Here is a 72089-nt window from a genome sequence, read left to right as displayed (position 1 = left end):
ATAATAAGGTAAAATCTCCCGGTCAAGAATAGCTTTGCAAAGCATTTAGCTAAACACATATGTATTTGCCTGTTTTTGACTGGAGGATTAGTGATTTGTTTCTTTGTGAAACTCTACACTGAGCTCTTAATTAAGCTTACCAGGCACAAGTGCACTTCAGGTGATCCAGACGACCTTTAAAGGGCCTGCAGCAGATGGTGGGAAGTCTGTGTTCCGCTCAGTATTCTGCTGTTTTGTCTGTTAAATAAGTATCTAATTACTCCCAGTCTTATCTTATTTCAACACCGTGTCACTAAATTACTTACATGGCTGTAAGTAAGGTAATCCGTTGCCAATCCGATAAGCTTTCAGCTTGACTTTTTGGGAAGTAAACTTGCACCTAATGAGAATTTTCTTTCGAGCAGACAAGAATGTCTTCCAGTACTTTTCCAGAGGCTCTTAACAAGATCATTCACTGTCTTCCCCACATAGCTTTGCTTTCAGCTATTCTAAATAAATTGCTTGTAACAAATTCAGAATTTTTTTTTAAAGTTTGTTTCTTGAGGGCAAAATGGCTTTTATTTGCGATATTTTACACTGTGATGGACAAGGGCATGCAAGCGCTTCTGAAATAATAGCATCTCTTTGAATTTGTGGACACCAAACCATTACTCCGTTATTTTTTGAACTGCTGCCCACGTCAGATGGAAGAGCTACTATGTAGAGCAGCACTTAGGCAGGTGGTTGAGTCAGCCTAAGTTAATTTCTTCTTCACTATTGTCTTGAAGAGATCTAAGGTGTGAAAATAGGCAGGTTGTTATTTGAGTCAGTATCTAGATTTTTCCTCACCTATGGCTCTTTTTTTCAGTCTCGCTAATTCTGAGATGGTATGTGAAAAGCTTGGTGACACTGGGGAGGCTCTCCCTCCTCCTCTCAGCCTTCTTGTAATTGTCCCCTCCACACGTTAGCACAGTTGGCACCTTGTGCAGGAGGGATGATTACTGTTAAAGGAAAAAAATAATGCATTGCTCATGCATTGGAAAGAGGGGAGATATCCTGTGATCGAAAAAAATCCATAACTTCTGGTCTTCAAATAGGACTAGATAGCAAAGGCTCACTGTCTTCAAAATGTTTGCTGGCTGTTACTGTCTTGCATTCCTGTGCAAGCTGCGTGTACTGCAGAAATGGATGAAGTTCTGCAGCCACGAATTATGGAGTTCACGTGGTGCTCAGGATGGAATGAGGCTCCACAGGCATAAAATTGCCCTTGCCTCTCTACCTCAATAGCTACTCTACAATAACAGTATGGAGAGGAAAAAATGTTTGGGAGAAGTGTATCAATCTTGCTATTCAGTTGATATTTTATGTAGTGCATGTTTCATATTTTCCAGAAGCAAGCTGGACTGGGTGTTGGATATAGACTAGTTTGCAGGTCTTTAAGACAGTAAATATTGATTTTTATTTTTAGCTCTGTTGTCTTCCTCCTTTGTTTTTGAATGAACTTGTTTCATCAGAAACAGTTATTCAGTTAATATTGTGTGACAAGCACTTGGTTTGATCAAAACTTAAGATATGTTCTGACAGACATGGTTGGTGTCTGTTTTGGACTTGTAGAGAAAAAAGCACAGCTTCCTGTCTTGTTATTTCAATCTCTGAATGCTTACATGTTGGTCCCCTGCAATGCTGTGTCACAACTCTATGACACCCTGTTGTGTTAAGGAAGGTGGTCCCCTTTGGTCTCCCCATATCCGCTAGAGAAGCATTATGCTCTGCTTCTGAGCTGAGGACCGCTGTAGCTGCTGCATCTCTGGGTGATCTCCCTGCTTTTGCACAGCAGAGCATTTTCCTCTGTGATTTCCACCCTGAATGATGGGAGATGATATGTTTGGTTCAAAAGTAAGGGTCAGGTTCAGACTAGTGGTGTTTAAGAGGAGTCAGGCGAGATAATATGATGCTGCCTTCTATCCTTAAAAATCTATAGATCTAGCCAGTGAAGGGAAATGTCTTATTCCTGTAATTTTAGTCATTGTCCTTAATCAAATTCTCAGAGCCAAACACAAGAAAAGACCAGCTTGCAAGCAGCCTAACAACCTCTTTGACTTCAGTCTCTGTGTTCCCATAAATAGTTTACAAACTAATTGTCTTTAAAAGAGATAAACCTGTTACTAAGGGCAAGATGTTTAATGTGTTTCTGGTAAATATGCAGTTTAATCTAATAGCGCTGTTCTTAGCTGTTAATCTCCATGGATGACCTGTTTGGCATGAGCATCTGAAAGCAGAGCTGTCCTATTAACCTGCCAGGGTATCTGTTAGCATCATTTTGAGAGCGATTTGGAAGAGCTTGAAGATATCACTGTAAACATCATAGCATGATGCCAGGGAAGTATTATCGTGAGCATACTTGCTGCTTTTATTGCATGATCAGTTGTGAAAAAGGTCATTTTGTTTATATTTTTGCATTAGAAATCATACCAAGTTAAAGAACAACATTTTGCCTCCCTGTGGTATGCTGTTGGTAATTTCTGTTAAACTGCATAAAAGCTCCAACTGCAGAATTTGAGCTTTATCTCAATGTGTGGGCGACAAGCCACCTGAAGGATTTTATTTTTTTCCCCTAAAATAAAATCCTTTCCTGACTTTCAGTGGAGTCTCTTATTTTAAAAATATCTCAGCAGTAGTGGTGTTAGTGCAAACATTGGTGGCTGCAGAGACGGGCCCTGAAGTCCCTGCCGTTGCCCTGCAAACATGAGTGTAGCTAAGGATGCAGCGAAATGAAAGCAGCCATGTCACCTGAAAGTGGTGGAAGGAAGGTTTGGGGAGAGCCTGAGGACTGCCCGGCTGTGTTATCTGTATCACTCTGTGCTTAAAGGCTGTTCCATTTCTTGTCTTACATAGAGCAGTCATATTCTCACTGCTTTTATCAGTCATTAGATGGGAATAAGCATACTGGATCAAACTTCTTGTCACTATGTGAACTATTTTTTTTTCTCTGCAAGGATGCTTCCATGTAAATATTTGAGGAAGGTGTAACAAACCATGCAGCATGCAGAGGCTGTGTCCTTCAGGCATTGCATTTTTGGGAGTTACCAACCCTGTGCCCAGTGCTGTGGCTGGTGGCCGTGGTGACAAGGGCCCCATGGGTGCAGCGGGGTGCCTGTGTGTGCCCCAGCCCTTTGCCTGCTCCTCTGGTCTTCCATCCTCCTCAGCTCACCAAGCAAAATGCACAACCGATTCTCTGTGCACCACTCATCATTTTGTATGTTTTCAACACAGCTCTCTTCAATCTCCTATCTGAGGTAATGAATCTCGTCTCTGAAGTAATCAATCAGTAACCATTTTGAGTCTTTCTACTATGGCTGTCCATTTCCTTAATCACTCTTGTTCATACAGTTGCCCTTGGAAAGTGCTTTTGCTATGAGGTTCAAGATCTATAGTATATGATTTTTTTCCCCCTCCTGTCTCCTACCGTACTGAAGCTGACCTGTTTTAATACCTGTGAAAAAACCCATATCCATGTAAACCTATTATTCAAAGAGATTTTGTGTTGTTGTATATGTAGATAGTTTTCATAGCTTGAACTAAAGCAAATGCATAATTTAATTTTCTACTTACAATTGCCACTACAGGGTGTTAAATTGTTGCTGCTATAATGAAACTGCACCAAATGTAGTAATGAATTCAACAGCCATAGTAGAGCATAACAAGTCAATTTAGGGTTTGGTCTCAGGAAACACTGAGTGTTTTTGTAAAAGCATTCACAATTCACAGCTGCAAACTATCCTGTCTTTGCATATGACTCCAGGAATTAGCTAAATGTTTATGCATGAGTTTAAGGACTTATTAGCAACTGCAAGAACTTGCTCTTTTATTTCTAAGCTAAAACTTCAGAGCAATGTAGTATAACTAAGGTTTTTTTGTTCTGAAATATTTCCAAACTGTGCAAGCAGCATGATTTAAAAATATCACTTCCTCAGGTGATAATCTCAGGGAATGTATACTGAAATAATCACAATGCACGTTTATCAATGAACCTTTCTTATATTTAGTTTTCATTTTTTTTTCTAGTTCCCTCAGGCTTTAAAAAAATGTTAAAATACCCTTAATTCAGTTGTTCATGACTTCTCATTTTAGTGTTTAGTTGTTTTCAGAGAAGGGATGTATACATGTATCAAAATTATGAGGGGTTCTGTATGATCCTAAAGACAGACATCACAGACAAAGCAGTGGGGAAAACCTAGTTGTTCTCAGTAGAAGCAACGTTTTAGACTTCCAGGTGGCTGGTTTGCTTGGTTGGTTTTTTTAAGGTCATGTTATGTATTCACAATTCCTGTGTTAGAGAATTCCTGTGTGGTGGTTTTTTGGTTTTGGTGTGGTTTTTTTTTTTTTTTTTTTTTTATATCTGAGCTTTTATTCAGTGATCGCATAATAACTGCATATTTCTTAAGTGAACTGAAATATACTCATAGGCACACCCAAACCATAGCCTTAATCAAAAAATATCAGTATCCATTTCACAGGCTAGGAAATGAGATGCACATTAAATGGTATGCTTCCAGAATGACACAAGGAATTTATAATTTGAGAAAAATTTCAGAATTCATGTTTTCCAGTACAAGACAAACATTTTCTCTTCATCTCTCTGATAACCTCAACAAAAGTTAAGTGACCAGTATGGGAACTGTTTACAGAAGAATCTTTGTGCTTTGAGAAGATCCTCAGCATGGCAATTTATGCAGTGCATACACGTACAGCTATATTTTTTTTTGCACTATGTTCCTCACCCCTGTTGCGAGGAAAGGAGTAGCTGTAACATGTTCAAGAGAGAATTTCCAGGTGCAAATCCCATTTGGCTGTCACTCCTGTTTCTGCCATTCACAACAATGACAGTTATTATGCTATCAATTATTTTAAGAGGAGAAAGTGTTATATATCCTTTTCCTAGTAATGATTTAATACAAAAGCTAAAATCTCATTTCATAGAGTGAGGGAACTGAACAGTAAAAAAAAAAAACTTTTATAGCTTTCACAAATTGTACTGTTCTTGAGAGGACAGCTAATGCTAAGTGATTTTTTTCTGACAACGACTGTTGGCTGCTCTAGCCAACAATGTGGAGACTTACCTGCACACCATCAAAGTCAACACTGTAGAATTTTCTTATGCATTAAACACCTAATCCGTAGTTGGTCATAAAAACCATACAAGGTTTAGGCACCTGTGAAAAATAATGTGTTCTGTATACAACAACAAAGGTAAGGTCTAAATTCCCTTCCGAGATGTAAAACTAGTTAGTTACTCTAGCTTATATTGGAAGAGTTTGGCTTGATCAGTCACCTGAAAAAACAGAGATGTACTTCTAGGGACTACGATACCTTAGAGCAGCAGCAGTCTCCAGCGGGGTCTTGGCAAAGTTACCAATAGACTGGGGCAGCCCCAGTGCGTCCAGGGTCCCTTATGATCCATGATCCTTAGGGTGACTGCAGCCCTCAAAAGGTCCACTGGGGAGGAGAGACTGAGAAATCCTGGAGACTTTCATGTTTTCTTGTTTTTTTCAGTGCAAGTGGTCACACTTCTCTCATCTTCTGCCACCTTGGGAAGGTCCTGGGGCTGCCTGTGTGCTTCTGCAGCTTTGTTGGGAATGTCCAAGAGTAAAACTGTCCTCTTCAGGTTTCCCCATAAAATGAGAGTAGTAGGTGGATGATCAGTGTCAGCATTTAAAAGATGCTTCTTCTCTGGTATTAAGCTTTACATTCACTCTTTTAAATTGATTTCTGTCCTTATCTTGGCTCCATGGATAAAGCCATGTTAGTTTAAAAAGTTTCCTGTCAAGGGTCTTGCTTAACAGGCTGCTTTTCAGAGAAGAGGAAGCAGTTCACTGTTTGTCCATGGCTCTTCTTGCAAAGGAGGAGATTAATGTGCTTTTCATGTTCAGTCATGATAGAGCAAATAGTTGTTTGCTCTTTCTTGATAGCTCAGGGTTCTTCCCTATTTGATCTTGAAATGCTTGTTTCCAGAAGGCAGGGAAAATGATGTATTACAAAACTACATAAATATTCATTGATAGTTGTACAGCAATATTGAATTTGTGATGGGATTGTAATTATTTTTTTTTAAATTTTTAAATTTAATTTTCACCTATTTTCAAAATATGCAAAAAGAGATGCCTCCCTTAACTTGCAGTCCTCAATAAAAAAAAAAAAAAACCAAAGACAAAAAACCAAATCTATAGGTTAAACAGTAACATCCAACTTCATTCGTAAAATGATGGAAAGTCTGGAAAGGAGGCAAAAAGCATCCTGCTAAACACAAAATGAAATTGCTGTATGAAAAATGGGATGTTCACTTGTTTAATAAACCCATAGCTAAACTTTATCATATAATTTAAAAAAAAAAGTTAAATTCTAGTTTGCTAGCTGTGGGATTGATATCTAACTTGACATTATCAGGAGGAAGTGGGAAAAGGCTCATCATTCCCTCTGTCATTGCCACATGAATGGAAAGAGATGAAACTTCAAGAGTTGATAGACTATAACGAGAGAGAGAGAGGACACCTGAGCTCTGAGCAATGGGCTCTTTCTCACAGGCTTACCAGATTCATACTGGGGCTTGGTGCAGGGAGCACAGAAAAGCACTGGAGATGGCTGCATTTTAATGGATATTAAAGTACTGCAGAAAAAGCCATTCTACTTATAAATTTGTTTAATGGGATTTGCAAGTGACATATAAATGATCACCCTTGCCCAAAGGCTGTTCACATTGATGTGCTTGTGAGCAAAGGTGATCTTCTGTTAGGTTATATTTTTACACAGCAGTTATACAAATCTTAATCATAAACACGGTATTTTGCCAAGCAGCTCTAATCTGCTCTTAGACACCACTCAGCTTCTGTAAGTCACTGCATATCTTTATAACAGTCATGAAATAAACCAGCTGAGATGTAAATGTGGCGTGACAAATGTGCACCCGAGCAGCAGGTGAGGAAGGAGCAGAATACACTTGAAAGCAGGAAGAACAGTACATCAGAAAGTACTTTGTTCATACAGTCTGACAATTACTTTATTTGAACTGTTTCTAGAGTGGTTGTAAGTTCTCAGTGTTTTTCACCTTTCCCTTTAATAACACCCAGAATATGGGATTCGGACATACTTTTCTAGTGAATTAAATAGAATGGGCATAGGAAAGAATGTAGCATATGATGCCCCAATTTCTCTGATATATCTCTAAAATACATATGTTCATGCACAATATGTATGCACGCAATTCTGAGGTTAAAATGTTCCACTTTCTAAATGATTAATATCTTTCTATTCATGTGTCAGATTTTCCTGAGCAGTGTGTGACAAGGAAACTGTGACTGTGATAATAGTTTGGGGAAAAATAAGTTGATAATCACTTTCAAAAGGACAGTAGGGATGCAGACTTAAATAACTACTGGAAAACTCCAGTATTCTCCCAAGCGTGTCAACATTATATGACACAATTAACAAATTTAAGTACATTTTTGCTTAATATGCTACTTGGGATCTGGAGGCCATATTTATTTTTGAAAGAATTCTAAGCCCTTCAGGGAATTTCTTTGGGATCTGCAGTTCATCTCTGCAAAGCCCTAAAGAATTGTTTTCTCTGAAAAAAGCAGCTCAGTCAAGATGTTAGAAGGGGTCTATCACAGTCAGTTTAATTATTATACCAAAGATATTTCAAGGAGCTGTAGCCTCCATGCAATGGTGCAGCTGTGAAAAGCAGCTCATAGTAAGCCATTGAGCTGTAAAATGTGAGCCGAGGGTACCAACATCACCTCATCAGGAGCAGAGCCAGCATTTGCTCTTGGGCAATAACAGTGAACACTGCCCATGGCCACGGGCAGCAGCTTCTTCCCTTCACACTCCCAAGCGAGATGGGGCTGCTCGCAGTGACTCTGCAGGCAGTTTTTTGGAGTATCTCTTTCATGCTCTGCAAGTTCTTTTTTTTTGCAGCCATGGAAACCTTCCAAATTCCTCTGTCAGTAACTCTGACTTTTTCCATCTCACTGGTCCCGGTGGCTCTTTAACTCAAGCCTCTACCCTGCTGCAAGTACTACCTTCCACTGTATACTGCAGACTCTATTAGAAAATTAATGTTGTTATGATGGACCTTATAGGAGAATGTTCTCCTTCATTATTTATCTCCTGTTCTTGCCTGAACACTTTTTGATGTGCCGGTCATGACATTGCAACTTGGGCAGCATCCATTGTACATGGCAGGAGCTATTTTCTGTATCACACCCTCTGAAAGGCTCCAGAATGTGGAAAATTACAGCTTTGGAGGCAGAGAGAAACAAAGGAGGCATTGAATGCAAAAAAGGACTTTCTCGCTCCATCTCACCAAAAGACCCATGCCTTGTGACAGTGGTATTGGGGCAGCAGATGGCAAAGTGCGAACAGCATGGGAAGCCATCAGGAATCCCTGGAAAGTGTATTTTGGGAAGCTGCGTGGCAAATCACGGGACACTACTGACAGTACAGAGTGCAAGGCAATCATCTGCGTAGCCATAAAATAACCTTCACCTTTTCTGGCAGGGTCTGACACTGCAGTAAACACGCTCAGACTGGGAAAGGCACATGGTAAATGATACAGATGAAGTCATAAAAGTCTGGCAGCCATGTAGTTCATGTCCTTCATAAAAACTGTGAAGAAGCAAATAGGAAGCCAGGGACTGGCCCAAGTACCAGCACAAATCAATCTACCTTTTACCATCTCGGGGGTGGGGGGGAAGCAGATCTGAAAGACCTGCTGAGCAAATCTCCTCTCAAACAAAGATAACGTGCTGCCACATGTTACTGGAACTGGCAAAGCAAGATGGGGTCCAAGAAAATTGAGAGCTGGCGACTGGTAGAGGGGAAGATAAAAAATTTTTCTTTCTTTTTTTTTTTTCCTTTTTTTTTTTTTTTAAACTTGAGATATCAGCAAGCCTGTGATAATTCATTGATCTGCTCTCTGTGAACCTTCAGCGATCTGCAAGCCAATTTGGGACTGTTACGCACACACTGAAGCAGCTTGCTGTGGTTTGTACTGCTGCGTGGATCTGTTGAATTTTATTTAAAACTTCCAGAGGAAACACTAGTAGACATTTAATACTGAATAAGAGGAAATATTTCCTTGAATTTGGAGCTTTTAAGGAAAACCCTTAAACTGAGTTAGAATTTATTTCTCTTTTCATGAGACAAATACTTGTTTCATCTGTTAGATCTTCACTGGAGGTTCTGTGATTGAGACCCTGTGGATGGAAGGGAGGGAGATGAATGCTTCCCTGAAAATAAGCAGATGTGCTCTCAGCCTGTGGTATGGGAAGGTGCTGTGGGCTGAGAGTTCACATACGGGGAGTCTGGAGCATCTTGGGGACCAGAGGTGGCTGGCGAGCAGGAGCCAGCGCAGAGCCTGGCCTCTGGGCTGTGAGCAGTTCCACGCAGCCTGGACTGAAACGAAGCCAAGCTGAAGGAAAGGCTCTGCCTTGCGAGCACACAACTGGCAGGGGAAGGTTGTTTATAAACACTTGTTATTTTGTTCTGTATTACCTGGCCACTTGAAGTGGCTTATTTCAAGTAATTTAATAAAACCTGGCTTTTCTGATGGGGTGGGGGGAGGAAATATCTCATTTCAGTGCTCCCTACAAACGACAAGGGTCAGCAGGTCCTCCACAGCGCTCTTGAAACGTCAAGCCCATTTCACCACATATACAAGAAGATGCTTTGCTGGGGTGAACTCTGGCACTTGTGCTGCATGTCCCACACCAACATCCGTTCATTGGGCAGCGGCCTTTCCTTTCTTACTTTGCAATGGTATCTCAGGCTCCCCAGGCAGATAACTGCAGCTCTCTACGGTTTTTGAGCAAACTTCATAATGACTACTTAGAAACGTGTATTAGATGGTTTTGGAGCTGAGTGATCACTCAGGAAGGAAAGATAAGAGGAAAGCACCCTTCTTCCCATGGTAACAAGTTATTAGAGGAAACCACACCTTGGTCAGCTGTGGTTTTGTTTCATCAGTTTCGTTTTGGCTTTGATTTTTCTCTGAAGCTCTAAGGGAAAAGTAGTTAAGCCTGCCACAGGTCAGGGGGTGGTGGGAAAATTTGACTTTGCTGTTTTCTGTGACTTTCTGAGCCATGATCTACTTGTTTGGATTAGCAACCCAAGAAACACTTCTGTAATCCCTGGGTTGCTGATGATACAAACCTTTAGTGCTTCTCTTAGACAGGAATAGGGTGAATCTCATCTGCCAAAGTAGCAGTTCTTGCACAGGGAAAAAACTTTTCTCTGGATGAGCTGAGCCTGCTTGTTAAGTGATGCTGTGGGGGAAGAGCTGCTGAGCAATTTGTTGTGAGGAACGTCAAAACCTCACAATTAACTTCCAGAGGATTGCAGTTTTTGGCTCTTGGCCACAAACGTTTAATAGTAGGTCAAGCTTGATAGAGCTGCTTTTCTGCCTAGAGCTGAATGGGTAAGTCAAATCCACTACTCTTTGACAACTTAATTTTGCCTTCAGGCTTGGGGACAAATCACAAAGGAACACCAGTAATTGTGCAACAGATGTCACGAGGAGGAAACAGGAAAAAAAAAAACATGAACCCAAACAAACTAGTTTGTAAGTCATGGCCTCCAACTTCAGGAAGCATAAAACTTGCAAATGTGGCCCTGGAGCAGAATCACTCGTATTTCGGAATTTTCTTTTCCTAAAAGAAAATCCAACTAGTTGTTGAGCTAGACAGTTATTCCACAGATGTTTGGCTGCAGCTGTAACACCGTTCTGGAAGTGTGGGAACACATCTCATGTACTGTGTACACAATTCAAATGACATGTTTAACTTGTCAAGAAAAAGGGTTTTGAGCAAAATCAGTAAAATGGGTGGTTCTGGGACATTTTTGGTAACAAGGCCAAGCTTTCATTAAAAAAAAAAAGACAAAACACCCCAAAACAAAAATACTTTTGCATCTCTAGATTTGGAGGAGATGAGAGAGAAAGATGTAACTGAGTTTGCAGAATTGCTTATTCTCAGGCTGAAGTGCACAGACATTATTGTGCTTTTAAGACAAGGAAAAGCTGCCAGTGGGGAGACACAAGCTGCTTCTGTGAGTTAAAAGAGCATTTGCTGTGGTAACTGGCAGGGAACTGCAAAAAGAAGAGAACAAGTAGAAGCTGAGATGGAAATACAAACTGTTAGAAATAGAAGACTGAAAGATTGAGTTGCATCAGAGCTTACCAAATGTCTCAAATTGTAAAGGAAAAAAAGAAAGTAAAGATGCAATCCCTTCCTTCCTTCTCCCCTCCATCAACTCCTCACTTTTTGTGGACATCCTATTCTTCATTCGTACAGAACTTTTTGTTCTCTTGAATAATAATCCTTTCAGGGTGAATTACTGTGCCTGAGAAGAGCTCTGCCTCTAGTCCTTTAGCTGTTAAGTAAGCTGAAAATTGGGTAACCTGGTTTCTTGTCCATACTTGAGCATGGTGTGGAAAACACCACTCTACTTGGACAGATTCTAGCAGGCCACTGCCACGGAAGGAAGGAGAAGCAAAGGGAGAAATGGAGTTTGTGAATGAGTAATTGCCATGATGCTAGAAGTGATAGATGTAGTCAAAGATGGATGTGAAATTATTTTCCTCTCATCTTCATCCAGGAAAATTCATTTTTGCCTACATATAGCAAAGCGGCTTTGAAGCAGCTTTTCATATGCTATATAAATATGTATGAAAAAATGTTTATGACAAGATTAATCCCTTTTTGCATCTTAGTCTTGCAGGAGGCCTCAAAATGGATTTCAAATGCCAATCAAAATATTTATACCTCTACTTGAACTTTTTATAACCTCCCCTCACCAAAGAGGGAGAGAAGATAGCATTTAGAACAAAATACTGGCTCCAGTTGCATTGCTAAATAGGAGCCCTTTCTGCCTCTGACAGCAGTGTGTATGCTATGGCTATGAGTTAGCCAAGTTCTCCATGGGTTTTTAATTTCTTTCACTTTCTCTGGCCTTTGCAGCAAGTAATACTGACCTACATCTCTCAGCCAATCCTTTTTCCTAAATTAGGGCAATGTTATAACTTCTTTCCCTGGCTGTGCTTACATTCTTGTTTTCCAGGTTTGTTTGAACTAATTCCCAGAGAGCCTTTGAGTGTGCTTACTGTATAGAATACATTACTTTGCCATCTGGTTTGGGAAAGACACTTTTCCCATTACATTCTTATCCTGTAATTATTTAAACTTTACGGTGAACTCTCCAGACCGCAGGTATTTATAGCCTTGTAAGCATACTTCCTTTTGTTTCAGCAAGAATACACAAGGAACAACTTTTCTTCAACTTTTCCATGTTTTTTTTATTAGCACTGTGATACAGATGTTAACCTGTTAACCTGATAGTTCAAGTTTCATATTAAGCTTAACCTTGGTATACAAACATCACTTGTTACCTGTTGAGGGTCCAAGTGAGAAATTTGATTTGGGATTCAGCTCTTGTCATAGGAAAAAAATCTGTTGGGGTTCAGCCCTTGCATAAAATTTGTGTTAGTACAAGCCAGCTCATTCCCACTGGCAGCTTCACAGGGAGGATAATTCCTATGGTATCTAAACTTATGCATGAGTAGCCTAGCCAATTTGTTGTTTTCAGACAACTAAATATTAAATGAAAACATATTGCTCCTGGGCAGTATTACAAATTCTAGTTCACTGGTTCTCAGCAGCAGATTGATTCACTGTTAATGTGTCACCTATTGTTGCGACTATTTCCAACAATTATTTACAGCACATCAAAAAGACACTGTCAAAAAGAAAACCGCCGCCTCCCCACTGGAATTAGTTCACCTTGCAAAGTTAGAGAATCAAAACATATTCAAGGTTTGCATGGCTGATGGCTTTTTTTTTTTTGTATGTTACTGGAGTGCAGAGGAAGCTCAATATTGACTTAACTTTCTACCCACGTAAGAGCTGCAAATGAAGGTTGGGTACCTTCAAGCATGTTATTCAGAACTAACTATTCACTGTACTAGTACTGGAACTAACTATACACTGTATTAGTCGGTTAGTATACAATAAAGGCATGCTAAGGTGATAGGTATTAATACAAATAAAATAGAACTTACTTCTTAAGAGTGCATGCCAGTTAATTGTTTCTTCTGATTTTTTTCACTGTTGGAATTGATTAAACCAGGATGTGCTTTGTCTGTAATGCTCCAGTAAGGTCACAAATGTCCTGTGTGCTTCATGAATTGACTGGTTATTGTAGACCAGCTACTAAGTTCCTACTGATCAGCACAGATTTACCAAAAGTAACAGAGCAATATTGATTTAGGCCAACAGCGTTAAAGGTCTGTTCCCTGACTGAACTGCGATGCCGAGGTATGGATCGAGATTGTGAATTCTGGATCTGATTCACTGGGCTTTCAGTTTTTCAGTGAAGAGCCGAAAAAAAACTCTTTGGCCTCTTTCCTGCCTTGATGTCATCTGAAGACTTCTCACACTTTTTTTAGCATTGTATCCATCTGTTACACTCGACTACCTTTAGATGGTAATCACTTTCAGAAATCATGGTTGAATCCATTTTGTTTTAAAGGAAGAACCTCACATGCTCTTAGGAGAACCTCACAAATCGGCTTTCAAATGTTTTGTTTGTATCAATGCAAGTTACTTACAGTTATTTCAAGAGTAAGAATCTAAGTATTAAGGCCTTTGTGTCTGGTACTAAACACAGGTTTAGATTATTGCAGATCATTACCAATTTGCATTTTTCTGAAAAAGAGGAAGATCTCTGCACATGCACACAGCTGTGTCATAGGACCTAAAAGTAAAGGCGCACAGGCTAAATTGCTTGTGTTTGCCAGTACTTCAGTAACAAGGGGACTGCAGGAAGGGAGTACTGAGATTCCCCTGGGAATCTCAGCATCGGCATCGCTGTGATTACTTGTGTTTTAGCAGACCCTGGGTGAGATCCCAAAGGCATTCCTTCCTTTGACAGTCGAGCTTTAGTCTGGGCTCTTGTAAAGTTGAATGTGTTGCACCAAATTTCTAATTGGGAATAAAAGCTCAAAGCAATTAACTGGTCTGGTTAACTTTTTTTTAAGTACTTCCTTTCTGTTCTGTGTTTTACCCTTGAATTTTTTTAACTTTCACTGATCATTACAGAGCAAGAGAAAATGGCAGCTGCGAATCATGGTGGTGGTAAAAAGCTTTTAGCTTTTTATTAGCCACTCTCAGCAAATTTATGAACAAGTAATTTTTCAATTTTTCTTGTGTGCATTTCTGGAGAAAAAGGCTTGGAAGTGGATTCTAGACTTTAAAAAAAAAACAAATGAAGGGAAAAAACTTACTGGTACATGTAGAGCTAAAGATAACCAATGGGAACCAGCAGCGTTGTGGGAAGGTGGCAGCTGGAGTGCTTGCAGTCCAGCAAGGAAAGAAAGAGCTTTGGTGCAGTACTCCGTATTAATCTCTGCTGCAGCCTGTGTATTTCTAGACTGAATCAGACTTCAGGTTGTGCAATTATCTACCTGTACAGGTGCAGAACCTTTTCTAAGAAAATGCATGACTCCCAGTCTAAAAAAAAAAAAAAAGTAATAATGAATTAACCCATTCAGATTATGCATGTGCACAGTTTCTGTCAGAGACTAAGTTTGTGTGCTCTGTCACTGAAAAATGTTTCAAATCGCATCCCAAGCGATCAATGGCGCTAATGATAGTTCCAGAAAATCATTATTTTCTGGAGTTTCAGACTTTGCTTTTCTGTAGTTTACATGAGGGATACAGGTTTGCGCTAAAAGCAGAGAAGCAAGGATGAAGGCGTATTTTCTCTTTAGTGTTCTTCCTCTTCTTTTCTAGTAACCATGTTTTCATAGGACCATTTCTGATTTGGATTTGGGGTTTGTTATTTGGTTTGGATTTTTTTATTTTTTTATTTTTTAATTTTTTTTAGGTATTCATGTGAGTTGTAAATTTGGCAGTGAAAGTAATTCAATTATGAAATATCTAAAGCCTGACTGTGGATAATAAGGCATGCCAGAACCAGATCAGCTTCTCCAGGAATTTCTGAAAATACAAACAGTGCTGCAAAAATAACTTAATCAAAATCCTTCAGTAGGTAGCAAATACTCCGGTGTACAGTTTGTTCATTGAGAAATTATTTGTTTTCAACTGTTTTGGAACCACAGTATTTCCTGTGAGGTGTAAGGTGTTTACAGCACACCTCCTGGCACAAATTCAGTAACGGTTTTATAGGCACAGCCTAGCCTTGTTAGTTTTAAGTAACAGTGGTTAATAAACATGAAGTAATACAAACCAACAAACAACCCCCCCCCCCCCAAAACCCAAAACCAAACAAAAAAAAAACCCGCCACAAAAGTGTGGAAATTTGAGTAATCCTGAGAGAAATGGGAAGCTTAAAGTTATCAGTTTAGACTGTCTTCCAATCAAATTTTGTTATTATAAACAGATAAACTTCTTCTGTTACTATGTCAGCTATAGTTAACAGAAAATATTAATTATTCTACACCTGCCTTTCAAAACAGCAGGTATTTTTTCTCTATTAACTGATCTACTTCATAGTTTTCTGCCTGAAAAATATATAAATTCCCGTTTACTTTGTAACTTCCCCTTTGATGGTCAAAGAAATAATCCTTTCTTCTGTTTCATGAAATAATTTCATATTGAACTTGTTTTAAAATGTTTGGGGATTTTTTCCTCTGAGTATATATCAGGGGAAATTTACAAGCAATTTTTAAATAAATCAATTTCTACACATTGAAAACTTTTGCATCCACTTAATATTTTTTATAAGAAATAACATTATGTCCCAAAATTATGAATATTAAAAACTTTGTGGTAGTAGGGAGGTTGAAAAGCTCATTTCCTTAAATTTCTCTAATGAAACAACCAGTTCTGCTTAATTGTTTAAATCCCAAGAGTTAAGCATAAGAGATGTGGTTAGATTATTTTCCTCTCATTACTGGGTTCCCCAGCCTGTCAAAATGAATTTCACTGATGTTATACCAGTGGTACAAAAAAAGACAATCTTATACATGTATTTCCAGTTTATTAATCAATTAACTCGGTCTGATTACTTCTTGAAAATACAGAAGACAATGGATTGAGGAGGTGTGTAAAAAGGATGAGTAAGATTAACCGACTGTCCTCCTGCAATGATTCTGAATTTGAATCATTGCATCTCAGTGTGTATTGCTAGGGCACCCCCTGGCTCTTGTATTTCCTGGTCAGAAAGGAAACAAATCTGTTTTCATCAGTTTTGGAGCAAAACAATGCTATTTTCTAAGTTGTAATAAGAGTATGTGATTAGCAGTTGGTATTAAAAATAAAAACAGCTTGTAGAACTTTTATTGCCCAAGTGGTGTTTTAATAGGATTTTTAATATGAAAGGAAATTACCCAAATATTGTAGTAAATGTAATAGAGTAGTGCCATATATTTTTTTTGCTTTTGATTTCCAAAGCTGATTAAGATAGAGCTGGATCTCTGTGGAGTATCTGGAGGCCCCTCAGTAAAGTGTCTGCATTAGGAGGGTGGATTTTGCAATTTCTCACAGCAGAGTGCCTTTGGAGCACCCAAACAATAGTGTCTTTCTGAATGACATGAAGGTGAGAGATGTGCTCTGTGAGCCCACTCAGTGAACTACTTCTGCTTAGGCTGGGATGTAATTCTTCCTTCCCTCCTGTGTGCCCCCAAAATGTGTGCAATATGGATGTTGGGTTCCCAACAGCGACTATTTCCTGTGATGGTTATGTTCCTGCTGCTTCATCCTACTTGCTAATGTAGATGTAACCAATCTGGATTTTACTTTAGACAAGAGGTTCGGGGCTGGGCAGGATCTGGTCAAGCCAGAGCCCTTTGCTGGGGCATTTGTAAAGCAGCAGTATCCCACCAGTCTTAGTGGTTACTATCAGATTCCTCAAAGGCTGTCAGAACAAAAACCATACCGAAGTCTTCGGCACAGGAGTTGCAGTGACTTCACACAGGTTTTTTCAGTAAGCTGCTTCCCCTGTACTTATCCACATAATCGGACAGTTCTAAACCAGCTGTTTCTTAGCATTGTATTTTGGTTGCACAGATTTTTTTTTTTTTTTTTTTGTCCTTCTTCTATCTGTTCTTATGCTGCATCTTGCACAACTTTTTTTAGAAGTGGCTTTGTATAAATCCCAGAAGAGCAAGCTTGTTGCCTTGTTTGTAGCTTTTCCCACCAAGACATATGATTTAATCCATGCATCCCCTATAGTGGCAATGTGGGGTTTTCCTTGGCTGGTTTTAATTCATTAGTTTTCAAGGCAGGATACTCAGCACTAGAAGAACAGGTTTCCAGATCAAGCTGTAACATCCTGGAAGAAAATAATCTGACCTCATACCTGTATCGAGTAGTTGCAGCAGGCTTCGAAAAAAGCCACGAACCTGTTGCATTATTTGCTAATTGTTTCTTTCATATATCATTTGGATTAATTTATCCTAGAAATGTACTTTGCAGGTCATTTGAGCAAGCTTAACAGCCCTGCAGGTATGGAATATGAATTAATGAATATATTTCTATTAGCATATTACGTTGTCACAGTTGTATTTTTGCTCCTTCCACATAAAATCAATCACGGTACCCAAGTCTGCACTGGAGTTCCTAGAAATCACTGCGAGGGGACAGCCAGAGGATCACCTAATGCATCTTCTATCTCTGGGTGGTGGTAGGAATTAAATGTGCCTAGGCATTTCTGATAGAAGTAGACTTCGGAGAAGTCTGAAGTGAATTCCATAAGTCTCTGCAAGTAACTAAAGTGATGCTTTAAGTCCCTCACATTTTGGCACAGTTTCTGATGTTTTACATTTATCTCCTTTGTCCAAATAGATCTAATTAGTGTGTTTTTCCAGTGGAAGTGGAAAACAATTGATTGCTGTCCTCTTAGCAAACTTGTTTTGTCTTGGAATACCATATAAAATTCACCTTCTCCTTTCTTTGCCAGAAAACTGCTTTCCTTCAGCTGTTCTTAGAATGATGTTTTCCAACTTCTTATCCCTCTTTTTCATCTTCTCTGAACTCGGAAAAAAATCTGTTTAGAGACTAGTACCAGAAGCTGTGCACAGCCATCTGTGACCTTTAGCAGGCACTCTTTCCCCACAGTTGGTCACCAAGTTTGTGATCAATGATAGCAATTTGTCCCTCTCAGTCAGTATTATTATTTTTCGTTTTGTATCTCTTTTATTTTTTATCTCCTTTATCTATTTTATTTTTTATCTCTTTTATCATTACTCTAAGCATGTCTTCATTTAACCTATCTCTTTGGTTTTGAGCCTTTTTCTCCAATTTTTCAAAATCAGTTTGAAGCCTAGACTTGTCCTTGAAATTTATTGCAGCCACATCCAGTTTTTTGACCCTTCTAATTTTTATAGTTGATTCTATCACCCCAGTTGATGAAGAAATTATTGGAGGGAATTGGGGCTTAGGCTGAACCTTTTTCAAGACCACATTTAAGTCTTCCAACTTTTCGGCAAACTATTACTAACTGCTTTTTTGACTACAATTTTCCAAGAGCTGTGCTGCGTTTCATGAGCTTGCTTAGGCAACTATCACCGGGGACGATGCCAGAAAACCCTCTTGAATTCAGGAGACAACCTAACTGCTGCTGTCCCGTATCTGCCAGCTCAGTTACCCTGCCAAGGAAACCAAAATAGCTCCATGTGGCCGGTTCTCAGCAAATCTGTTGGCTCGTTATTACCTTGTTATTTGCCAGGTGCTTTTAAACTGTTTAGCAAATTATCATTTTTAGGGATTTCTGTGTGACTGTGGTATCACTTGGTACGGCTATCCTGAAGGTAGTGAACAGCAAGTCAATGTGTTGGGTTGAGAGAAGCTCACAGAAGGCTGTGACGTGACTGACAGCAGTGCGTGGGTGGCAGGTCTGGCTCTGGCTCTCAGTTTATTTGAATTACATGTTGCTTTTTGCTCTTCTGTCCTGCTTTGCAAGACACACAGCGTTATAATAACGTCCTGTTGCAGTGAGTGCACTTCTGTCAGGATCGCTCTTGCCTTTTGTTAAATCTGTCTTTGATTCCACAACAGTTTTGCATTTTAATCAGATTTTGAATTTGAGCCATATCTTTAAAAGGACACTCATTCTCGCTTTGCTACCAACTGGAAATTTTCTGGAATCCACCTTTTTTTACTTTTGTAGTGTTGGCAGCATGGACAGTTTTCCTTGGTGTTAAGTTTTTGAATGCTGTACTTCTGCTAACAGGGAAATACCTATTAGAGATTGTGTTACGCAGCTTGAGAGTAAGATCTGGTTTCTTCCCAAAGGAAGGAACTAGCAACATCCTAAACCTCTTTAAATGTAACTTTTGTAAGTAATTCAGCCATGAAAAAGATTATTAAAATGGTATTTCTCTATGTGAAACAAGATCATCTTATTTGTAATATATTGAGTTGGAAACAATCAAACTTTCTTTTCTGCTATGCCCAGAGTATATTAGAAATGTGAATTGGTGAATATGACTTGAATTTTGTGTTAGAAAGATTTCCTCTTATGCAAAGGAAATGTCGTTCTAACATTAAACCGACCTGTTATGTCCCAGTTCAGCAGTGAATGTTGTTTGTGTTCAATTTCTCTTGTCAAATATTTTTTCTTTGTTTGTATAAACACAACATCCACTGAAGCTTGTGTTGGTTTTCTTGTTTGGTGGGTTTTTTTGGTGTGGTTTTTTTTTTTTTTTTTTTTTTTAATCAGTGTGTTTGAAAATCCTGGTGAGTTGTTCCTGTTTCACAAACTGTCATGGTCACACCTGGAGTTGCCAGTGGTTTCATATACATGTCAAATGCTTTGGAGAGCTGTCAGTGCAGCTCACACCCACAGCAGAAGGTTCTGCTCAGACTCTCGCTCTTACAGACAATGCTCTCCTGTGCTTGTGTGTGTGTGTATGTACACATCAGTTTAATTTCTAGTACAGCTTTCTTGGAAATATCCCAAAGGATTTCTTTCTTCAGGAAATCAGTTTTCAAAGACTAGGTTTAAAAAAAAAAAAAAACAAACAAAACAACAAAACCCCGAAAAAACCAACCAAACAAAAAACCCCCCAAACCTCTTAGACAAAACGTGTGAGAGAGGGAGGAGTTTACATCAGGGTAAACCTGTCATCTGCAATGCAGGAGACCCAGGTTCAAGTTTCTGCTATGCAGGTTTCACACTGCCTCCCTGGGAGAGTGCCGTAAGCATTATTTGGCTGCTTAGAAATATATCTACCTTCTTTTTTTTTTTAATTTTATTTTCAGTTATTTTAATTCTATTTTCAGTTTTATCAACATTACTTCGATAAAAGTAACTTTCTCTACAATTGCAGCAATACTCCTTGTTCTTTTGATTATTGTATTCCTATTGCATTTTGCAAAGGATTGTTGATGTAAAAAGTTATTGTCTTATATTTGGGGTTTTTTTTCCCCAAAATCAGAATATTGTCAAAGATCTTACTATTTGTGTGTGTGTGTACACGAATAAACGTTCTCCTTTCCTGCTTGTAAGGCAGCTTCCTCGAGCAATGTTTTGGGCAGTGTGAAGTGTGTGCTCATCTTCTGCTTTCCAATGCAGACCTGAGCTGGAGCTCAGTGGGAACAGAAACAATTGTCAGCTGATAAAGCAAACTGATTTTACCAGGTTGGGGCCGAAGAATGCTGGAAAATGTGTCCAGCCTGAAAAGCTCCCAACCCCTTAGCACAAGAAACTAGTTGTACTCTATTATTTGATGCAGTTTTGGGTGATTGGATGCCTTCTTTTTCTACTTCTTCCTGAGTATATGGATAGTTAGTTTGTTACACAGAATATTTTATCTTCATCAGAAATAGTTGATTTGGTTTCCTTTATAGCACTGAGTTGAAAAATGTCATAGTGGTATGAAGCTTTATATTTCTATTGTGAATGATTAACTTGATTAAATATGTTTCATCTGACTTTATTTCCCATTTATCATAATTGTACAGACCATATTTTTAATTAGAGGTTTTTTTTTTCTTGTTTGGATTCAGAAACCCCCATTAAATCCACTACAGAGGTGGAAGCTCTGTTTTTCCTTCTCTTTGGATGCTGTTGCACTAAGTTTCAAATGCTCCCCAGCTGGCAATTCCCTTTCACAGACAAGGTTGTAAATGTCTCTGTTCTGTTTGTTTTCAGAATGAAAAGCCACTGTGCACATAGCCCTTACAGGAATTTTTAACGTGCTCTTGTCAGGCATCCAAAATATAAGAGTTTGATTTGGAATTAAATAATTTTGGAAAGAAGTGAGACGTTCACAGGATAAGTCAATTGTGTTGTGTTCCAAATGCGCGTTCTCTTTTTGCTTCCAGATAATTTTTGGCCAAAATAATTTCTTTTGAGTAGACCCAAGAGCTCTGTGCTTTGCTAGGAATTAGTCTTATTTGCATTTCCATGAGTTATCTCACATTTCCAACCAGCTGCCATTTTTTTCATGCAGGATAATTCACCTGTTGATTGACAGTATCTTACAACTGCTTAACTTCATAAACTGAACAGCTCTGTGAGGGAGGATATTTGTGTTAGCCACAAACAAGTCATTGTAGCTATTTGTATTTTGGTGTTCACTTACAGGAAAACATTTACTTTCCTAATGTCAGAAGATTTTCTTGATGCTTAGGCTTCAGAGGTGATGATTTTGTCCTTCCAGTGCACTGCTTGTGTTGTTTTGCTCTGGTATCTATGCTTGTCCTTTGTTAGGTGAAATTGCTTGCACCTCAGCCCTGCTCACACACTGCTGTACTGAGATACTTGAGAATTATCTGACTATTCATATACACACTTGTAGTGAAGAGTCATGTGAGTTGTGTTGATTTTGGGATGTTGCACTGAAGTCCTTTTTGACTTTCACGTTTTAATTAGACTCCAGTTAAACACTTGAGTTTCAGAAGCAGGAGTACAGAAGTACACTTTGTGAAGAGGCGCAGTTTGACAGGCTGAGGGTACTTTTTTTTTCCCTTGTAATCAATGAAAATGTCAAAGTAGAAAGTTCTGATGAGAACTGGCAGAAAAGATGTGTAAATCCTCTCTTCAGATATTCACATTAAGTGAAGAAATGCAAGAAGCAAAAGACTCACAGTAGGCAGTACAAGAAAATACCATGCTAGGGGCAAACCAGCAAGGTCAACTTCAATCTGAACACAAGACTAAACTGCTTTCAGTCTACTGGGAATATGTACAGCAACGTGATATTTTAATTTAACTGTATTAAAAATGCTTAGTAACTTCTGGAATAGATGAAGCAACCACATGAGCTCTATGCTGTGTTCACACTCTCTTGATTAACCCACCCAAAGGACTCTGTAGCATACAAAGCTGCAGCTTCTGAGCCTTTGTTACCATAATGTGTGTTAACTTTTAAGGGAGAAAGATGGGTAAGCAAGCAGAAGGAGTCTGGAAAGTTGGTGGATTTTTCTTTCTTTCTTTTTTTTCTTTTTTTTTTTTTTGTTTTGTTTGTTTGTTTGACGCTCTCAAAAATGAGTGTAGCATATCAAGGACAAACATTGTGATACAGAAAGCTCTCCAAGTACCAAGTCCTCCTTAACCAACAGAACCTGATTAGTGCTGTGGTTATAATCGACCTCTAAACCCAGACACTACATACATGAATGCAGTCAGAATACGCTAGTAGTTGTCCTATATGTTTCATGAGCGTGTGTTGAGAAAAGGATTGGTTATAGTTGCAGATACTACAGTCGAGGGGGAGGGACCACAGGAAAACTGTAGTGCCAATAACCATGATGGCATTCCCCTGAAGGCTGATTTGGTCAGATGAATAAAATTAATTTGGCCTGTTTGTGTTGCTGAGTGGATCAAAGTGCTCTTATCCATTAAAGAGTTTTGAATAAAAAGCCTTTGGTATGACCAGCAACCTTCCTTCCTCCTAAGTGGAAACAGAAACGCGTTCTCCAACACAGAGATCCTATTCCTACAAACTGCAGGGCTGTCTAAAGGATGAATAACTTGCAATAAACAAGTTAGCACGGGTAGTGCAAGCAATATAGTCACATTATGATGGCATTCTGCCCAGTCTAACATCTCCTTTCTCAGCAGAACTGAGAATTAGCATTTGTGGAATGCTAGATGAAAATAACTACACAGTGCTGTTCAAAAATCTCCCAGCTAAACCTTGTAGACCTCTCTTGCAGCCTTTTGAAATACTTCCTAGGTCTTGGTGGAGTTCAGCCATCAGTGAGCCCCATCTGGGGATGTAGATCCCTAGCTGTAAGGATTCAAGCCCTGAATCAGGGACACCATGGGAAAATGCAAATAGAACAAGAAAGAAAATTACTTTTTGAAAATGGAAAATTCTGGTTTGGGCTTTTGCCTAAGTCAATGACCCTATTAACTCTTTGTCAAACATCTAATGATCATTAAAATGTGGATAAATTTAAGAAAAAATCCTTAATTTAAGAATAAGATTATAGTTGTATATACACACATGTTCAAACTATGTTCTCAGCTGTCATTACTGAACAGTCTAAATGCTTTATTACAACCATGTTATATTGTTAGGTGAATAATTACATTACTCTAAGTGCCATCATGGTCTGAGGAATGAAACAAACAACTGCAAAATCACCTGTAATTATATAGTTCCAGCATGATTGAATGTCATGCATTCTGTAAATGCAAAGTGCTGGCCTTTGTAAAATGGCCTAATTATTACTTCAAAACCGCCTGTATTATCTAAAAGGACGTGTCTTTCCTTCTCCTAACAACTCTTTAACAGACATTTTAGGCGATATATTAATTGTTTACTTTAAAACTGATCCAATGACAATTTTAAAGTAACAAATATGCAATAACTGAAATTCACCTTCACTGTTAAGATAATTACTATATGCTTACTGTGGCATTAAAATAGTGAGTGTATTTCATAAGCGAATAATTATGTTGCAGTTTCTTTTTGATATGTTTCTGCATAATGGTGATGTGAGTACTGTAATTATCACCAGTTATTAATTTCTTATTATTTCCTTGGGTTTTTTTGGCATTTACTAATGTTCTACAGTATAATGCAATACTTGCTCAATTAATGCTTGGCAATTTTACATTTCCCTTACTGAATACATACATATAGCGTGCTGCCAAAAAAAGGCTTATGGTTAATGGAAAACGTAATAAAATCTTGTTGTTCCTTTTGAGGTGTGTGTAAAGTTGTTTCCCTGAAACAAATTCTTGTTATACTAAGGTGAACTAATGCAAAGAAATGTGCTTAGCTTGAAGCTAAAATACATCTCATTTTAAATATGACTGAAGGAAATCGAGCATCATCTCCATAAACTGAAGACCTCAGTTTCACATCACGTTGAAATCAGTAGCTCTGGAAACAAACACATCCAGGAAAAACATTAACAATTTAAATGAATGCTAACCATCCATTTTAAGTGCTTTTCTAACAAAAGCAAGTGAACTATTGCATTGTTAATTGAATGTCTAATACAGACAAATGTAACCAGTGACCCAGTTGAGCTGCGGCTCGCCATGCAGCCCCCCATGAGCGCTGCTGAAGGGGGGTCCCTGAGATTTTTTCAGCTGTGCAGTGTAGACCCCCTGCAGAACACGTGTGTGGAAGATAGCGTTTGCCAACAGGAACATGGTAGTTTATGTTTCTGAAGAGGTAAGATAACCAATGGGAAAGTAATGAACGCATTAAAAGCTGCTCGTAAGATACAGGATGTAGGACTGCGTCTTGTGTCCAAGTCAATCATTTAATGAATACTTACAGTGGGAAAAGAAGGAAAAACCTTGGGAGAAACCCCATGAAAGGGCAATAGTTCCCAGCTATTCACCAAGGACAAGGAAATGATTGCCTTTACTAGCAAAGAAGAAAAGGATATTACTGAAAATTAGATCAACAACTAACAAGTTCCTGATATGGGAGCGATATGTAAGTAGGTCAAGAGGAGAAGCAATTATGCTGTTGTGCATAGTAAAGGAACTAACACGTAAGCATGGGTTTACCCTGCAGGGAGAGGTTGGCAAGGTGCTTTAGCATCAGTTGCTGGAGAGTGAGTTTCCAGAGTATCTGGTATGATTACATCATCCTCTCCTAAAGTGCAGCCGCATCCACCCACGACTGTTATCTCTTTTGACATCATTAATATCACGTTGGGCCGAGCAGCACTCTCTGTAGCTGGTCAATTCGGTTTTACAAGATACTGCTTCAGTGCAGGAGAGGCAGTTTTACTAGTTACAAAAGCTGTGTAGTTTCTAAGAATGTAAAGGAGTTGCTACAGAAAAAAAAAATCAGAATGTGTAATAGTGCCACTGTCACTAAATAATTAAAAATTGTGTAGAGGTGTGTGTTTAGTATTTTCAGGAGAATGAAGGCAGTGCATACTTGTAGTGATTGCTCCATGTAAAAAACTGGCACATACCCTACACAGCGTACTGGGAGAAGGGCTTAGGCATTGCTTCTGAAATGCCTGAAGATACAGTGGTATAAAAGTGCAATTATAAAAGTAAAGGTCCCAAATGACTAAAAAAAGTAGTATTTTAACAAGGATAATACTAATTTTACAGACTGAAATAGCAACAGAAGCTCTGGAGAGTATACGCATTAGCTTATCACGCTGTGCTGAGGATCTAGCATTACAGCTGAAAGAGGGACCTGTTAAAAAAAAAAAAAACCAAAACACAAAAACCAACCAAACAAAACCAAACCGAAACAAACCTAACAGTAGCCATCTCTGACATCTCAAAGCCATGACTTTGCTAGGAGTAAGGAAGGTTTAGCAATGTTATCTTCAAGTCTTTTTTAATATTTTCTGGATTTACAAGTATTAGGCGAAAGAGTCTTTCCGATTTCTTTAGACAGATAAAATACCAGTAAATGTAGAAACAACTGTATGTGGTTATATTTGAAGAGGATGTGTATAGATTTTTGTACATCAGCACAATCTCCTCAAATTACATTTATTTTTGTTATCCTTTTCTGTTACTCCTACACTATTGTCACAGAGGCTTGACAATAAACATGGTTGCAATGGAGGAGGCTGTCAGATGTGAAGACACTCATTCCTAACAAAATTACGTGGCCTTTGTGGCAGAGTTAATGCAAAGAAAAGAGAAGTATCTTAATATTAAGCATGGCTCTTCCCTCTCCATGCTTTTTTCCTTGACATTAATGGTGAATTCAAGTCTCCAAGAAGGAGTGAACAGGAGCTGTGTTACAGAGAGGATGGCAGAACTTCTGAAGTTGTCTACCCCTGTGAATCTGAACATTCTCAGATCCCATAGTCAAAGCAGTAACTTATTGCACAGTAAGTTTTGAAAAGCTGCTGCACCCTGGGCATTCTTGTCAGAGCTGTCAGGTGAGAGTTTGACATAATTCTTTCCAGCGTCTCTTCAGCAGTATCTGCTTGGAATGTTAGCTAGAGATAGTGGCATTGTTAATTGGTTTTTTTCATAACTTTTTTTTTTTGTCTGATATTCTGGGTTTGGGCTGTATCTTCAGGCAATATCTGATAGTGTTTGTGAAAGGAGACATGTTTGTCAGCCTCACATAAGATGAATGGGATGCAGGAAAGGGGTAGGGCACTGAAGCATTGCAGCTGTGCGAATGAATGATTTTTCCAGGTTTGCTGGCAGCTTGAAAATAAACATAATGTTGTTCAACATAAACATTATTCTGGGATTCAACAAAACATTTATTTGGTTATATAAGGTGCTGGTATGAATACATATGAAAAACACATCCACCTTGCAGACTTCACAATCCTGTGAAAGTAATGCTCAATCACCTGAGAAACTATTTGAGGCCAATTTCAGAAAGCGAATGTCAAAAATATATAATCCAAGACTTTGAAATCTGAAAAGAGAAGACTGGACCATTATCCCTAAGGTTAGAGTGATGAGGCTCCCTTGTAATGTTTGTCAGAGAACAACGAGCCTCCCAGTTTTGAAATGTGAAATAGATGAGGGCTTTAAAGATAATGGTGTCAGCATGTCTTCCTGCAGAAGACAGCAGTGTCGTTTTGCAACTGTTGTGACCACAGTGCAGTCCTAGTCAAAGTCTTCTCCGCTTACTAAATCAAATTATGAGGTCATTCTACTAGCGTCTTCCCTATGTGTGTGTTACATTTCAAAAGGTACCTGTGGAATGGTTTATTCCCTGGCAGTGTCAGCCACGCTTGTTTCTGTATAGGTATTTTAAAAAGTAAAAGCCTAAATAATAAATAAACAGAATTTAACAAATGTTTTTATTTGGTTTTAATCTCAAATGTATACTTAAGTGCTATTATTAGAGGGTATATATTCATTTTTAGTGAATGGCAACATAATTATTTTAACAAAGTCACGTAGTACAGTAACATCCACCAAATTTTACAGCTACATTTGGCTACAGTAACTTAAATAATATTTAATCAATATACGTACACTCTGCCCTCGTTAGTGGATTTGCTGTTACTAAAGTTCTATTAGGATGACAGAACATCTTGTTAAAACTTGTATGTCTTCCTGAAGTTTAAAAACAAAACCAAAGCCAATAGGTTCCTTTACACCATTCCAAGTGGTTGGGTCCTCAAGGACTGTGCAAGAGGCGGTGTGGCAGAGTTCTGTTACAGAGGATTGTCTGGTTTAAAATTGGTGTTTCTAAATCTGTTTGGATTAAAGAATCATTAAATTTTGTCTACACGACGACTCAGGAAAGCTTAAAACAAATCAGACCAAATTATTATCCCATGTAGGCTTCTCACTTAAAGTGACCTTATCTCGCTATATCTTCACTCTTCTTTCTACTCTTTGCTTATTCTGCAGTGCTGTGTTCTCTCTATCTCTGAGAAAGACAGTCCAAGATGAAGTTAGTTACTTCTCATTACATTTTCTAACACTTTGGATACTTAGCTAATGTACTATAATTTTAGCTTATGCTCCTTCAATTAGTAAGACAAATTCCTTGTATTGCTCATTTACTGGCTGTTTTCGTGCCACACTCATTATCTGTCTTGTTCCACAGAACAGACTTTTAAATTGGGAATGGGTCAAGAGAGCACACTCGAAATGACTTCTGACAAGCAGCTGACATTTTTCTGCCCTAAGATGTTCTAATCTTCATGCTAATAAGGACATTTATTCTCATAGAGTTTAATAATTGTTGATGGCTTTAGAAATAAAGAAGTAGTGCTTAAGTCATGAACAGTGCGTGCTCCTGCAGAATGGAAGCTCAGTGAAGTGGCACACAGCACTTCTAAAACTGAAGACTATGCATGTCGTTAATGGAAAATGTTAATAACAAAAGGAAAAAAAAAATTCCAACAATGCTTTTTATAACTAAGTATCTTAGAATTAAAATATATTTTTATTCTTTAGAGAAGCACATATAACAATGAGAGCAGTTACATGTACATAAATGTTATTTTGGAAGTAAGTTAGATCAAACACATTTTTATAATTCTAAATCTTTACATGTGAAATGGCAGTTTTAGAAGTGCTTGAGGGGCATGGAAGAAAGAATGCAAGCAGTAATAATATTAGATTACATTACATTAGAAATTTAAGCATGAGGTTGCTACATCTAGTTTTTCAGCAGTAAAGCCTGATCTAATAATTGTAATGGATATTGGTGTGGTTCCTCAGTAATTAGATGATTTAGTGAAGCCTATGTATGTGTAAAGGTTTGGGGATTTTGTTCTTTTTTTTTTTTTTTTCTGTTGGTGAAGGATGAAAAGGAAAAACAAGCCTCTTGTTTAGAATGCACTATCTGAAATTGTCTTTTTGTTGGATCATGAACGTGAAAAAAGAGTTGGAGCAGAAAACTTGTATCTTTGTTAAACTAAATTAGTAGCTTAAGAATTTTAGAACTAATTTGTATCTTGTAACGATAACATTTTTTGACTTTCAAGCCAAATTTGGCTAGCTATCAACTGGCACCTTCATACCTATTTAGGCAATTAAAACCAAGTGACCTGACTCTTGCAAGTAACCAGCATCTCTTTTTTAGAGATTTTGGCCATATGTGGTTTCACATATTTGGTAATCATGTTGGCCATGTCACTTCTCTTTAAGTGATCACTTGTAATGTCTGCATTTGAAAGTGGTGGTTCATGTTTAAATGTGACTTCTGATTACATCAGTTGACCAAGGGGGTTTTTAAAGATAATAGGATTGTCACCTATAGGTCACACCCGAGAGATTTCTGTTAATTATGGCTCAAACCTTGAAAAGTGGATTTCTAACAATACAAAAAAAAAAAGCCCCAAACCCAACCAAACAATCAAAAAGCCAAAGAGATATGGCTTAATTTTATTCCTGCTGAAGTAAAGAATTTGATAGTTTTACTACTACAGAATTTTTGCATGGAGTTTCTGCACAGACAGAATCCAGCTGCTTTAGTGTAATCTCTCGGGCCAGCCCTGCACAGGATGGCAGATCTCAGGACAAAGGAGGACAGGGAGAGGACAGCAAGGAGAGGACTGGTGGGATAGTGAAAGTTGTGCCACGACAGCACTGTGCTGCTTTGCAGCCCTTGACAGGTTGCTGTGCACAGTGTCTCATTGTAGTTATGTATTTCAGAGTCTCGCCTTGTACTCCTACAGTAAACAGTGCATACAGTCAATTTTTACTACACTTGCCTTCGGCTGCCCTTGGTAGCCATACAGTTACTTATATCTGGAAATACTTCTATTCCTGAATGATGCCTTCTGCCTTTCTTCTAGTGATGCACTGCTCCCTCAAGTACCTTTATGCAGTAACAGTCAGTGAAATCCACACGACTTACAACTAAATTAATGTTCTATTGCACTAAATTTATATCAGACACTACTGTGTATACAAATAAATGTTTTGCTCTAGGCTTGGATATAAACATTTGTGTGTGTGTGACTATATAGATATATATTTTTAATTTTCAGCAAAAAGGAAATATTATTGTCAAGCACTATGCAGTTATCCACCTATGGCTTTTTGCATGAATGATTTGTGTTCAATCTACACACAATTTAGATGTAATTTATATGGAGAAGCCATGACAGATGCCCTCTGTGTATATTACACAAAATCGGTATCTGTCAAGATTGAATGCTTGGCACACAACAGGGCAATTCCCTGCAATCTGGAAGTGAGAAAGCCATAAGAGGAGTAAGAAAGCAGAAAAAGCACTCACATCTGCATAAGTATGCAAATACTGCTGATGGAGGGACTTGAAATCGTAGCAATACTTTGGAAAAGTCCTGAGCCTAAGATCAAAACTATAGCAGCAGATGGATCCAAGAGCGAATTGATCAGGGATGATATGAATGCTTATGTAAAAATTTACCTTTATGCTATACATTAGAAAAAGCACTTTTTTTTTTTTTTGTCCAGAAAAGATGTAGCTGGTAGATGGGCAACTAGCATAGAAATTGGATATCAGGTTCAACGAGTTTCAACTTTGAATGGTTGCTCCTAAATAAAGAACAAACATTTGTTAAGAACTACATTTTTTTTTTCTGAGTAGAAGTAGGCCAGATTAAATGACAGTAAGCTATGCTATAGGTAGCAAGGTATCTTTTTTGTTCTTGTTTTTATATAGCTTAAACTAGAAAAATACTCTCATCTTTGAATTAGGTTTTGATTTGAGAGATGTGGTTTCGATGCCTGTACTCTGTGCATGCTTCCTGTGTGAGTTTGGACAATGAAGGGTCCTTTGCATCTGGTCCCATGGAACAAAACTTGGAAACTGGCAAGTACGCTTGCACGCTGAGCTGTTTCTGTGATATTTGTGGGATGCTGCGTACAGTGATGGCTGTGTAATGCTGCCAGTGTAAGTCTGTGGCTTCTCTGAGGTTGTGAAAAGACCACCTAAATACATATGTAGATCGGTTTAGACAACAAGAGCCAAATTTCTGGTTATATAAAAGGGCGTAGGTACATTGACTCACCCCCAGCCTCCTTATCCTTCACATAAATGTATATTTAAGGAAGTGTTACCAAGCATCTCCTGTACTGAGCAGCTGTTCAACTATGCAGTAGGTAGGAAGCTGCTGACACTGTGCGAAGCATTGAAAAGCTTTCCTTGATGTAAAGAAAACATCCAGTTTCTTGAAAGGGAAGAGGTCTGTAGGTAATCAATTTGAATTACTGGCAACTGTGTCTTTGAAGACAAGAATGGTGCCAATGCCATGGGTAGCAAACTTTCTTTCAACAGACGTGAAAGAAAGGGGCTCACTTGAAGGGCATACATCTGAGAGAAAGGGCCGCTTGCCTTCTCTGGTGCGCTGTTCTCACTGCTGTTGGGAGACATGGAATCATTGGAGTCAGGGGGAGGAAGGGGCTGCTCTTTTGGAGAGGTGGGAAAGCAAGATGAATTGCTTTCATAGGTGGAGGTGTTGCTTTTGACAGGCTTAAAACTGCTGGAATGACCGATATTGTTCAGGTCCGTGTTGTTCTGTGAAAGAGTAAAACTCATGTTACAGAAAGAGTTGATGAACACAATGCATATGGTATGTGATGTTTTTAACTTGCTCTTCAGTTAACAAACTGTATAGAGAAAAAAGAAAGCCCTGTGAGCTAGAAATTGTTCAGACGCTTTAAAAACTGTTCTTCCAAGCGTTTTTTCCTCTAAGAAACCAGATGTGAAACCAGACGTGCTTGGGCCAGGTTCTTGTGAGACAGTGGAAGTCCACTGACATTACATGACAGATATTGCTGCTCCAATTAAAAAAAAAAAAGTTTCTATTCCATTTCTATTCCAATGCTTGGAAAAGCCCATCTGTAATACCAGTCACCACGAAGGCTGCATACCAACGATGAATTCTGTAGTTTGTCGTGATTTCACCTAAATGAAAAAGTGCTATCTGAAGATACCGGAGCTATGAAAACCCAACTTTTAAAATTAGCTTTTATTACACTTTTGGCACCCTGAATTACTTGCACAGATTAGATAGCCATATATTAGACTTTTATTTTAAAATGCTACATTTAGGAATAGATAAAAAGAATTGGAAAAAAAAGAGCTTTGAAGGTCACAGTGGAAGAGTAGATTGCATAAAATGGAAACCTTTTTATTAAAAAAAAAAATAATCCTAAAAGGATATTACAGTTATGAGAAACTTTTGTGAGAAATAGGCAGTCACTCTGGTTAGGCAGCTCACCTGCAAGACAGATGACTGATAGAAACAGTTCCCGGTGTTGTTTATTTAAGGCTAACATGCAGATTGTGGAAAACTAGCTCAAACCAGAATTGCGCTAGATTTTAAGATACATGTCTTATCACAGTCTTTCCTGGCAGTTGCGCCTGTATTGCAAGATACATTGATGCACTGGGAATAGATGCGTTATCTAAAATTACTTGAACACTTTAAAAACAAAAATAAGTCATTCTAAAACATTGAAATGCAATTTTCCAATATATAAATTCCAGTAGTGAACGCTAACGTGTAGAAATCTTTTGCCATTTTAGTACCTTTGCTATTTGTAGTGCCTACTTAGTCTCTGGGCCATCTGCTTTCCTTCCAGCTCAGCAGTACATTTAGATGGGTGGCATTAGATCCTATGTCCTCTGCTCGTGAACTGATGTATACCTTTCTTGTCAGTCTCTATGTAATACGTATGTTTGATATAGTCTGTTTAGCTTTAAAAGCGCTTCACTGTTCGAGGGGGCGTGATCGTGTCCATCGCATTAGCCGTGTATTTGTGAGGGCTGACGAGTAGCTGGAAAGCTCAGCTCTGGTTGATGGCCACAGGAAAAGGACAGTAAGCCAGTTACATCTGCAGTAATAAAAAGACAGATTTTTGCCTCTGTCTCTTGGAGAATGGAAACTCAGTGCATTTTTAGCAATACGTAGAATTCATTTATCTTTTCTTTTATACCACTCTAACTTGACTAAATGAAGTTATTCCTTATCTACTCCCATGTAAGTAGGAGGCGGGTTTCTAGGGCCAACATGGAATTGTCAGAACAGTTTTTAATTTAACAGCACCAATTCACCAGAGGGTAATGATATTAATTTTAAGCAATTCTGTGAACTATTGTGAAATGCACTTTTAAAATTATTAACTGTTGAAATGTGCTAGCATTAGTAACAAAAAGAAATTCTTATTTAAGAGGATCTTATTTGTTAACTCAACAGATTGGAACTATGTAAATAGTAAATTGGAACTATGTAAATATGTAAATAGACAATATCAGCAAACTTAAAAAAACCCCATATTCTTGTTTCTACTTTATAGTCTTAAGCAAGGATGAATAAAACTCTCTGAAGTCTATTTGCTCGTTCAGTTTAAACTGAAAAGATAAACTTTCAAAGGATATCTGTCAATGGGCTGCTTCTGCAACTGCAGCAGACCAACTCTACACAAACTTGACTGCATTTGTGCAGCCCTCACTGAACACTGCTGGGGAAGGGGGCTTTTCCCTCAGTTGACCTGCCTTCCAAGCAAAGCCTGTCACCAAATTTCACTTTTCCTCTGATAATCCCACTCATTTTGGCTATAAGAATCCTGTATCTGAGAGAATTACAAAACACATCATTTACTCTTTCACAATTACTGTTTTTCTAATGAAGGAGATGATGTACTTTAGTTACTGCTTGCTATGGTACTCTGCTGTCTTACTGCTGAGCTGTTTCTCAGGAAACAACACTAGAAAATGTCAACGGTTTTTTCTCATAAAGCCAAAGAGATACTAAAGTATTTATGACAACATCAATTTAAGAAACATTATTTATGTGAGCATTAGATTAGTGATATTTTTATGTTATTCTTCAAGTCACATTTTTCCACTACTGAAGATGTTAGAGGGCAAACATACAAAAAAAAACCCTGAAACCTTTCCGTGTTTTAAAAGCATTTCTTCTGTAATGCATTGCAACTGAAAAGTATATTACTTGAGTTTACTGTGCAAAATAAATATATGCATAGGAGAGGACTTTGATCTAGACAGCCTACACATCCTTGATGACAATGTAAATTCTTAGTATATACTACAAAATATAGAATGTCATAAAATATTTCTAGCTAAGAAAGGATCCATTTTGTGAATGTTCCTTTCTATTTAAGCTTTTAAATGAGAAAGTTTCATTTTCTCAAGTGCTAGTCAGATACTCCCTTTGGCCTTTGCTTACCACTAAATACTTCAGCCACATATTTGCCTTGAAATGTGTGTATCTTTTGAAATGAACCGTAGAAACAGCATACATATACAAACTTCTTTTTTTTTTTTTAAAAAAAAAAAAAGCAAATAGGCACATAGATTCTGTGAAGTTTTGCTTTCTCACTTCAAGACTAGGGTATTAGAAATTTTTCTTTGTTTCGGTAAAGTGATGTAGGATGACATTATTACTGACAAAAGCAAGTGGGCTCTTTGGAGTTGGGAAGGCAGCTCACAGTGATTCCCAGTAGGATAGCAGGCAAATTCCTTCCTAGGACTGAAGGTGAGGTTGATTCTCACTATACAACTGTATCCAACCCTATGGGCTGCTGGACCTCATGATGCCGCTCCTCTCACGTTCATGTTCTCAGCTCAAATTCTCATACAAGTACTGCATACTTTGTTCTGGAGAATGTGAACTTGACATAGATTAGACACATGTATTGCTTCTTCTATCTGCTACTTCCAGCAATCGTGAGCACCTGCATTGTCTAGAAAAATCTAAGATATTGAATAAATAACCACTGAATAGTTTCTAAGATAGTATGGTATCTGATTAATAAAAGAACTGACAGTCATAATTTTCATAACTGATTTCATAACTGATTTCATAACTGATTTCATAACTGACTGTCATAATTTTCTGCTTTTTCAAGTGATATTTGTAACAACATAAGATAAAATTATATTTTTGAACCGAGGGTTTAGACTTTTTTTATATTGCAGAAGCAGCAGGAGACCAGATCTACTTCCTTGGCGTTACGAATGCAAAGACACTTTTTTTGTGAGAATGTGAATCACCTAATTTGCCTGTGTCTAACGGATGTACCAGCCTTTAAGCAGAGCAGCTTAGGGAGGAAAAGAAGTAGCTAATTAGCAGTTGCATCTGTATGCACATTATTGTGGTTGATTTATATGGCAACCGCATCACAAATATGAGGACAAAATTCACGTGCTGACTTTGGTCTTCAAACCTCTGCTTGTGCAGTGTTTTGCACAAGTTTGCATAAATGTAGACAAAGCTTATAAACTTTATAATTTCCAGTTTCAATATAGATAGTATATTAGTTTTCTTTAAAAGTTCAATTAAGTTACTGCATACCTTGGCAATGTATATTTGCGTAAGACAGTGCAGAAATTCTCATATATAACAATATATTCTCAGATAGAGATCTGTCAAAACAAAACTGTTTTTTAAAAACAACTTTGCAGGCACTTCTGTACAGGAATATCCTCTTTAACAAGTGATCTCCACTGGTAAACAGAATTTCTGAAATTTTCATTACTGATGACATTTAATAGCTTTATGCTGAATATCCAGGACAGCAGAAGCCCTTGTCGCTGTCAGACTTAGTATAAGCTGATAAAGTAATGTCTGCAGCAGAGACTCTTACATCAAATACGAAAAATATTAATTCTATTTTAAGTTTTCCTTCTTTGAAACAATCCATAGGCAGAGGAAAGAGATGTTCTACCAGGCAGTGTAGCTACATTATTTTCTCTCCAGTTACTAGTGTTGCAGGACTATTTAAAATCATTTGAGGCCGGGCTGCACCACACTGGGTATTTGAGACCTGACAGAAAGCACGCGTCTTTGCTTCCCTTTGGGTAGATGTCTGTGTACAACAGGAGCTGACTTGACAGGGATGCTCTGGCTGTAGCTACCCCTTGCCCTGCAGCTGGAGGCTAAGTTGCTTCAGCTCCCTGTTGCACTGGGAAGCTATCCTGGATTTTGGCAGGGCTGGTATCCTAGCAGATCAGCCAGCTAAACTAAGACTCCTTGATGCTGGTGTTCAATGGGAAATGAATGGTAGAAGGTGGAGGGGAACATGGAACAGGGCAGAGGTGCCCTTTTTGTTGGCTCCTCGCCCTATAGCCTTTGCTGAACAGTTATGCCGAGCTCTCCACTGTGACGTGGAGCCCATGCTGTGAGCTGTGCTACCCAGCTGTTTGGGGTGAAAACACCTCCCTGCAAAGTAAATACTTGGAAGTCCAGTCTCTCTGCTGCTGCTCAGCTGTTTAAGAGCAGACTGGTCCATGAGCCAGTTTGTATTCTGTTTTGGTTGCAGATATTTTCCTATACTGGTGTGACGCTCTGCTTAACACTTATTTGTTGTTTGGTGATGAGGCAGGATGGAAATAGAATATTTTACTAGGATTACTGTAAATAAAATATTTACATATTATTGAAGGAGGGGAGAAGTTTCCCTTTCAAAAGAGGTACCGTTGCTTCCCACAAATCCTGAATTATGATCTAAAAAAAATATAAACCTGACCCACCCAGTAAAATTCTGGGACTGAATAAGAAAGACTGAGGAAAGCAGCTGTGAAGGTGTGCTGTGTTGACAGACAATGGATTTTTAGCAATGTAATTTACTCCTGTTCAGCTTTACTGACCTTTTGAAAGATTGAAATAAAAATATTATTCTCTGTGGTCTTGTGATTTCAGCTGTTGCAGCTACTGTACTCAACCACACAAAGGCTTCATATAAAAGAAGCCCCAAGGGGATACAGGGGTGAAGAAATTTCTAATAGTTTGAGGTCTGATTGTTATAACCCCAAGTTGTAATGGTATGCAAGGGTGCAGAAGTAAGAGGGTTGTTTATTTTGTTCAAGCTCAAGTGGCATATTTTTATTGCAGTTCTGTTTAAAAAATTGTTTTCAAAGCCCTATCCTAGGAAAGACAACCTGAGGATCAGAACTGTGGAAGAGTAATATTGTTTCTACATGAGATTTCAAGCCATTTTCTTCAGGATCAGTACAGAACAAGCACAATGTGAAGAGAAACGAGCTTTCCCTGCTGAGTAACTTGTCCATGGCATGTGGTACCACGTGCGTCCGCAGGGCAGCAGCCTCTGTGCAGCTGCCACAGCTGCTGGTCCACACCTGGAGCTTAGATGTAAGGTGTTCGAAAGTACATGACTATCATCTTGTATTTGGGCTGGAGGAAGGAAGGAAGGAAACTTATCTTGCCTGGATTGATTTTTGTCAGTTCTCTCCCTCTTCTAACCACAGTCTTTAGAGTTTTACTTTCATGAACATTTTACAGCTCTTTCTATGATAATGACAAATGTATTTGCCTTTGTATATAAATGTCTATTGAAGCCAACACTTTATTAAACGTGACCAAGACATGCAGGTAGCATCTTGCTTGATGTTCCACCAGCACAAAATGCTGCAATGGAAAGGCACAGTCCTGTCCTTGCCTGTCCCTAGCAGAGCACTGCCACCCTTCTGCCATGTCCCCCTGCGTTCACGTGGCCCAGGTGACCAAGATGGTGAGGATGAAAAATAATGCAACAACAATAAACTTAGTGCCTCAGTCCAATTTATCACCCTGCTGTACAAACACTTTTGCCAGAAACACTGGGCTATGAAGGATAAAATTCAAGTTCCCGGAAAATAACACATGGACAAATTCAGAATCCACACAAGCCATTAATCATATGACAAATCAGAAAAGGAAAAATATGCTAAAATATGCCCTAGTATTTGTCACTCTTACTATCTGATTTATTATTTTAATGTGTTTTTCTTTGAAACTCTAAGTTCATTATTGTTCTACCCTAGCACAACTGTGACATCCTGTGACTAGGAGTAATGGGAGCTTAATGTTATATTTAGCTATTGTGAGTAAGATGTTTTTTTCAGTTAAATCCCCAGTACTGAAAGGGGTGAAGGGAGATGAAATGAAGAAATTGCTGTACTAAAGCAGAACAGAAATCAATCTAATTTAATATCTTTCTCTGCCAGTGGCCAGTTCTGAGTGCTTTAGGAGGAGGTATGAGAAGCACTGTGATAATTGCTTTCACAGGAAATATTTCTTCCTGCTGCTTCTTTTGTATCTGTGGCTACCATATCTTGCAATACAATGCATTAAATCCTTTCCAAAATTTTACCTTAAGAATCTTTTTATAGCACCTCTAGAAGCTCTTTTTATTGAAATAAACATCTACTCCCTTTTAAAAAATTGTACTGATTTTTTTACTTCAGTGATACTTGTTCCATAAGACCTCATAGGCTTATTATACATTGAGTGGAAAAAGTATTTACCTTCATGGGTTTTTAAAATTACTCTCTTCCAGCTTCACAGAACAGATGACAAGAGAAGTGAAGAGAAGTACCCGTTATAACTTCTGTATTGCTTAATGTTCCATATAAATTATTGTGTCATAGTTCTGTGGTGATGTACTTAAAAGGATTACATTCTTCTGAAGCTGAGATTTCTAAAAAAAAAACGTGGATCAAAGAAATGGAAAACTTCTGCGAGGAAAAGGAAATTAGTATTTCATGTAAAAGGACGTTAAAACATTGTCACTTTAGTTGCCATTTCATGATTGGTTTTGCTTATTGGAGATTATTGCATTTCCAATTTTTTTTTGGCTCTGATGTTATACTCAAGAAAGCATACCCAGACACTTGGATACATATGGACATTGCCATTGTCACCTATGTCATGCTGACAGCTGTAGAAGTGTTTGCCTCCAGAATGCAGTTAACCACCAGCAGTGGACTACATTGCCTTACTCATCCTCTGCTACGGTGTTGGCAAGCATGCAGGGTTTGGTGTTGTCTTTGGGACCAGCTTGAGCTTAGGCATGATTTTAGGAATGGCTTATCTTAAGCTGATCAGGATCAAGTTTAAGACAAACTGAAGAAGGCTCTTCTTTCTCTGAAAATCAAATGTCCTCAGAAAGTTTTGGGTGGATTGAAATGTTTTCTCTTGGGAAAAACAGATTTCTCACACAGTTTTTAAGTTCTTGTAACTCCAGAATCTATCATGGCTGTTTGTGCTTTGTAGCAGCTGATGGATTGAGATGTGACCAGAAAACATTGGCATGCCTCAGCACACGTTGGGTGTTTTGCAGTATCTGGAAAAAGGCAGCCAGATGATGAGATGAACATAATGCACTGCGCGATTTGGAAAAGGAGGTTTCTCATTCATAAATATTGATACAATTTGCAAAGATGCAGATCTTAAGTGTGGGAGTCCTTAAATGTTTTTCTTCATCTAACAACCTATATGAAAGGGAAAGATTTTTACGTCTAGGACTGAGGAGGGAATGTTCAGACCTGTACAGTAACCCGGGAGGTTGGCTGCCCTTCCCATTCCCAAGAAACTGAGAATGATCTCTCAAGGTCTGTTTCCCTCAGTCTGGACACTACCATCAGATCTGTTGTCTGATGAAAAAGGTGATATGCAACCACTTCTTCCTAGAAGTTACTTCCAGAAAAAGAGTGCATTTTCAAAACTGCAGAAGGTATTTACTATTGATAATTTCAAGTTTGGGCCAAAGTGTTACCCTACCTACACCCAATGGACATGGAGTCTGTGAGCATATGAGCTATTATGTAGGTGTTACACAACTGAACTCAGTAGAATTGTTATCTCAAGGGATCTATGCCAGTTTACATCAGCTGAGAGTCAAGGGTTTTTTATATTCTTTCTTACAACTTTGTAATAGAACAGTAAACATAGAAAACGTGCACAACTTATTTTTTTCTTATTTCAGGGATGGTGGTACTAACTGGGCACTTTAAGTACTCAATACTGCATTTTTGCCTGAATGGTTTAGTTGTATCTTAACACTTTGCTTTCAAAATGAAACACCAGATTTGTTCTCACAGCCAGGACATGAAGACAAACTATAAAGTCACCCTGCTGTATATAGTTGTGAAAACATAAATTAACCTCAGGCACAGTTATTTGACTTCATTTCATGACCTTTTTTTAAAACATTAATGAATGTTTGAAGTCTTTTCCCCATGTGGCTGACACTCTGTTAGTTCAGTGCTAGATAAGACGCCACAGTTTTGCTTTATCACTTGAAAAAACATTGAGACAAAACCACAGCTGATTCTCGGGAGATGACAGCCTTCTACATTCATGCCAGGAAGATTAAGGCTAGTGTGTTTGTGATGGCTAAATATAGATTTTGGACTGCCTTTTCCAAAGGAAAGGTACGTGATGAAATACTTGCTCAAGAACACTATAAATGCACAAGCAATTGTGTTTTTGACTGGCTGAAAAGACGATAATTTCTGAAGCTCAGACGTATTGAACAGTTGTTACTGTATGATTAAGCCACTTATAGGCTGCAGTTGCATGCATTTACCTGTCTAGTTTGAAGGCAAAAGGATTTGATTTTTTTTTTCTTTATCATAGACGAGAAATTAAAGCATGGACAAGGAAAAAAGTCTTTGTATTTCTCTATATATTTACTTCAAAATAATGTCTGTCATTCTTTGCAATTTAAGTACTACCTTGCAAAGGTGGCGGAAAGAATCACTATTTTATTTAACCGAAGGACACTGACATCTTTTTTTTTTTTTTTTTTTGACAAACACTTAGGACAACAAGTAGAAAAAAGGCATTAGAAAGTCAGTCAGCATAGGCCAATTATTCCCACACAGTGATGGTAAATGGAGTTTCTTCCTCTGTGACAGACAGTAGTCTGGAAGTCTGGTTACCACTCCAATCTAATTCCATGTGTCCTTGTGGTGGTTTAGCCCGGATCACCACACAGTTTCTTATTCACCCTCCCACTACCCAGTGGGACGGGGGAGAGAAATTGGGAAGAAAGGAAAACTCGTGGGTTGAGATAAAAACAGTTTACTAAAAATACTAAAAACTACAAAGCTAACAGGATATAAGAATATTAATATATACAAAATATACAAAATGAACAACGTACAATTTCTCACCACCCGATGTCCGAATGACCGACGCAGCCCGTCCCGAGCAGCGATCACAGGAACAACACCGAGCAGCAAGCAAAAGGGGGCAGAGCAAGCTAGCAAGGTAGAGGGAATGATGTCAGCAAGCAAGAGAGAAGAAAAGGATGCCAAGGGTGCCCGAACGGATACCCGACAAGAATGTCCGAAAAGAAAAGGAATACCAGAAAATGATGCCCCCTCCCATGGGCAACCCCCACTTATATACTGAGCATGACGTTTATGGCATGGAATACTCTCTTTGGCCAGTTTGGGTCAATTATTCTGTCTGTCTTTTGCCCAGCTTCCCACATCTGCACGTTAACGAGACTTGGAAAGCCAGACAGTGTCCTTGGTCTCATTAACAACAACTCTGCTCATCAGAGCGTTTTTATCAACATTCTTCACACACGAAATCCAAAACACACCGGCTACTGAGAAGAAAATTAACTCCATCCCTGCTGAAACCAGGACAGTCCTCTTACTGTATAGGAAGTACCATGCAGCATCATATACAGCAAAATGATAATAAATATCATATGGATTGGAGAAATGTTCACAGGCAAACAGAAAGCATCTAATCCTGTGGGCCTGCCTTCTCTTGTGAGGAGGGAAGGATAAAGTCCAGTTGCAAGTGAAATTGTCCTGGACATGCTGCTGTGCTCTGGGCCCTGGGATTGATGCGTTTAGTTTTCAAGTTGTCAGTTCTGGTTACACAGTGACTTTCTTGGCTGATCTGTAACAAAGATTATTAGAAAAGATTCACTAAACCAGTTCTGTATCCTTTAACAATTGACTAAGGGAAACAGGTTTTGTTGTATAGAACTTTTCCTTTTTTTTTTTTCCTAAAAATACTTTTTTTTTTTTTTCTTTTGGCTGGGGCACAGGGAGAGGGTATTCTTTACAGGAATTTTGAGAGAAACTATGCTAAGAGAAAAGACATTTTAGAAAGCAGTATTTGGCAGGTCCATTTTGACAAAGTCTGGGTACCTTAGAGCTATGTGGCCTCTCAGTGCTTCCAAAAAGCTGTTTGAAAACAGGAGTTCAGGTGCACAAGTTTAATTCTGTTAATAGTAGGAGTGTGTTTTGTCATTTAATGATAGAAATCCAGCAATACTCTGGGAAACTTAACTGCAGAGCTTGCTGGGTTACACACTTGACTGAATCGTATTCTCAAGACTGAGAACAACTGAGGTAGTAAACATGTTTTCTTGTGACATAAATTTGAAAGCAGAATCCTAAATGAGTTATTGTACCTCCCTAAGTAACTGTTTATTCTCTAGGGACACTGGATGCAAGATAAGCTTTATCCGTACCCTGTAGATATGAATCCAGGTGGGAAATAAAAATTAAATAATAAGCTACCTGGAAACAGATTCTATTCTTGCTATCAGAGGGCTTTTGTTTTCTTTTTCTTATTTTGCCTTGTTCCTCCTTATCTCTTTAATCCTCATATTTGTCTACTTTTAATCCCATCTTGATTTCTTTTCTTCAGCCTCCACTGGAATCAATGGATTCAGAGTGGAGCTGAAAAAGGCTCAGCTGAAGATGCTCTGCAGTCATACGTTGTGTATCGGTGACACATTGACTCTCTCTGGATTTTCATTACTGGAGTAAGCTTTTCTTTTAGTTGTGTATCTTCTTTTTATCTTCTGTGCCCACCCTTTGTCAAGCTTCTGATTATCAGGACACATGTCTTGATTAATTTGTGTTTTATCCGTAAGACCACAGGCCACGCTGTTCATGGTGCTGTATTAGCAGGCTACTCTGCTGACTATACCAACATCTACATAATGCAAATTTGGTTCTGGCCATCCTTGATTTTTGGGGAGTTCATTTTGTATTGTTTAGGATTTTCTTTACAGATATTTGAAATAAATCTGTAAGGATTATTATTTGGGTGTAAAACTTCTGTGACAGCCTTAGCAGGAATCTACTAGTGAACAAGCCTTTCACTAACCTGGAAGAATCAACCACAGAATAAGAGTTAATTGTCTCGGAACTTGCTCGCCAGCTGCAAAGGACTAAGTAAAAATACAAAATATATATGCCATGGATGTGGCAATGGGCAAAAAATGTGATTTATGATTTGAATGTCAGACCTAAGTAGTATGATATGACAGGACCTATGGTTCGTTGTTATAATTCATAGCTGCTGTAATAGTAGGCTCGAAACCTAAAGCACAGGGCTGTCTGCCAATTACTTGTGAATTAATAGAACTTCACTGAAGTGTCAGAGGCAAAGACAAAATACTAAAATGTTTTATATATGAATATGATATATTTATACATGCTTCCTATCATGCGATCCATGCCCATGTAATGTATATTCTAGCCTCTGCTCTCTGAACATGGATGAGACATCACTTCATTTCTCCTTCCTCTTTTCTTTTACCTGATGGAACTCGTAAATCCCAAACCCCCAAACTGTCCTGTAGTATACTCATTGTTTCCACGATTCTTACTGTCAACTAAATGATGAGAATCATAGATTTCTTGCCATGAACTTCCATGTATTAATTTCTTGAATAGGGGTTATAACACAATGGGATTACTCAATTTCTTGTTTCTTTTCATAACTGTAAGTAATGAGTTTTAATTTGAAATAAACAGGTAGGGTCATCTGAAGTGTACTTTCACAGGTTTTTCACAGGCGTTCTTAAACATTACCTCTCTGTGAAGATGGCACATTTAAGTGCTTAATGCCCTGGTTTACCTCTTTAAAAAAAACGATGCAAGCTGTTACATTTTACACTGGGATTTTGTGAGGTGACTAAAGTAATTAGCACCCAAATTCCTCTGGCTCAAAAAGGGAATCATTATGAAGACCTTTTTAATTGTTTCATTGTTATTAAAAATGTGCTACTATAAAATTGCTTTTACTTATAAATGTTAGTAAAATTTTAGTGTTAAATCATATTAAAGCAGATAATGAAATGTAGAGAGAGCAGGAGCCATCTGCCTCGTTGAAAAGCTTGAACTAAACCTGATTCCCCAGCGTCCATGCTGCTGGTCGAGCCTGCTGCTGTTTGAAGGCAGTTCCCCAGGAACTGGTGACAGGATGAAGCAAATCTTCAACAACAGCAGGTGTGGGGAAATGAAATCCCCGTCCTCCCCAGCTCTGAGAAAACAGAAATGATTGTAGAGTCCAAATTTCTGTTGATATCTGTAAAATTTGCTGCTCTTGCTAAAACTTTACTTTTTTTTGTTGTTGTTAAAATGCCCCATTTTCTACAACTAAAGAAAAAAAATTATTTTGTACCTCTCAAATCTAATTTTTCTGCAAATGTCATTAGCTGTAGATTTCCCCTGTTATCTCTTCCTGTTGTAGCCAAGGGGAAGAAGAAATCTTTTTGGTCCTTTGGGTCCATCACCAGAGATGTTCATAAATGAATGGAATCTCTTCAAGAAATTTCATGGTCAAGAATTATATTCGCATGCAACAGCCAATAAAAAAAAAAGCAAAACTAATGGCAGGTCATTACTATAGATCCTCTTTTTCTTTCCCAGCGTGCCCCCTAGAAAGTGATGGAGATAATGAAACGTATTTAAAAATAATTACTCACCACAATGACAAGAAAACCCTGAAGCCTCATTTAACATCTGACTATATTGGCCTGCTAGCTTCACCATTTACCAAACAGTGAAAATCTTGGAAGACAGCCCAAAAAGTCACAGTTGTATTCTTAAAATAACAGAAACATGAGCTGAGCGGTTTGATATTTACCAGCCAGTGAAATGAAATTGAAGAAAGTTGATTGTTAGAAGACCACTGCTGCGACACACCAAAGATCTCCTGTGGAGGCTATTTGGAGGTAGGGCCAAAGAGGTAAGGCTTTTGAGAAAGCACTTCTGCCCACAGATTGATCCTTCCCTGAGCAGAGAATAACTCTTTGGCTTCAGGGACAGCACTCTGTGGTATACCATTGCCCAACTTGATGTGACGCAGGAGGGACATCAGTTAGAAGCATCCACATTTGCTCTAAGATAGCTTCTGTGTCTACATGGCAGTGGAAAAAAACCTGCGCAGAGATACCCAGCTGGCTTTGAGAAAAATTGTAGCCCTTACCAGAATGGCGTGTTTCAAGACAAAGCAGTAGTACAACCATTTCATGTCATTTCTGCTGTGCTTGGGCATCCTTGCTGTGTTTTTACTCCTGCCGTGTTTTACTGGCTGGTGTACGTGCTGGACACCTGTGGCCTGAAACCAGCTCTTCACCTCAGTCCCTCAGGGAAACCTTGGGCAGCAGTGAGGAGGGGGTTTGTTTGTGCTGGTGGGGTGGGGCCTGGAGAGTGGTTGTCTTGTCACTATGCACCTTTTCAGGAAGCTAAACCAATGTGTACAACGTTATGGATTTGTGTTTTTCACCACACGTAAAATACGTACGTGATGATGAAACCTGTGAAGTGCTGGCTGCGGTTAAAGAATAACACGGTTTATGGAGCGGTACAGACAAATTCACTTTTTACTGATTTGCGGAGGGGCTATACTTAGTCTTTTCCCTGGGGGAGACGGCAACCCCTGATAACTTTCCTGATGACTTACTCATCTGTCAGTGCTCTGCACTGGATCTTGCAGGAAGATTTTCCACCAAGATTTCAATTGCAGGGTTGTTGATGGTGCTTGCTCTTTCTCACTGGTCTCTCTCCGGCTGCTGGGGTGACTGCAGCCCCCTCTGAGTGAGGGGCAGGGGAGGATGCTCTGACGTTTTGTGCTATGCCGTGGTGCATTTGAGTATGCTGGAGAGATGGACGGGGAAGAAGAGGGATCAGCAGCCTGAGCAGTGCTGTAATAAACCAGAGATAACTGGTGTATTGGCTGTATGGTATCTGACCCGCTGGCTGTGTAGCAGCAGCAGGATATTCACACATGTTATCAGTAAGAACTGAGTAAAGCCATGCTCAGGGAGAGCGTGTCGTGTGCGGGAAAAAATCTTTCTTGTTATTTCGCAAGTGCTTATCCAAGGAGTACTGGTGGTTTGCTTAAATATATATACATCTGTATCTCCTGGTATCTGGAGAAACAAATATTTTATTAACTGTGGTGTTCTTTTTGTGAGTGAGTTTTCATGTTCTGCTTTCTATCCACAAAAAACCTCAGTAAATAGGGATTATGTGCAGCAGGGAGATGGGATTCCATCCTGCGAAAGCTGCTGTAAATGGGAATTATGTGAGTGAATTATGCAGGATGTAAAACAGAGGAAATAGAACAAAGTAGTAATAGTCACTTTGGAAGGCTTTAATTATCTTTAGACAGAAAAACAGTTGTTGTTAACAGTTTATGGCTCAAGCTCAGCCAAATCCCTTTTGCACCATTTGTCCACAGTGGTAGGAGTGAGAAAAAGGGAGCACAAGATAGCCTTTGAAGGCATTTTCTTTGCATGTAGTTGTCAGAGAATGTACGAGTCACTAACAATAAGACTATAGAAAATGCAACATTTGAATTTCTTTATCTAAAAATAAAATTGATGTATTCACATATTTGTCCCCAAATCATATATTTAAACATTAGTGTTTCATCAACCAAATTAAGTCTTCTGTTGTTTATAGAAAGAACAACATGTATGTATAGATGAAATGATAGTAAAATTCCATCCTAATCTACTGTAATGCGTACATTTATCCACACAGTGATAGATTAAGCTCTATTAAATACTTGCAGTTTCTTCCAATGAAGTCTAAACTGGTTCCAGGTCTTATTAAATTCTTTCATGTTCTTCTTTAGGCCATAAATTACTTCTTCACATTAAGACGTGACTGCAAAATTCAGATAGACATTCTAACACTCCCAAGATGAATGCAACAGCAGCAATGTCATAAAATACATTCATTACTTAGATTTGTTGTTGATTATTGCTAGGAAGTAGTAATCTAATGTTTACCAGTTTTTCTTCAACTGCAAATATAACTTTAGGTGAAGGCCTGTTTTTTTATCCATTGGGGGGAGGAATTTTTAGCAATAAAGTATTCCCAGACTCGCACATGTATATTTTAAATTTCCTCTATTGACCCAATTGCACAAGTTGGAAATTACAGTTCTTTTGCAACTAGATGAAGGAAAAATGTATTGTTTCAAGCTTAGAAAGCCTGAATATAGAACTTCTTTGTTCATCACTTTTGGTCCGTGCTCTCTGATCACAGGTGAAAGACAGACTGGGGACAGGAAAAAAAACCAACAGTTCAGGTGTCTTCAGTTTGCAAAGAAGCACCACTCTGGGCTCTCTGTAGTGTGGGAAGAGAAAGAACGTGATTCTAGTTCATCTGGATAACCCTGTGATGACTCTAAATATCAGTACAGAAATCAAGGGGCGAGTGAGTGAGAATAAAGAAATAATTAGGGCTTGTCAAATTCTTTTCTGTTGTTTCACCCCTGCAAAGAACAACAAAAAAACACCACCACCCCACACCCTTGCAAAAAAAACCACCTCACACCTAAAAAACCAAAAGATCTTAATGGAAACCAAACATTAAATTGTGATTTCACAAGTCTGAAGAGATTTGTAGGGAGAGGCCTCTAAGGAGGGAATTATATATTTTTTTTCCTGTTCATTTTGTTTTTCTTTTCTTTTAACTTCTTGTCTCAGTTTTTTGTACCCTTTGCTGCATTGCCACGCCTTAGAAATGGCTAAAGACAAATAGGATGCATTAAAACTTGGACTGACAAAACCAAAATGCTTGTTTCTGTATCAACATTAAATACATGAAGAATTTTTATAATCTGAAATGAAAATATATTTAAATTTGACATAGAATCATAGAATCATAGAATGGTTAGGGTTGGAAGGGACCTTCAAAGGTCATCTAGTCCAACCCCCCTGCAAGGAGCAGGGACATCCCTGACTAGGTCAGGTTGTTCAGAGCCTCATCCAGCCTGGCCTTGAACGCTTCCAGAGATGGGGCCTCCACCACCTTTCTGGGCAATATTTTCTATCTTAATGAATCAATAAAATATTTATCTAGTATTATATATTTCATTAGATGTTTACTTATCAAGATAGCTTTATATCTCTTTCAAGATCTTCTTTTATTAAAATATTTTGACTGATAATGTAAAATACAGAATGTTTAGTTTTAAAATTGGATCTCTAGCTTACTGTAAAATAGCTTACCGCTATTTGTTTACATTAAAGCAGGTATGAAGTTATCAGAGCATGTATACACCATCTCATACAAGTATTTAATATTTCTGAAATTATGTCTTCTTACACGTCCTGGGGACTTTGGATATGTAAGTACTGCTGGCCAGGAGCATATTCTAAGACCTCTCCAACTGCATGTTGGTCTCATTAAATTATTTTTACTTTCACTTTAAAAACTTCCATACTGAACACAGATCTTCAATAGCAGATACAGACTTATTAACTGGACCTTTTGTTCACTAGCTTATTCTTGTTTCATGCCTTCATGCTTGTTCTCTATATCTATCTTTTATTTATATTAGACGTGGCTAGTCAGAGCCATGAGAATAGTTTGACTGAATTTGTGTTAAGAAACTCTTTTACAGAAAGAATAGATTCTTTACAAGTAGGACTGTTCTAATTTCCTTGTTCCTCGGTAGACAGTACTTGAATCAGACCCCTTCTCTCATCCTAAAATGAGGCAGGGAATAGGTACAGACAGGCATTTATGTATGTGAGAGCTGAAGTGATGTAGCTGAAGATCTGGGAGAGAAGCCTGTGAAAAATGTGTGTTGTGGCTCTGGCAACGCTCTTTGTAATCTTTTTCAAAATTCCTTAAAGTACTGACTTCATCTAACTCTACTTTGTTCTAGTGTCATTTAGCACTTGTTTTTTTTCATAGGCAATTACTTCTCTAGCCCTCTACTATGTACATGAAACTACCAGATTTATGACGGGAGTCCAACAGTTTTAGCATTCAGAAACCGTGGTGTAATACAAATGCTTCTCCCTGAATACAGCAGCAAAGCAAGACATTGTTTTTCATGGCTTGGAGCAAACTGAGAAACTGATATTGGCACAAAAGGGAGCTGTGTTAGGATCAAAACCGGAAAGACTTCAGCAGAACAGAAATGGCATCACTTACTGCTTAACCTAGATCAGTCTGGAGGAAATAGTCTGATTTTTGTCTACTTGGCCAATCTTATTGACAGCAGTCCACACTGTAGTGTAACCAAGGTTGTCGTGGGTAAGAACATCTGTGAAAGATCCAAGCGAAACCTACTGATTCATACTTTTATGTCAACTGGGACAGTAGCTAACATGGCTTCACCAAGGGCAGATCGTGCCTGACCAATTTGGTGGCCTTCTATGACGGGGTGATGGCATCGGTGGACAAGGGACGAGCAACTGACATCATCTACCTGGACTTGTGCAGAGCTTTTGACACTGTCCCGCAAGACATCCTTCTCTCTAAACTAGAGAGGCATGGGTTTGATGGACGGACCACTCGGTGGATAAGGAGTTGGCTGGATGGCCGCACTCAGAGAGTGGTGGTCAACGGCTCAATGTCCATGTGGAGACCGGTCACGAGTGGCGTCCCTCAGGGGTCCATGCTGGGCCCGGCCCTGTTCAGCATCTTTGTCAGCGACATGGACAGTGGGATAGAGTGCACCCTCAGCAAGTTGTGTGGTGCCGTCGACACGCTGGAAGGGAGGGATGCCATCCAGAGGGACCTTGACAGGCTGGAGAGGTGGGCCCGTGGCAACCTCATGAAGTTCAATCAGGCCAAGTGCAAGGTCCTGCACCTGGGTCATGGCAATCCCAGGCACAAATACAGGCTGGGTGGGGAATGGATTGAGAGCAGCCCTGAGGAGAAGGACTTGGGAGTGCTGATGGATGAGAAGCTCAACATGAGCCGGCAATGTGCCCTTGCGGCCCAGGCGGCCAACCGCATCCCGGGCTGCATCAAGAGGAGTGTGGCCAGCAGGTCGAGGGAGGTGATTCTCCCCCTCTACTCTGCCCTGGTGAGACCCCACCTGGAGTACTGTGTCCAGTTCTGGAGCCCCCAACACAAGAAGGACATGGACCAGTTGGAGAAGGTCCAGAGGAGGGCCACAAAGATGATAAGAGGGCTGGAGCACCTCTCCTATGAGGACAGGCTGAGAGAGTTGGGGCTGTTCAGCCTGGAGAAGAGGAGGCTCCGGGGAGACCTGATAGCAGTCTTCCAGTACCTCAAGGGGGCCTACAAGAAAGATGGGGAAAGGCTGTTTAGTAGGGCCTGTTGCGATAGGATGAGAGGTAATGGTTTTAAAATAGAGGGGGGTAGATTTAGATTAGAAATTAGGAAAAAATTTTTTACGATGCGAGTTATAGAACACTGGAACAGGTTGCCCAGAAAGGTGGTGGAGGCCCCATCCCTGGAAACGTTCAAGGCCAGGCTGGATGAGGCTCTGAGCAACCTGATCTAGTCAGGGATGTCCCTGCTCCTTGCAGGGGGGTTGGACTAGATGACCTTTGAAGGTCCCTTCCAACCCTAACCATTCTATGATTCTATGATTCTAATTCAGCAAACAGAATTCCTGCCCCTGAATTTCAGACCTCTATAACTTGAGAGTCTCACAGAGCGGCAGAATCCCTGAGGTGTGCAGGGACCTCTGCACCATGTCCCACCCCGTGCTCAGAGCAGGGTCAGCTATAGCAGGGGGGTCAAGGTTGTCTCCAGTTGGGGTCTGAATACCCACAAGGATGGAGACTCATCTTCAGAGTCTCTCTGTACTTGACTACCCACAGAGTCGAAAAGCTTTTTCCTTATGTTCAAACAAAATGTACTGTATTCCAATTTATGCCCGTTACCTCTTGTCCTGTCACTGGACACCACTGAGAAGAGCCTGGCTCTGTCTTCTTGCTGAGATCCCCCTGAGCCTTCCTTTGGCCAGGCTAAATGGTCTCAGGTCTCCCCTCATGTGACAGGTGCTTTAATCCCTTAACTATCTTCATGGTGCTCTGCTGGTCTCTGTGTCCATAGTTTACCCGGTTTTACAGCTTAACTGGGCTTCTCATCTAAACTAGGCTCCAGGTATAATTTGCTGTTTACACCAGTAGGGGCTTTGTTTCAGAACTTGAAGTATTTTTAAGTGTGTTTTTGCTGTTTTACTGCATGGAGCAATGCTCTGTGGAGCAAGGACCTGGCCACAAGTTGTATTAGCAAGCCCTGAGTTGCTGGTTTCCAATGTTCCCAAAAACCTGCATGTACGGCTGACTTTCGCATCACCTCTGAACTGTTTCAGGGAAGCGACCACCTTTGTAAACCCACATGTGGCTCCTTATTGTACAGAGTGCCTTCCTCGAGAAGGGTTTGACCTAGCGAAACCCAGGCTTGCTCTGTACTTGAACCAGAAATGTGATGTTCTGGCCACTGTGGACAATTACTGGCATCAAAACCAAACTATCCACCGTGCCACTGTCCTGCCCTCATCATTAGCAAGGACACTTCCTAATCATTTTGGTAGCCTCTACAGTTTCAGAATAAATTGAAGTCCAACGAAGACGTTTCCCTAGTGACTTTCTACAGACACTTTGAATATAGTAGGAGTAAATTTTCTTTCACCTGTTTTTTTTTTACTTGTGTTGAATACCTAGGAGTGTACTTATCTCGCTGAACTTCTGATCCTTTAAAATTAAATTACCCTCTCCTGGTGAACCAGATCAAAAAAAAAAAAAAAAAAGGACCTTGTAAAGCAGAATAATCTTACATTGTCCTGGTTTCCTGATTAAGCAATATTAAGATGACTACTCTCCCTCTTGTGAATTATTTTCTGAGGTCCTCCCTGTTCTGCTGCCCTTCAGTTCTCTGTAAAAGATGCTACATGTTTTGTTAACATTTTTGTGTATATCGGAGCTTGGAAAGAATGATTTGAAATGTAGTTGGAGACCTGCCACTAAATTCATCAAAACTCCACCCCACGTTAGCTTATCTTAAAATGTAAATGGGAAACTAGTGGTGCAAAAGAGCCAACAAAACAAATGCAAAAAACATTCTTTTTTTTTTGTAAAAAGATATTAAATTTGGGAGTTTTCAATAGTAGAATAAAAGTTTGTTTTAGTGAGCTTTAGCACAAAATTTAAGTCTTGCTGAGCAGCATCTTAATTCCCAGGCAGAGCACAATGGTTGTGACTATATGGCTCTGTATCATGATTAACGGTGCAACAATGAGGCACTTGATCTTTATGAGACAGTCCCAGACATCAGCCGTACACACAGGTATTAGCGAGTCCCTCTGATCCTTGGTTTCCTAAGTTTTTTTCATGCATTTCACACTGCAAATCTCAGACTGAAATTCCAGTTTATACTTTTCCTGTATATATAATTAACACAACTGCTTAAGTACACCTAAGTGCAACCCTTTGCTTATGAAGTTATAGCGTAGGCATTTAGCACCATCTCAGTTACAGTTAAATACTAGGGCATTTTCCCTTTCAGGATGATATAGAAAGTGGTTGCTAATTGCTGTTAAGATGATATTAAATCTACTGATAGTAAGGTTAGCCCTCATCTGAAGCTCTCCAGTTCTATCAATGAGCATGCTGCGTTAGACCGAGGATAAAAGCTCAGTATTACTCAGAACCAGCCCCCTAACCAGCACTGTGATTGGACAGGCCAGGATAAGTTTAGGAGTCCTGTTTTACTGTGGCTTAACCTCCCTCAAAGAGGTGCCTGGGGATCTCTGAACTGCATGCTAGCCTGGCTCTGCCTTTGTAGAAACTTTTAGCCAGGAAGCTCTTTCCTCTGTTTCTATAGAAATATACAAACCTAGCTTTCTACCCCACTGTTAAGACCCATGTGGAAATCTTGCATAGAAAAACTGCCACGGTTTATGCTTTTTTTTTTTTTGCCATAATTGTTCCCCGCCTTTTCAGAGGGGAATGTGCAGCACAAACAGCGGTGGCAGCTGTGGCAACTCTGCTCAGATTCTCAGAGCAGACAGCGCTCCTCTGTGCTTATCACAGCTTGGTTATTTCATTCAAAGTTAAAAGAGCCAACCTACCCCGAGTAAATTATTAGGAAGGAATTTGCTCAGCTGAGGCCCAGCGACCTATTCAGAGAACTCATCATTATCATCCTAAAACAACGTACATTGAAAAGTAAGTTTGGCAGTTAAGGACTTCAATAATTCTGTACTTTGGATGTAATCATTCAGGCTTGCATTATTCTTGGGGTTTTTTTTAAAGTCATTAATATAGGGCAGAACTTTTGACTAGAGACAGCTCTTTAATAACTATAAATCTTTCCCCTCATTAGGAATAAAGTCCGTAACTTGAACCTACTGTTTCTATTTTGCGTTTTGCTACAGGGCAGTAAAACCAAAGTACCACCATCTCAGACAGAGTCTGTGTCTGGGACAATGCCCTCAATTAAAATTGCAGAAAAATCCAGAAACTGTTAATGCTGGTTTTAGAGGATAAGTTGTGGAAAGTCCTGTCACCTACTTTCAAGAAATAGAGGAGATGACTCAGGTATTTTATAAAAACCTTTAATAAAAGTTAATAATAACACTGGACTGCCTCCCATGAGTAGGAGGACCTGCAGGTCTGGCGCTGTGGGTTTACAAACACAGTACTTCTGAATAAGAAATAGTTTATCGTAGAAAAGCAGGTAAATATTAGGGTTTTGTTATTGTTGTGGTTTTAGAGCTATATGTATTTAGGCAAGGATACAACTAATACATGATTATATAATCCAAGCACGTACTGGAAAGCAAGCCTCTTACCTTTTATATGGGGTAATGTAATGTAGCAGGTTACATTTTTAGAAATCAAAGTAATTTGTGAAAACTTATGAAATCTAGAATAGCACAAAATTGTTTTAAAAAGGTGAGAGCTGTCTTTGTTTTGCAGAACGCCTTGTTTGATTCTGTAATTTTAACAAAAGTCTGATGGATTAAATTCTCTTCAGTTTAGTTCAACTTGGTATAGTAGTACTTACGGTGCCTCTCAGAAGCATCTCTGTGGGCCTAGCTACACAAAGAAGAAGTTGAAGACAAGAGAGTAATAAATCTGCAACTGTTCCTCCTAATTCTCCTTACTGTTTCACTATATATAATTTTTCTTTCTAAGATCATGAATAAAATAAAATCTTAAATTACTGATGTATATCAGACTTTAGAATAACAGATTTTTCAACACCAAGGGCAAGACAAATATGTTGAACTTTAATTACATCATCTATATAATCAAGCTGCTAATAATAATTTTCTGAGGCTGATCAAGTTGGAATGTTTTCAGTAAAACCATTGGAAAACCCGAGCTACACCTGTGTGTGTTAAAATGATAATAAAAATAGAAGTATCAGTTTCCTAAAGAAGTGTTTTATTAAATAAAAAAAAATCCTGAGTTGCATAGTTAGTTTAAAAAAAAATAAAAATCACTGATTCTAATCTTTTGATCTTTACACTATAAATCACAGCATCGTCTAGTGTTTTTCCTTCCAGTGTATAAAGCTTAATGCACAGAATGTTGCTTAATAGTACCCAAAATAAAATGCTTGCTAGTGAGGGTTGAACAAAAATGTACATTGTTGTCTGATTTAACTCAGAAAATCTTCATGCTAAATAAAGATTTATCTTGACCTTTTCTCTGGCAACTAGGAACACTCCTAACAGATTTAAAGTGCAAATATGAAACTCATCTTTGCAAATTCATCCCAAAGTTACTGCAGATAACAACTAAATATTATTCCAAGTTAAACAGGAAAGTAATCAAGAGTCGCAAGTACATCAAACTAGTAGGGCATCCTTTTCTTTGGATATTTTACCTTCTTTCCCTACATATTAGTGGAGATGAATGAGGAGCAAGGTCAATCATACCACTTGTGGTAGTTTTCTGTCTTGTATTTATTAACGCAGTACCTTCTACAAACCCAGCATGCACTATCCAAAGACTCTAGGTCTTTTAGATCTTATAGCGGATGCTTGCTGTCAAGCAAATGCATCTTAAGTGGTATCAATAGCTACAAAGAGGTATGATCTATGGGAAGATTTTACATATTGAGCCTATACACAGAGTTTGCATAGAAAAGCATAAGGTGAACAGAGAAAATGGAGGCCCAGGAAAGAGGTTACACAGATCCAAGCCTGGAAGCTTACAAACTGATGCTAAGAAAACCCAGAGTTATAATGGTAAACGTTAGAACACCAAACTGGACTTCTGAAAGAAAATTAGACTTTAGTTACTGTAGGATATGAGTTGTAACTACTGGATGTTCTAAGAAAACAGTAAAGAGGAGTAATTTCTGGAATCAGAAATTTCTGGAATCAGCCAGAAGCTGATTCAGTGAGACCATCGCTACCTCTTCCAGAGAGTGGATTTCTGTGGTGTCCATTTCCAAATACAGCATAGACTTTGGTTAGCAACATGCTGCTGTGAACAGGAAGAGAAGCTAAAGGAATTTCAAGGAGTAAGTAATCTCCTCCTTTATTCCTACCAGGCTGAGAGCTTTTCTAAACAGCGATTGTATTTTGCAATACATCCGAATAGTACCTGGCATAGTCTGGGTTTTACACTAATAAATATACATAACATAAGAAGTAATGTGGCATGGTATGAATATTTAAGGATTTTTTTTTTTTTTTTTTTCCTACGGTGCTGTTTCAGAAAAAGACTAACCCGGTAACCTGTGACATAAACTCAAGTTTATTAATTTGGAAGGATTTTTAGGAATTAATTTTCCAAATGAACCGTGGTTCTGGACCTGTTTTAAGACAAGTGTAATTCTGCAAGTTAATATTGTGTTTTCATGAGCCCTTCAGCCAGCGTTTGCAACCTGCTTTTGCCGAAGAGCATCTAACTGTTGAGACAAACAGTAATCAATGAAAAGAGCGACCTCCACCTTCCAGAAATGGATTAGCGTGCAGTAATGAAAAGCCTCCTCTCCCTGGAATTTGACTTGCTCCATGTTCCATTTTCTGTGTGTGCCTTCTGTCCTATTGCCTGTGCTGTGCAAAAAGCAATAACTAGCTTTGACATTATCTCCACTACTTAAGTTTCTCTAAAATTACATTCTGCTTCTGGGTGTTTTTTTTCCCAGACTTTATCAATTAGGTTGTTCTTTTAACCTTTCATTCCTCCTTCACTTCTGTCCTGTCTGATTCCAGTTGGTGTATCACAAAGTATCTGATGATCATTTCCTAATAAAATACTCTGGTGAATTTTACATTTATAGGGAGAGCGCTGCAGACCTCATGCAGACTATAATACCTGCTAGATTATAATATGCCTGAAGATTATCTGTATGCATTCAATTTTGAATGTTTAGTTGTTTGTTTTGTTTTTTTTTACTGCAGAAAGGATTAACCAGAATGTCACATTTTTATTTCTACAGATTTTACGTTCCTCAAAAATCACCAAACAATTAAACCAAGAATTTAGGGTAAGTGAAATATTATTTCACTTTACCTGAGGGTAAAAGCATCTTTTCCTCTCCATTAGATGCAATGTAGATAAAATAAGAAAATTTCTGATTCTGAAAAGCAATGATCTACATAATGATGGGAAAGATCCTTCGGAAGGAATATTTTATTTCTTTACAAATAGTTCAGTTTTGTAGAAACAAGAGGGAAATGGTCTCTCTTTACATAGAGAAAAGATCCTGAAAAGATCTTAACTGCAAAATTACCAGCTTAGAGTTATTGTAATTAGTGCTTCCCATGCTACATTCATGCCATCCTGTCATGGCCATTTGACAAATGCTGCTGATTTGGAAGCCTGAATAAGAAATGTTGCTTTAGACTTTTAAAGTAGGAGTTTAGCAGTTGTCTCATCCCATGTTTATTGGGAATCCATATATAATCTAAATACAATGTATATAAAACATGCAAGGCGCTGTTTTTACCATCTCTGAGAATGCTCATTCCAAGGAGTTTAAATACTCTACAGTGCAATAGGATCAGCTATTTAATCACTGAAAGGTCAGGGAGGTCCAGAAACAATACTTAATGATTCATTAATGTTGAAAAAGTAGGCACAGTTGCAAATGATCATTTGTCTCATAGGACTAAATCAATTACTCTGCTGTACAGATATAGGCTCTTGTTTGTTTGTTTCCACTAAGCAGTATTCATGAAGGCACAACAGTTAGAGACTGAAGTCAAATGCTATTTTCCACTTGCTTGCTCTTGCTGTCCCTCCCTCCTCCATAGAACAGAAACCTCAGTGTGTCTAATACATATTTTCCGTTCATGTTGCTGTGGTGAATTAGATGGGGACAACCACGTTCCAGACATTTTTAAAAATCGCTGAATTTCAGATGCAAGGACTCAGTGAGAAACTTTTTGTCTGTGGCTGTGTATATTCTCTTTTCTTTGTGTATGTTGTTGGAAATCAGAACAATGAAATAATATTGCTGTTATGAACACAACCCACCCTAAAGTGTTGTGCCCCACTAAACAAAGACCCCACTAGAGTATAGTGACATGAAAAGAGAGCAAAATACAAGATTTAGAGCCCAGCTGTGCTTTTGCATATTTAAGGTCTGTGTATGGGTAGTTCATAGATAGAAAAAAAGAAAGAGGGGTTATTTCACTTACACTCATATAAACCTATTTAGGACATTTCAACCTTTTTTGCATCAGAAAGACAGAAGTCAAATACTTGGGATTTGACTCTTGGGAGTGTCAGGGTTTCTTCTCCCTGAATTTCCTTGAATTTGGAAGATCTATTTTCTTACCTTCAACTGCTCGTTTTTTTTTCCTACAAAGAGACTTACTCAAGCAAACTATCCTTTTACCTGCTTCATGGCCAATTAACGTCTTTTGAAGTTTGTTTCTGAGTGAACTCTTATGGACGCTGACTAGATAAATGAAAACAGAAAATTATTCCTTTTGAAGGTGATGTTAAGTATTGCTTATTAAACAACAGTATCTATGGGAAATTATTAGAAAGTAATCCCAAATATGAGTAAGGCAATTTTGGTTATTTTGTTAAAATGGGTATTAGGAGAAATTGATTTGAGATACTTAGTCAGCTCTTATTATCTTGCTTGCTGTAAAGTATATTATTCTAGCCTTTATTGTGTCTCTCCATGTTTATTATTGATACAGTAATGGCTAGACTTGATCAATAATTACAGCTGATTATAATCACTAAAAATAATTATACAGTGTTAATTCATCTGCTATATAAATCATCAGAGCCTCGGTAAATTTATTTGAGTAGAAAATGGGTGGCAAATGAAGTTAGATTAAAGAAGCAAAGTCTCTGTAAGTGAACGTAACAGTAAACAGTATTTATTACATCACTGAAAGGTGCGTAAGGAAAGTTTGATAATTGGGTTTGCAATAATAATAATGTGGTTGCTATTTTATATATGATGCGCAAGTAAATAAATATGTGAAATGTAAAAGCGCTTTCTTTTTTGCCTTAATGGAGAAATGTGCTTCATAACTTCCCCTCAAGTGGTACCCGTAGCAGCAGCTGTTGTCTTATTCTTGGGCAAGGATGGTATTAGTATGTAGAGGATAACAACTTCTTAATAAGAAACGTTTTATTAATTCTACTAATAAAATCATGTTAATCTTGTCTCTCAATTTCTGTTGAATAAAGACCTATAAACATTTAGAGTCTCCATAGAAGTTTTATAGTGAACATTGGAGTTGTTTAGCAAGGCTAGAGGTGTACTACTATATTATTTCAGTCTCGTTTGACTTTTGCAGTGTATTCAGCTGACCTAATTTTAGATTTTCTGAATGTAAATTTAGGCATCTGGGCAAGTTGCTTAGACCCTGCTTACATGAAGGTTGAGGAATAGAGCTCCTAGAATACTGTCAGCTTTGTACTGGTGCTGTCACCTAAACAAATGCAATCAATCATGTTTTGTGAGACACTATATCTCAATGCAAGAGAGGACATTTAGCAGACTGTTACGGAGATTTGCATATTTAATGTTACAACAATTTAATACCACTTTCCATGTCAACAGATAAGAGGAACCCAAGTGATAATATTTTTATTCTCTACCTTTGAAAGAGCACTTGTTCTAATTAAGCTATGTAGATAATCTGAGAAAAGATCTAGAAAAAACAAATTCAAAACAAACCCCAGATTTTGATGGAGCACTGAAACAAGTTGTTCACAGTGGTTCTGGAGTTCTCCATCCTTGGAGATAGTCAAAAGACATCTAGATGTGGTCCTGAGAAACTGGCTTTGGGTGGCCCTGCTGTAGAAGGGGGACTGGACAAGATGACCTCCAGAGGTCCCTTCTAACTTCAGCCATTCTACAATTTTGTGAAATTTAAGAAGAAAATACTTTTAATGTTACATGCTTGAACAATTTCCTGATAGTTCAGAAAGTGTCTCTCACCAGTAAGGCTTATTCTTCCTGTCTCTTAATCATTCTAAATGCAAAAACAGAATAGCCTTTTCAGAGACTTTACCAGTACATACTCACCTTCATGCAAAACCAGATTACTCTCTTTTAAGAAATTATTATTAACCATGTAGAGATACTTATACATCTAATAAACCTTAAGCTTGTAAATATTAAAGATATGTAATCCAGCAAATTGCTTTAAAAATTAGATGTGTCAAGTTTATGGTGCTTTTTGGTTTTGTACTAGATCATATTTATTTCTTTCCTCCTTCCCCCTTCCTGCATATTTTTGCTACATACTGAAGGGATGAAGCAAAAAAAAAAAGAAAAGCCTTTTAAAACAGTTTTCCAGGGAAATCAAGGCTATTTAATGTGTTACGCTGTGATGCATAACCTGTAATGCTATTTATTTAAAGCAACATTCAGTCTGAGATAAAGATATTTATGCTTTTATGTAGATGCACTGAACCTCAAAGTATGAGAATCTGAGCACAAAGAAAATTTGCTCTGGTACTTTCATTTCCTATTTGGGTTAATTCTTAAAGAATAAACTGTTCTTTATAATTTTAGCAGTCAGTTTGATCTGAGTTTCCTGAAAGAACTGATAATTCACATGCTGATTTTCCTCTTCTGTAGATTAATGTTTAATCATGTCATGTTCACAGAAGTCCATTTATTCTCTGCTCAAACGCAGACCTGTAAAAGTCTAAATAGTTACCCCAATTAGAACAGTGCCACTGTAATGAGAAGGATCTGAAAAAAATGACAACATTAATTTAGATTACAATTTATTTTTATTTTGCTTTCCACAGCCATCCCTAGATTTTCAAACTGTAAATGTTCAGTGCACCTCTTCAAGAACTCACTGCATGCTCAGGTCACCGCTCTATGATCCCTGTCATGTGGTTATTTCATTTATCACATTGTTCTCCCTCTCATACTGTGTTGGGTGGGGTTCTTTGGTTTGTTTTTGTTTTATTATGTCATATGACACTCTTAATCACAGAATTGCAAGATGAAACAAACATGAAGTTGAACTCAAAAGTCAAACTATGCCAAGCATTGGCTTCAACACTTGTAGTGACAAACCATCATTGCCAAGTTATCATAAAGTTCATATATAATATTGATTCCAGTCCATATGCTAAACAGTTATGTCTAATAAGAGATTCTAACACTCCCCAGGTTACTTTAGGCATGTTAGTAAATGGTATGATTTGTCATGCCCAAACAGATTTTTTTTTTTTTAAATCCCAGCATTTCAGCAAACACTTAGGTCAGACTTCATTTTAAACTTGTTTGTATTAACTAGATCTATTATTACATTATTACTTCCTTTTCCTGAATATAATTATTTTCCATAAATGAATCTTGTATTGAAAGACAAAATGAATTGGGTAATATAGCTTGGGGAGAGAGCCTCCTTAGGTTTTCCATGTACACATTACTAAAGATATGATATTCATTTAAAAAAGAAAAAAAAACCCTTCATACCCTGAGGAAGCTGAAGAATCAGATTAAGGGATAATGGATCATTATCAGGACTATATAAACAGCTTTTATATTGATTAATCCATGTTACAACTCTTTAAAAGAGCTAATAATTTTAGTGCCAAATAAAGAAGAGATTGCAGTTTGCAGTGAGGAAATGGCTGTAATTGCCATTTGGGTAGTGGATAAGAGATGATTATTAGACATCATCCATTATTATCATCCAGCAGTGAAGCTGGTGACCACAGAGCCCATTATTATACAGCTGAACACTAAATTGCAGAGCACGTGTTGATCTCTGACACCCACTCCATGTACTAAAATAACAATAATAAAAAAAAAGGATGGCTATTCAGTGTGTATTTCAGTATGAACCTCCTTATTTTTGAATATTCTCCTTGTCTCTTGACTACCTCTAATCACAGCACAAATAAACTAGATAGGGATATTGTTTCAGAATGTTCTGTTTATCATGCAAGTATACATCAAATAACATAGAAAAATGTACTATTTAGTAATCATTTAATACTGCTTTCCAAATATATAGACAAAAACACTAAAAAAAAAAAAGTGTTCTCACTGGCAGATCTGACTTTGTGAGGAGACATGACACTTTGGTTCTAAAAAGTGTTTTTCTTTTTGTAACGCAGAGCTTTCACATCTTTGTAGCTTCATGTTCTCATCAGACTCAAAAATGTTATCAATCCCTCTTACCATGAACAGAATAACTTGATTAGAATTATTATACCTCTGTGTTTGAGACCCATATAAAGCCTTCCGCTATTACCAAGAGTTGTTTTTTTTTTTTTTTTATGTAATTAAGGAAAAATAATCAGAATTTGGAAAAAGTTCTTTTTTGAGTTAAGCTCCAAGTTGATAGCTCAAATCCTTTTAATTTTGTTAATCTTCATAACACTGTTTGTAGAAGAGTAAAATCAAAAGAGTATATATCTACTGTAGCTGTTACCTTTTAACACTTAAATTCTAATAATGCTAGAAGTCCTATTCCATTTCTTCACTCTGAACAGTGTGTTAGGCGTTGTGCAGTGTGTTAGGCATTGAGCCAGCCATTTGTAACAGAATTCCTAACAGTAAATGGTGGGATTAGTGCAATTCTTGGCAAGGTACGGTTATCAAGCTGGAGGCTTGGATGGATCCGTTCTTAAGTGGATCTAGCCAGTTCAGAGGTGATGGCTTCTTAAGACAGCAAAAAGCTACTTCTTTAATCTTTCTTATTCCTTGTAGTCTTGTTTACTAGAGGACGCTTTTAAGTGCCTCATAACTTGAATTCTACTTTTTAAAAATTGTTTTTACAAGTTTCCGTAAGGATTCCATTACAGATTAGCATTAATGAGGACTCATAATAAGCAGTTACCTGTAAAACACTTCAATCTGGGGCTACTTCTGTATAGTGCATCTTGATTGTAAAATTTTTACTTACAGTAGCTATCGTATGTCAGCCTATAGCATGCATTATTTATACTACTTATATCAATGCAGAATTAGAATGCATAAGATTTAAAGAGATTATTCTGTAGCTCAGTGAGCTGTTCTGGAAGCTGACAGCAATTATCTAGATGCTGTTGATCAGAATAACTATGAATAAGATCTGCTTATACAATTGCTATATCAAAATGACCAACACAGAAGTGGCTAAAATTTTTATTTCAATAAAAGATACAACAAATTACCGTCATTTTTACCCAACCTTTCCTTACCTTCCTTTGCAGTTGAAGAACTAGATATTTTTGAAAGGGTGAGAAAACTACTCCGGAATTTAAACTGAAAGATAACCTTTTTGAAAGATACACTGCATTTTTTAATAAAGAACTTATTTTTTAATTGTGTCTATTTACATTAGATTGCAAATTGCAAACATTTTGGTGGTTCTTGTTCCCAGAGATACTTACAAAAGTTATATTTTCAGAAATGACACCACAGTGTAAAGCGTTATGATATGCCATTGACTGATGATATTAAAATAACAATAGAGCTAAGTATTCAGCAATGGAACTTAGATACAGATGTGACTTAATAGGTAACTTCACTTAGAGGAAATTTTTCATTATAGTCTTATTTTCAGACCTTTTTTTAAAAGCTTAATTGCTGTGGGGTTTCCATCACTCTCCCCTTCCTTCGCCTTTAAGATTATTGCATGAGTGAGACCACTCTGGTATTTTTTCATAGCTTTCTCAGAATTTCTTCTTGTTGGATTTTTCTCATTACTTCTAGATTCAGCTGCTTTAATACTTCATTGACCTCCTTGATATCTTACACTCTCCAAGGACTGCTATTGAGAAGTTACACTACCATTATAACCCCTAAATTATTGCTCACTAGAGGTCTGTGTTCCCTAGTTCTTTTAATCTTTCATTCTAAGTAAAAATGTTGGTCACCTTTGTTACCCTACTCTGAATCCAAACGTTTTATTTATTTATTTCTGAAATGTTAATCCCAGAACTTAATATTCTTTTTAATGAACATTTCCACCAAACTAGATTAAGAATTCATTAGTAAAACTACTTGAAATAACTTCAGTTGCAGAAGCATTGGTTTGAGTGTTTTCAGCGTTCGCTGAAGCCAAAGCAAAAATCCTTAGTGTCTTGAACTCTGCTACATCAAGCCGATGTCCATGATATAAAAGATGGCTGAGGCGCACAAAAGACTGGAATATTTATGATTTAATGTCTGTTTATTGTCTTTTAGCATTTAAGTAATTTCAGATGTATAAAATTCAGACTGACAACTAATACAGAAACAGAGGAAGGTGTTAAGATGCAGACTTCTGCTCAGTAATGGTCTGTAGCGTTATTTTTTCCAGATAAACCATCAAATAAAATGAGTAGCATTCCTATTTCAGTTGTAAAAAATCAGTGGAGATTTTGCTGTTATCACAAAAGCAAGGTGGGTTCTGACTTTGTTGTTACTCTGACTTAAACATGACAAATGCTTCATTTGAAAACTGTCAGCCATGTACAGCATCTTCCAGCAGAAAATGAAAGGGGAGAAAGAGAGAAAGAATGCCCCTCCTTTTTGTTACGCTATTCTTGCTAAAATAAGGTGGCAGATAGTCACAAAACTGGAAGGAAACCTGTTGGTGATGTTTGTACCCAGTCAAGCGCAGCTCTCCTTTCATCTGCATAATGAATCATTCACACATTCACAGTCAAGTTTGTACTTTCTCTGACATCCGGGTTTTAATCAACAGATTGACACTGTGTACAGTGTCAATTGCCTATAATCAGGGCTGTCCTAAGCTGAGAAAAGGTAGGTCAGCATGCCACAACTCCAGAAATCTGTAGCTTTGTAGGTTTCTGCTAGTAGATTTTGTTATGAGTAACTTACCAGCCTCCTTTTCCTACTAGCTCTCATGCAACTGTCATCCATAGTAGCATCTTTGTCTTACTGTACGGGCACCGGTAAGATGGTTGATTTTAGTCTATAGATATGGTTGTTCATCACTTGCCTAACGTGTCTTGCTAGTTTGCCACCAGTACGTGACCTGTATTAAGCGTACAGTTACATTAATTATGTTTATTTTGTAAGCAGAGAAATTCCTGTTGAGTTATGTTAATCTGAAGTCCGCATGGAAGAATATAATTTTATAAAGATAATAGAAATCTTGAAGCCTCGAGGAAATAAATCCTGAGATAAATAAGCATTCAGAAATGTGCACCTTGTTTTCCTTGGGGTATTCTCTGGTGGGACAGAAGAGTTGTCCTACAAGGTGACATTCATTGTTTCTTTCTTGCACTGCATCTGCCCAAGTTTTCTGTATTCACATATGTGACCCAGTGGGTTCCCACTTGCCAACATCCTATAGTCCCCAGTTGAACTTGACCTCAAGCTGCCTTTGACAGGATAATTGCTAGAAGAGAACCAGAGCTTGACACGGTGATTTACTTAACTGTATACATATTTTACTGTGTGTTGTTTAAACTAGCACATTGCACTGTTTACAGTGCTTCACTAATATATTTGAAGAAGTAATTGGATAGTTCTAACTATGTAAAATTGCTTATGTGAGTGTGACAATGTGGTACACTGCTGCTAAGCAGGTTTTAATCAACTCAACATTGGGTTCATTTGGTTACTAATCTCAGATGTCTGTGCTTCATTTTTATATTATAGGAAGGAAGTTTCCATAAATATTCAAGACATACTAAGTAAAAGTAATTATTTAGGGCTTAGCTGGGAGAGTAGGCAACAAAATGAAAAGCATATGAGCTGAAATAGAGATATTTTTTTTTTAAAGTAATTCTTCGAGTATAAGCTAGATTTACAAGAAAATTGTGAATCATCAACATTCATATGAAAGCAATAGAGTAGACTTGTTTACTTGGAGTATATGCATGGTCCAAGAGTCACCTTGTACAAAAAAGATGAGCTTTAATTACAATAAAACATCTGCTTCTCTTAGAAAATGGAAGTTGGCTTCTAACAAATCGTGGGTTTTTTTCCTTGTGTTCTTTTGATATGCTTACAGATTTACAAATAAGTGTCTTCAGAAAAAAGTTTTCAGAAACTTCTTTTTATTGGCACAACACACCCGCTCTGTGAGATTTAGCTGAGGGGTGGGCTTGTGATGGGACTTTGCCGCAGTGGCCCTGGGCTGCAGAAAGCCTGGCAGCCCCCGTGGGCAGGGGTGGACACCCTGGCTGTGCTGGTTTAGGTTGGCCTGGCCTTGATTCCTCCCCTCAGTTTCTTTCGCGGCACATGTGGTTTTGGCTCCCCTCATGTGGATGTTCTCTGTTTTCAATGGGAATAGGTGCTGCTGTAGGGTATGCTTTTAAAACAGCCCCCAGACTGAGGGGCCAGCTCTGGGTTTGCCGTGCTGGGTCTGATCCTGGCTCCGCTTGAGGGGAAAGCCCAGCACAGCCTCGGCCTGTCCCTGTGGAGAGGTGCCTGTGGATGGTAACTCTGGGCCAGCCCGGCCGCCATCTTCCCCCGCAGACCCTGCTCCCTCCCTCAGGTACTGTGGGATAGGCCTTGCCTTGCCGCCACATTATGGCCTCCTGCTCCCCTTGCGCAGCCTGTGCTCCACCCTGACAGGAGCTTGCTTGCTGCTGCATCTTATTTCTTCTTCTTAAAATGCTACCTTAAGGTCTTTTGAAAGTTAAAACATAAGCTGCTGGAAAGGAACTGAGAAACAAGAGTAAGTTGTCTTCTCTGTTTCATGTGCAGCAAGATTTTACTTTGCTCTGATTAGTAATAACTAAGCCATTTACAGTACCAGTTTGTTTTAGCACAAGAATGAAGTTTAATTTAGCATGCCCTTATTCTTTTTGTTTGTTTGTTTTCTGTTTATTCCTCAAGGTGCTTTCCCGCAGCCAGCGGGACACAGCGTTAACATTCCTGTCCCGAGCACCCCGAGGCGGAGGCTGATCTGCAGGGTGAGTCACGGCTCGTGCAGCCTTTTTTGTGGAGATTTTCTCTTTTCTGGGGGCTCTGCTGCCACTTTGGCAGTTTTGCTGCCTTTGCCTTTTGCTCTATTCTTGTCTCAAGGGTTTTTTTTTCATCTGGCATCATGGTAATTAAAGACAAGGAAGTCAAGTCTTACCTTGGATGAGAAGATTTGAGCAGCGGATAAAAAGGCTCAGACTTAACTCTTTTCTCTGTTCTCATCTATCAAAGAAAAGATTGCCATATGTTTTCTACTCTTTTGCTGCTTGTTATACTCATAAACATGACATCTGTTTGTTACATGTTGCATTATAAGAGTTTTTCCCTTTTTAAAGCCATTCCTGTTTCCTTCTGTGTTTCGTTTGCGGTGTTACTTTTTTGATTTCATAATTGCAAACTGGATATTTTCCTGTTTTAACATGAAGTCTGGGCTGTATATTTTTACCTGAAAGTTATATAGGAGACATATCATGCATGACAAGTACATTAACTATATTTGATCCCAGTAATGGAAGTTGAAGTTTCTTCATGAATGTTAATGGGGATGTAATGATTTATGCCAGCTCTGAAAATCTGTTTGGTTATACGTGCTATAGGAAATCCATTTGTTTAGTAGAATGACAAGGTTCTTTTTTTCTCAATAATTTGAAAGTATTAGACTGGTTATTAATTCTTATTAATTTTTATTTGGAGGATTATTTATACTGAGGCTACTTTATGACTACAAGGAGACTGCTATTTCTACAGGCTTACAGTTTGTATAGATTTACTTGGTTTAGGTCTAAAATTGCTCCAATATTGGTCCAGTCTATTGAGAGGTGATGGATGCTGTTGGGTTCAGGGTCCTGTATACGTAGGGAGTGGTGGTGAGAGAAAGGAGCTACACAATACTGGGTTTGGTCTAGTCATTTTGAAAACAGGGGTCAGCAAATGTGAGCCTGCTTTTCCATATTTCTTGTTCCAGAATAGCTGTTGTTTGTTACTGATGGAGATTTGACCTTTTACTCGTAACTCAAACAAGTGTTGGCGTATGTACCTATAAAGATTAGCAACTCCAACTGAACAAAGCATCCTTTGCGATGACTTACTCCTCACAACTTAGTGATCCTTAGCTAAGGCTTCCAGGTGAAACCATTTGCCTTCTTTATTACTTTTCTTCCAGAGTTAAACCTGTTACTGCTGGAATTTCACAAAACAGCACTTTTGTCCAGGGTTCTGCTCTACACAAAAGAGCAGTGTGTATTTTGTTGCCTGTGCTGTTTTAACACTTGATCTTTCATTTCTGCCTGCATAGTATGGTGTGACCTCTCTTCTGCGCTATATTGTGTCTGTCTTTGTGGACTCCTCTCCTTTCACTTTGGCAATATTTCACTTTAATTTCTTCTCAGTCCATATCTAGTTTACTGCCTACTTCCAGTGGAATTCACGTTTCTTATCTCCAGGCTAAGCTCTATTCAAACTACAAATTTAATTTCTCATAGTATTTTCTGCTAAGGTACTACATTTTGAGAGTTACTTTCTGGTCTGACTTCCCAGAGTTTTAATTTTTAGCCTTTTGAAGAAATTATCTCAATGTTCAGACAAGCAAATTGCTAAGCATTTTCAGGCTTCATTTGAATCTATTGTAACTAAACCTCTTTGTTGGAGAAAACTGAGTTGGAAATGTAGATTCCATTAAGTGTGGAGTTTCCAATGTGTACAAACCCCATCTTTGTTTATGTATGGAGCAAAATTACTGGCTGTTCAGAAAATCAAAGCTTTTAAAATGTGATTCTCTAGTTCTTTAACAGTGATTTCTGCTAGTGCTTCCCATTTCTTCCCAAGTTGTTTTTTATACACAGAACATTAGTTTAATGGTCAGACATGCTTTTTATGTGAAAGGAAGAAAAGAATACTGATTTCCTTAGAATTCTTTTGCTTAATTAGTTTTGCACATTAATATAAAAGAGCACAACGGTCAATCTTATCACTTGATTGTAATTCAAAATTTAAGAAAACCTATGCAAAAAGATTGTCTTCTGAAGCTCACTACTCAACAATTAATGAAGTTACAGTGTAGGAGTTATTAAATAATTCAATTATTGAAGAAATTATGATATTTTAAAAATAGGAAATCTAGTAAAGCTGAGGCTTTATTAAGACATAACCACCAATGGAGGACTCAGTACCAGGGGAAATGTCCTTTTTAAATATACATGAAGAGACCAGGTAGTGAGAAAGGGTCACTGGTATATGTGTGCACAGGTATAGTTGTTCTTTTCCCAACACACTGGAGAGGTTTGAGAGAATATATGTCATTATGTCTTAAACAGATATTCTGTCAAATACTTAAAAAAAAAAAAAAAAATTCACCGGATTAGAAATAAAGTAATATACAGTTAAAAGGACAACTCTTTAAGACTATAGGTATATATTAGTACATGCATGCACATATACCTGCAGAGTTACTCTATATGGAAAAAATTATTTTGGCACTCAGCAAATACTATTTCACTGGTCTTTACTTTCAGCCAAGGAAAAACACAGATTTACATGTGGAGTGAAAAACTTGTGCTGATAAGACTTTTGAACACTTTTTTTTTGTTTTAATTGTTTATGTTTACCTGGCCCTTAAATTTCCTTTGATGGTCTCGTCTTCTGCTGGAGTGAATCAATTGTCAGTGGTCTTTTTAGGTTATTTTGTCTGCAGAGACAAGTCATCCAGTTAGGGAACAAATGCATTGCTTTGGGATGAAATGACTACTTGTATCACGGAAATAAAATAAAAATCCTCAGATGTTCTGTAGCAGTTATTACACTTAGGCATTTTTGAAGATTATGATTCACTAGATGAACAGTAATGAGAAATAAATTTACCAGTGCCCTTGTATCAGGATTTTCTTTTTCAGTGAAAATATACGACCAGTAAAGTATACTAAATTTTGTAATATTTTTTGCTTTTCACTGAGTGAATTCTTAATTTCTACTTTCATTTCAAAGAAGAACAAAGGGTGGGAAGGCTACAGAAGATTTTCTTTTTTTTTCTTTTTAAAAAGCATTTCAGATTTCTAAATACGAGCTTAGGTTAATCTTCTATATGACCAGAGTGCCTTTTCATCTAGTCTTTTATATAATCTGTGTGTTATATACATGTTTTTAATGAGGAAGTGGGCTTAAATTAAAAGAGATACAGTATTTCAGAACACAAATATGAATTCTACATAGGATGTGTTTTGATTTAACTAATAAAGTGATAGCATGGATTATAAAGGCTTTGAAGGGAAACCTATTTCTCTTGATTAAACATTTTACATTCAAATATCAGATGTTGCTCCTTCCAAATAATGGTATTTTAACTGATTGTATGTGTTTATAAATGTCACTGTAAAGGTGAGATCCTCCAGGATATATTAAATTAAAAAGAGAAAAATCTTCTGTTTCCTCAATGGACGGTGTGTGATTACATAAAGAGAAGTAATAAATAAATTAATGTTCTTGCAGAGCTCTATCTGTGATAGCCTTGTTTCAGAAGATACTGAACATCTCGGTCCTCAAGAAAGATACAGCGAATATGTTTAGGTCTAAGTACTGTCACTAGCCTTAAAAGAAAAAAAGGTTAAAAACTTTCATGTTAAAGAATGCTCATTAGTCTGCAGGATTAAGATCTGTTTAGAGGCTTCATAACCCTGACTTTGCATTGCTTTTTAAGTCTTTGAATGTGGGGGTGATCCTTGGATCCAGTTGAAGTTAGTGAGCTTTTAGGCAGAGGTTGCATAGCTCACCAGTCTAAGTTGGTTTCCAGGAAAGGGCTTAATTCTGTGATCTGCCCAATTCACCCTGTTTTCCAAACAACGGCTTAGGAAGACTTAAGACTGTCAGCACAAATCAGTACAAGCCTAAACAGTCCCTTAGATCTATTTTTTTTTCTCCTCAATGTTTAGAATTTTGTATGTCTAAGAGTAAATCTGAGAGTTTCTGAAAAGACATTTCCTTTCCTCTGGAAATGTATCTTAATGAAAATAACCTGTTACTTTTAAAGAAAGGAGTCATGAACTTAAATATCTGCTTGCAGGATTGCTTAGACTTATTTTAGCTGAGTGTTCATCCATAATACGTTATCTTTTTCCCACTAATGACAGAGATTTGCAGTAAGTGGAGTATAGTTCTTGGTTCACAGTGCTAGTTTGTTCACTTTTCATTGCATGTGAGAGGTACTGTATGTGCAATCATTTTTAAAAATGGATTTGCTCAGAACTGGTTGCAGGTTCTACTGTTAATCATTGTACTATTCTTTAATTTTTGTTGTTTTTAAAGTTTAAGTATCACATAATAAGGCAACTTACTTTACAAGGAGCAATGTTAGATAATTATGAACTATTTAAAACTATTGAATTAGGCTTTAGGTAACTGCACACATCTTTCTGATAGAGGACATAGGTCCTGAGACCAGTAAACTTGAGGGGCATCAAAATGTAGAAGCTGGAAAGCAGAGGTGATGAGGTGGTTTGGCAATTTCATGTATATACCATCATTAAATGACAAAATAACATTAATTTTACAGATGAAAGAAACTTTGCGGTAAAGAATACGAAGTTATTTCCTTTGAATCCTCATACTTGAAATATCTTCTAGAGGCTCGGTCTGATCACATGGTCTTAAGGCCGAAAAGAGTTAATTGTCATGGTCAGAGTGAGTCTAAATATTGTTGACAGGCATTTACTAGTTAGTTCCTAGGCGTGAGCTTAGCTGCAGTACATATTTGTGTATATGCTCTTAGTACACAGCAAATGTGATATTACATATATTCAGCTAAAAGTTTTAAATTAATTCATCTTACCTCACATTTTATAATGCATGAGTACATACAAAGCTTGTTGCTATGGCTTAGCTTGTTAAGCTGCAGAAACATGACCATATTTCTAATCCTTAGAGTGTCAATATAATGATTTAATACTGTTTAATGAATGCACTTTAAGTGGATACCTCTTTTTAATTTGGATTAACTTTCAAGGTGTCCCTATGAAAAATGTGGAGAATATGATAATATTTGTTTTACTGTCCTCTAAACTAGCGGGAACCATTGTACCTTCAACTTACTGTTCTCTGAAAGCATCATTTGCAAGCATTATTTTCATGGCCACATAGTCTCTTATGAATCATATAAAGCAATATTAACTGCTGTGTTTTATGCAGGCAAGCATATTCTTTTTGAGATCACTGAGTATCATCTCTTTACTATCTGTCTACATTTTTATACAGGCTTTATTTTCCATTTAGCACAGTCTTTTTTATTAGGTTAGTACTGGCTATGTATACAAAATGATTAATGTTTTTTAAAACATAAATGTCTAGGACAAAGTTTATGGCAAAATAGTTACATGCTTATGTCAATTTGACTTTTCTGATGTGAATTTTCTATCTTAAATTGTAAAAGACAATATTTTGAAACTGCAGTAGTAGATAGGAATAGGTGGAAAATATTTTTTTCTACTTTAATATATATAGGCAACTGATAGGAAAAATAGTGCATTTGAAAATGAGTGCTGCAAACCCTATGCAATATATTAGTGCAGAGATTTTGGATTACCTTTTAAACATTGCCATATGCTTTTGTGTGGTAGTTTAGCTAGAAGCCCATTGTTCTCTGTGAAAAATATTGCAATCTGGTCTGCCTGAATTCACAGGGGTTTCTCAAGTTTACAGCTGGGACGTTGCGGTTTGCAAGTCTGCATTATGGAATGCAGTGATATAACCTGTACAAAGCTGTAGAAAGAGTCACTATGGACATTTCCACATGCATTGGTTTAATTTAAGAAGCCATGGAAATGCTCAGGGGTCTTGTTTATTTACCTAATGCATGGAACCTACTAAGGCTTTAATCAGCTAATACTGAAATCTTGTACCAGAGGCATTAGTCCTCATTAATATAGCTGATTTCTCCTAAAGAAAGTGATTTTAAAAAGATTTCCCAAAACTGTAGCAAAAATACTTTCCCTTTTCCCAATATTTGCAGTTATTCTGTTGCCATTTATGTATTTTTTTTGCCTAGATCTGTCTCTGTGAAACTCCTCTTGAAACACAAATGCTTTGAACATTCTAGGTAGTTTCATGCTCTAAAGAAAATATTTACAATGGAGTGCAAACCTCTTTTTTTTTTTTT

Source organism: Chlamydotis macqueenii, chromosome 6 (assembly GCF_036417535.1).
Source record: "Chlamydotis macqueenii isolate bChlMac1 chromosome 6, bChlMac1.mat, whole genome shotgun sequence".
NCBI classification, from domain to species: domain Eukaryota; kingdom Metazoa; phylum Chordata; class Aves; order Otidiformes; family Otididae; genus Chlamydotis; species Chlamydotis macqueenii.
This window is presented reverse-complemented; position numbering follows the sequence as displayed.